This window comes from Podarcis muralis, chromosome 7 (assembly GCF_964188315.1).
Source record: "Podarcis muralis chromosome 7, rPodMur119.hap1.1, whole genome shotgun sequence".
NCBI lineage: Eukaryota > Metazoa > Chordata > Lepidosauria > Squamata > Lacertidae > Podarcis > Podarcis muralis.
The window spans coordinates 11,817,439-11,871,189 of NC_135661.1; the positions used below are offsets into that span (position 1 = coordinate 11,817,439).

At 47.8% G+C, this 53,751-nt stretch overlaps 3 protein-coding genes across 6 annotated transcripts; 2 read left to right on the forward strand and 1 right to left on the reverse strand.

Moving 5' to 3' along the window:
• Positions 1–293: 293 nt before the first annotated feature.
• Positions 294–19,927, forward strand: LOC144328374 (uncharacterized; the record flags this gene model as incomplete). Its single annotated transcript, XM_077931211.1, has 3 exons — positions 294–686; positions 11,881–12,018; positions 15,488–19,927. Coding segments are annotated over 3 exons (720 nt in total), but the record flags the coding sequence as incomplete, so codon positions are not given.
• Positions 19,928–21,831: 1,904 nt separating this feature from the next.
• Positions 21,832–30,606, forward strand: RNF181 (ring finger protein 181). The gene is made up of 5 exons (XM_028741207.2): positions 21,832–22,131; positions 28,082–28,215; positions 29,925–30,040; positions 30,150–30,224; positions 30,374–30,606. Exons 1-5 carry the CDS (start codon positions 21,953–21,955, stop codon positions 30,431–30,433), a joined length of 564 nt encoding a protein of 187 aa, XP_028597040.2. The 5' UTR covers positions 21,832–21,952; the 3' UTR covers positions 30,434–30,606.
• Positions 30,607–33,329: 2,723 nt separating this feature from the next.
• On the reverse strand, positions 33,330–50,670 carry TMEM150A (transmembrane protein 150A). 4 transcript variants are annotated; one of them, XM_028741203.2, is made up of 9 exons: positions 50,534–50,653; positions 47,049–47,078; positions 44,710–44,930; positions 39,696–39,743; positions 39,281–39,367; positions 38,544–38,611; positions 37,368–37,495; positions 36,567–36,744; positions 33,330–34,686 (listed from the first exon to the last, which is right to left on the reverse strand). In XM_028741203.2, exons 3-9 carry the CDS (start codon positions 44,772–44,774, stop codon positions 34,445–34,447), a joined length of 816 nt encoding a protein of 271 aa, XP_028597036.2. In that variant the 5' UTR covers positions 44,775–44,930; positions 47,049–47,078; positions 50,534–50,653; the 3' UTR covers positions 33,330–34,444. The 4 variants fall into 4 exon arrangements, with proteins under 4 accessions (XP_028597036.2, XP_028597037.2, XP_028597038.2 ...); XM_028741204.2 differs by lacking the exon at positions 50,534–50,653 and adding an exon at positions 49,868–50,319; XM_028741205.2 differs by lacking the exon at positions 47,049–47,078 and having other exon boundaries at positions 50,534–50,670.
• Between the last annotated feature and the right edge of the window lie 3,081 nt (positions 50,671–53,751).

The window sequence follows — 53,751 nt, forward strand, 5'->3', positions numbered from 1 at the left end:
TGACTTTTTCTTCCTCTCTCATAACACTGGGACCCAATGTAGTTAGTTGAACGTTGGAAAACACAGGACGGCAGGAGGAAATCCGGGTGGCCTATCCTTAAACGATGGAACAAGGAGCAGGTTGCAGCCATGGCCACTAGCTTTAAAAATCCATGGAGGAGGAGAAGGGCTACTAGCCAGTGTCTACTGGCCGGGTGGGTTATATTTTGCCACCGGCATACCTGGGGAGCTCAGGTGTTGCTGTCGCGCTCAGGTCCAGCTTCCCCGGGGCACCTGGCTGGCCACTCGGCGATGGAGGCGTCTGGAGGGCTCCCGTCTTCTCCTCGACCTGGGCTTGGGCCGGGCCGGGCCACCCGGGCAGTGACCTTGGGCTGCACCCCCGCCTCCCTCCAAGGACTCAGGCGCCTCTTTGGGCGAGGGGACGCCCACGAAGGGGCCGGCCCGGAACTGGCTGGGGCTGCGAAGCGGCGCCCCTCCGGGGGTCGTTTTCCCGGCGCCGCCCCCCGGCCAAGGAAAGCGAAAGCGGTGCGCGGAGTAAGCGAGCCCCTTCCACGTGCCGCGACCCGAAGCGCCGCCCCGTCGCCGGCCGAGGGGGCAGGAAGGCTGGCCGCCAGTCGGACGAGAAGCGGGCGACCGTCCTGCCGCCGCGACTCAGCCGAGTTCTCCGACGCGCAGGGCCAGCCATGGTAGGAGTCCGAGGGGGCGGGCGGCACAGCCGTCGGGGCAGTCTCGGCGGCGGCGGCTCCGAGGGGGAAACCCGGCGGAGGGCAAGGCGGCGGCGAGCCCTCCCTCCCGGCTTCTGGGCAGCCCACGCCGGGGGCACCGAGGAAGCGGCGCTGCGGGCTGGGTCCGCGCCCGCGACGGCTGCCGTGGGGCGCTTCGGTGCGGGGGCTCCAATCCCGCGCACGCTGCTTGCCTCTGAAGGGGCCGGGCAGCCAGTGGCGTAGCGTGGGTTGTCAGCACCCGGGGCAAGGCAAGTAATTTGCGCCCCCTAACCCGTGGATTTGCGCCCCCTAACCCGTGGATTTGCGCCCCCTAACCCGTGGATTTGTGCCCCCTAACCTGTGGATTTGCGCCCCCTAACCCGTGGATTTGTGCCCCCTAACCTGTGGATTTGCGCCCCCTAACCCGTGGATTTGCGCCCCCTAACCCGTGGATTTGCGCCTGCTAACCCGTGGATTTGTGCCCCTTAACCTGTGGATTTGCCCTAACCCCAGATGTTGCGCCCGGTGCGCCCGGCCCCCCCTGCACCCCCCTCGCTACGCCACTGCGGGCAGCTTCTCTTTCGGGAGCTTCTTTCATAATCTGGGCGCAGCCGGGAGTTTGCGGGGCTCTCCGCGGCCCCAGAATGTGGCTTCGCCGGACCCAAGACCGGCTGTTGCTGCCTTGAGAAGAATCTGTTTGCCCCTTCCAGACAGAGTCGTTTGGAGGTACAGTGGTACCTGGGGTTACAGACGCTTCAGGTTACAGACTCCGCTAAGCCAGAAATAGTACCTCGGGTTAAGAACTTTGCTTCAGGGTGAGAACAGAAATCGTGCTCCGGTGGCGTGGCAGCAGCAGCGGGAGGCCCCATTAGCTAAAGTGGTGCTTCAGGTTAAGAACACTTTCAGGTTAAGAACGGACCTCCGGAACCAATTAAGTTCTTAACCCGAGGAACCACTGTAGTTGCGCCCTGGCGCCAGTAGGGGGCGGAGGCGGCGGGTTGGACTTACAGCGCAATTCTAACCATCTCTACTCAGAAGGAAGCCCTGTTGAATGCAATGGGGCTTACTCCGAAGTAAGGGCGGGGGTTAAGATTGCAGCTCGGTTGCCTCACCTCAGAAAGGATATTTCAAGGTCGGAAAAGGCTCAGAAAAGGACAGCCGAAATTATTGGGAGTGTGAGGGTGTGGAGCGACACCCCTGTGAGAAAAGGTTGAAGCCTTTGAGGCTTTTTAGTTTGGAGGGAAGGTGAGTAAGAGGCGACGTGATAGAAGTTTGTAAAATTATGCAGGACGTGGAGAAAGTGGAGAAAGAAAAGTTTTTCTCTTCCGAAGAACACCAGAACTCGTAAACATCCAAGGAAGCTAAATGTTGGAAGATTCAGGACAGATAGAAGGAGGCAGTGGGGCCACCAGACGAGATGGCTTCAAAATTAGACATATTCATGGAGAAGAAGGTGATGGCCTCTGGCCACAGTGGGAGGTGGTGATTCTTCTGAATCCCAGTTGCTGGAAACCACCGGAGGGGAGAACTGCCCTTGGGCTCAAATCCTCTTGTGGGTTTCCCATGGGGGTCATTCCATATCAAGTGATCCAACTTTTCTACCTCATGTCATCCAGTTTTCTTAATATTCTGTACACTCGTTGAATGATTAAAACTAAGTTTAAATCTAAATTTATTTTTTAATCTCATCCCATTTTTGAGCTATAAAAATTGTCATTTTAAAAAAATGACAATTTGGCCTCGCCAAAACCTAAAAAACCCCGTAAATGCTCAGCCCAGAATTGAGATACGTCAAAACTAAAAACACCAATCTATTCAGAACTTCATGGGCTTTAATATGATATGGCACACAATGACCTTACTTTAAATTTTAAATTTCAGTTACAAGATTTAAAATTAAAAAAATTAATATGATTAAAAATTTCCAAAAACTATTATTTGATATTTCTAAAAGCTACCTGCAGAATTTCATCATGGGATCACATTTTAAAAATATTTTATGCATTATTGGGTTCTATTTAGGATAAATTGGTCTTCTTGGAGTAAAATATAACAGAATAAACGAGACTTCACACTATAATATCAATTACTTCAAGCATTCCTTTAGAAAGTTATTCAGTTAAAAGGTATCTGAACAGCTAGGATTTTCTTTTTAAAATGTGTTCCAAATCTGACTGATAGCTTGTTATTGCATTATAGAATTAACACTTTGACAGAATTCTTCTTAGTAATTTACTTCATGAACATTACAACAAAATGCATAGCAAACAAAATTATGGAAAAAAAACTTACACATGAGAAATGGGTCTGAAAACATTGATCCTTCCATTATTTATATTTTACGGCAAACACTTTTCAAGAGCATTTGTTGCACATTTTTTTGGCAAAGTGTGCTCATTAATTACTACCTTAAGTGCATCCCGACTAGATGGGAAAACAAATGATGATACTGGACCTGTAAGGTGTAAGAAGGTCGCGGTTGCTTCTTCACTTTCACAGTCCACTAACAGCACATAGGTCAACCGCAATGCTTTAATATATTCACAGGTCATATAGCCAGTTATCTCAGCCATATTCAGAGATTTTGTACCTCCTTCAGTGTCGAAATTCTCTCTCATTGCTAAAGCAGTACACCTTAGTCACAGTTTCTGTTGGACTGGGTCTAGATGGAACAAAGCAATGAAATCCTTGTGTTCCTTTCATCACTTTCGCTCTTTCAAAGTGTCGTTTTAGGAATATACCCTTCTTTCTTGTACTCCTCATTTGTTAGCCATACGTCCAGAATTTCCCAGACATACCCATAATACTGCAGTTGGAAGCAGTGTAGTCAAAAATGTCCAGACATATGGCAATCCATGTCAGCAGTGTCGTTTTCCTTAAAAATAGTTCCAAAATGTGGGGTGGGGCATTTTTTGGTGTGGGCTCAACAGGTTTCTGAGCTGGATTTTTACTTCTTGAAATATGGCAGCCCTTCATTTGTTGAAAGTAAGAACTGGATAGAACACTGGCGGAGGAAAGGGGGGCGGGAGAAGCAGCCCACCCCAGGTGCCATGGGGCTGCACAGTGAGATGGGCGCAGCCGTGCCGCACTGCTCTTCCTTTCCCCCCTCCCTCGCCTTCCCACTCCCTCGTGCCTGTGCCTGCCCCCTGAACCCACTCAGGCTCAGGCCCTTACAGCCAAAGGCATCCTCTGCCACACTGGAGCAGCAGGCCAAATTAAGACTTCAGGACAGACAGTGATGTACATAGCTGTGCCTGCTCCCCCACCCCCAGGCACCTGCCAGTTGTCTCCCTCTGCCTCTCCCTCTGCGCCAGGAGGGCCTGCTGCACAACAGACTGTTCTGCAGACTTCAGAGGACAGGCAGCTGATGTTATTTTCCCAGGGTGGCCAGTGAGCCACATCTTTATCTTCTCTACCCCTCACAGGCCAGATTTGAAAGGTGAGTGGAGCTGCCCACCCGCCAGTCTCCTGACATCAGAGTGACATCAGGTGATGGAGCACTTTGAACTCCTGCTGATTATTGGGACTTTACAGCAACAAGCTGGGTTTGCAGAGAGCCCTGTACTTTGAAGCACCACCGATCAGCTGAGCAGGGCTTTTTGCAAAGGGCTCTTTGCCAGTCTCTTCAAGGACTGCCTGGTTTGAAGTGAGTGCCTGTCGGCTGGTGGGCACTGACTTTGCCTGCTTCAGGAAACATTAAATCACTTTGAGAGCCTCACTGGGTGGATATTGAAAACTGCAGATGTTTGCCTTCCTCTAATGCTTCATGAAGGTTTTCAGTTTTCACATACAAGATTTCCCCACTTGACAGGAAGGATGTGGGTTTTAGTTCCCTCTTCTACTGAGAGGTGCAAACGTAGTATTTTTCTGTCTAAAGTTGACTCCACCTGTCTAAAGTTGGGGCGGGTTAGACTTCCCCCGGCTAAGTGCCATCCAGTTGTTTTGGACCACAGATCTGATCAGTCTCAGCTGATGGGAGCATGGCCATAGGGTGCTATGGTTAACAGGAAAGACAGTCCAGCACATCTGGAGGGCACCAGCCTTGAGTTGTTGCTATTGCAGTTCAGACAGGGAGCTGAGAGAGAGGGGCTTCTCCAAAGCTGCCAGGGCTGTGGGCTCACATGACTGCGTTGGCCTGCTTTTCCTCTGTTGATTTCCAAGAGATCAGAACTTTTTTCAGCTGCCTTCCTCCCCAGGAAAGACTAAGAGGCTGCTTGAGTATTCTCAGTCTTGGTCTGCTGTTAGAGATGAGATATGTGCTCTGTCAGCTGGTCATTCCTTCACAGAGTTCTGACACTGTGGCCTTCCTCAATCAATTAGTCTCACAGTAAACAATAGGAGCTTGGCAGGAGGGAATAAACATCCCAGGCTGCAGCGTAGTCCCTGCTGCGCACAGGAAGCCCAACACTTGGAAGGAGGCGGTACCTTCCTTTCCCAGCATGTTGGGTAGCTCTTCTTGATTGCTTTCCTCTCCTGCTAGCAAAGTGCCTGGTTTGTTGCATCACAGTGGGAGAGCCACCTTCAGAACAAGGGCCCTGGTGCCTTTTTTGCCGCCAGCAGAAAGAAAGATTCCTGCAGCAATTATTGTGCATATTTTAATGTGTGTGCTTATTTCTAAGTATGAGATGCACACCTAAGAATCTGTAGCATTAAACAAATAAAAACCAGATGAGGCCTAAAACCACTGGGTTAACATGCAGCATTGATAAGGCCACCCCAAGACAGGATGAGCAGAAGAGCTGCTGCAAGTCAGTGTTGGTATAATGCAGTTGGTATAATGAGAGTCCCATGGACTGCAAGAAGATCAAACGCATCCATTCTTAAGGAAATCAGCCCTGAGTGCTCACTGGAAGGACAGATCCTGAAGCTGAGACTCCACCTCATGAGAAGAGAAGACTCCCTGGAGAAGACACTGATGCTCGGAAAGATGGAGGGCACAAGGAGAAGGGGGCGACAGAGGACGAGATGGTTGGATAGTATTTTCGAGGTTACCAGCATGAGTTTGACCAAACTGCGGGAGGTAGTGGAGGACAGAGGTGCCTGGCGTGCTCTGGTCCATGGGGTCACGAAGAGTCGGACACGACTAAACGACTAAACAACAACAACAACATAATGTTGATATAATGCAGCGCCATGTGTTCCCCAACCTTGTGCCCTCCAGATGTTTTTTAGACTACAACTCTCATCGGGCCCAACGCGGGGCTGGAGGGCACTAGGCCTGGAGGACGTTGCTGCTAGATTTCTCTCCTCATTAGGCCTGGGCTTAGAAGTGCCAGGTGTGAGAGGAGAGGCAACAGTGAGGAAGGGGAGCAGCTGGCAGCCAGGCTGAAAGAATAATGCACAGATGCTCAGATGGAGGAGTGTGTGTGCGCGCATGCCGGTGCATCGGTGTATTTCCACACAGCCACTCAGCAGATGGTCCCAATAAGCACAGTGTGGGGCGGAGCTGTGGGGAGGCAAGGTTCAATAACTTTTTGGAACACGTTCCTAGTAAGAGAGCCAGCAAACCTCTCCTTCCATGAGATGGTGGAGCTCCTCAGGGTTTGCTCCAGTTTGCTCTCATGCTTGTAGTGGAACAGCTAATCCTGCCCTTCTGCTTTGGGATCTCATCTGTCAAAAGGCCACAACCTTCTGTGATGAAGGCACAGGGCCAAGCCTCTGAGAAAGCATGTGGAGTGCTGTGTGAGGTCCCAACAAGGGTTTTTGTGTCTGCTTTCGCTTTCATCTTCTGAAATGTCTATGGGGTGAAGAACACCACAGGAGCTCCTGCAGGTGGATCAGGCCAAAGACCACCATGTCCAGCATCTTGTGACCTACAGAGGCCAACTACGTGACACTGGGAAGGTTAATTTAATGGACACTATGAAGGTGTTGGCAAGTCTCAGAGAGGGAAAGGCAGCTGTGCGACTATTACTTACGTATTCAGGACACCCTCAGGTTTACCACACATAGTGCCCCATATTTTTGTATAAGACAGCTTTACTTGAAGTATGACTGGGTCAAGGTGTGGAACATGTGTTTTACAATTGTACAAATAGTTATCCACAGTACCTCAGGTTAAGTACTTAATTCGTTCCGGAGGTCCGTTCTTAACCTGAAACTGTTCTTAACCTGAAGCACCACTTTAGCCAATGGGGCCTCCTGCTGCCACCGCGCCGCCGGAGCACGATTTCTGTTCTTATCCTGAAGCAAAGTTCTTAACCCGAGGTACTATTTCTGGGTTAGCGGAGTCTGTAACCTGAAGCGTATGTAACCTGAAGCGTATGTAACCTGAGGTACCACTGTATTCCTCTTAGTTTACTGAGTCTATAGTGTTTGGTATTTTGTCTTATTTTTGTCTTATTGTACAACACTTTGGTATGGTATGCAAAAATATGCAGAGAGAGAAACAAATAGAGACTGCAGAATGGAACTCTCTAAGCATTTTGAAAAATGTCCTTTAAGAAGTTATCTTGATCAGGTATCCTCAACCTCTTCAGACTCAAGACCCACTTTTAACCCAAACATGCATTTGGGGGACCCATTTCTTAATCTTTTAGCATATATTTACAAGGTAGTAGTGCTGTTACAACCCACCACAGATCAGGCCCACCTGTTGAAGACCAGTGATTCTAGATCTTGGGGGATCAGCATTGTTATGTACTGAAGTTCTCACCCTGGCCACCAGGAGTATTGTGTATGTAGTTTTCACTCAGGTCCACGTCAGTTATTTTAGGCGGGAAACCCTGGGTTGTTGTTGCTACATTGTTGACAGCCGGCTGCCTATAAAAGCAGGCCGGCTGAGCTGTTTGCTGTTCAGTTCTGTCCAGCTTACAAATAAAGAGCTGCTCTGGAGAAATCGCTGTGTCGTCTGCTATGTTCGCCCACAACTTAACAAGCATGAATCACCTTTTCAAATGCAGTACAATCACAATTTACATGGGAGTTTGGTTCCAATGGTTCCATGTATATGCAGAAATGCACATACTCTATGTACCAGCTCTGGAGGCCGCAGGATGCTCTCTCAAGATCTGGTGGGGCCATCATTATCTCAGGGGAGCATCCCAGACTCAGCCCACAGAGAGTGCCTTGGATCCCAAGCCAGGCATAGAGCTTTTAAGCTCTTTTTCCACTGGGAAGGCCCAGTACAAAAGAGCTTTTGAGCTCTTGCTCGCATTTAACTTGCGGGATTTCAGCCAGCGGCCTTCAGCTGCTTATGATTGAATTAGATGAGTATAAGATAGGATTGTATTGTATGTGTCATGGTGTACTTCAAAGCCATGAGACCAGGTGAGTCTTTCTTAGCCACTCTCCTTGTACGTACTTTTCTCTTCCTCCCCTCCTCAGATGCAAAGGATCTTGGGGAAAAGGCTCTCTTTCCTCCCAGTGACCTTCACCTTCCTTGGGAGTTCTCCCCAGCGTCTGGTGTAGCAGAGGCTGGTTTGGGGCAGGATCATTGCCTCAGGCTCCTTGTCTGCCAGCCCTGGCTTTCCAAAGGAAACAGCATTTGAAAAAGACCTTTGTGTTTCCTGTGGCTTTTGGCTTGGTTCCCTGAGTGGGTTCAGCCTTCTTCCACCCATTGCAGCAGCAGGAAACAAGCTATTTCAGGCAATGGGTTGGTGTCTGCTTCTCATTTCCTGTGGGGAATTCTAATTCCAACAGGAGATGGGGAGACACTCTCCAGGAATGACCAAGGCCAGGTCAACTGCCAATTCTTCTGGACCTTTATACTTTTGTATTGCTGTCTTCAGCTTCCAGCCGTAGTTTGTGGGCCCAAGAGACTCCAGAATGTCTTGCCTTCAGGGTGAAATCAGCTGCCAGGGAGCTCCAGTGCTGCCCAAAGGACTGCGGCCATTTTTAGAGCACCCCACTTGGTTTATATGGAGCCCTTGTGAGCCGGAGAATCTTGTTGGTGCAGATCTCACGCAAAGCCTTATCTGACCTATTTCAGCTGCACACGCATTTCAACTGGTATCTGTGAATACAAGATTGGCTGTATTAACCAAAAGCGAAAGGCAGATCTGAGTGCAAAGACACCACAGAGGTTTATTGCCAGTCTGCCCTTTTCTCCCTGAACATAGAATTCAACACCTGAGGCCCTTTTCTGAGACCCAGATGGCTACTCAGGTGAGTTGGGTGGTGATGACCAGGGTGGGGAGCAGGCAGAGAGGCCACTCGCTGCTGCGGTCCCTGCAGGCAGGCTGGTTTTTCCAAGGAGCCTCATCTGGTACTAAGTCTGATGGCCTTATGCCACCAGGCAGAGCAGACTTCCGGCTCATCAACCAGCTGGTTTTAAGATGCTGTTTTCACTTTGTGATTTTTTTAAATATTTGCTTTTCATGTGTTTGTACAGCTCTGCTGCAATTATTTACCATAATTGTATTTTTTATTCTTATTTTGTTTTATAATTTGGTCAGGTGTTGAAGAGCACATACATTTCAAAATAAACAAATGTACTAATGGGTTTATTTCACTGGGTTTTGACCTGACAGGGGAGAGAAGTCAGGGATGCCATTTACTAGCACATTTGTTTGTTCCTTTGTAAAGGGGGGGGGGGCAAAAAGGTAAAAGAGGTGGAACTGAAGGAAAGAGAGGGGAAATAAAATAATGTGTGGGTGATGTAGCTCTTTTGCTAACAAAATCCAGTGGAATCTGTAGCTGAAGTAGAATTGTTAATAAAGAAATGGGGCTTACTCACTGGTTAGAAAGTTAATGGGTGATAACCAGAGTTAGTCATACTCAGAACACACTGAAATTAATGGGCTTAAATTGACTCATTAATTTATATGGGTTTACTGTGAGTAAGAATTTGTAGGATATCACCCAGTAATATTGGACTAGATGATCCATTGGGTCCCTTCCAGCTCTACATTTCTATGATTCTTAGGGGAAGTCAGAAATTTTAGGAATTAATAGGACAACAACAACAATTTTTTATTTATGCCCCAGCCGTTCTGGGTGGCTTCCAGCGCATATAAAAACAGAATAAAACATCAAACATTGCCGTAATAGTAACAATCTGATCCGTTATAAAAAGTCACAATAACTTTAAAATAAACAACTTATATCGAATAAAGCAATATTCAATAATCCATTAGAATTTAATAGTAAACAGTAAAATTAAACACCAGCAAATAACAATTAAACAGTTTACACTTATCAGTTACAATAAAGCATTACTAATCTATAATCACAGTGCATAAAAGACCACAAAACCTGCAGAACTATATAAAAGGGTTAAATTGAGAGACAAGGACACACAACTTATAAAATTATTTATAGGAAATGCTCCCAGGGCTGGAGGGTGAGGCTGAGGCAGGTGGAGAGCTATTGCCTAATGACCAGCAGAAAGTCTCTCTCCCGTCAGTTCTGGGCTGGCTGGCAGCATTTGCATTGCCAATCATTCTTAATGGCCCAGTATTCCGCTCTCTTTGTTCCTTGCTAATAATGACCCATCTTCTCCTGAGCATGGGAAACTGGCCAGCCTGCCTGCTGCTGCTGCCAGTGGCGTAGCGTGGGGGGTGCAGGGGGGGCCGGCCGCACCGGGCGCAACATCTGGGGGTTAGGGTTAGGGGGCGCAAATCCACAGGTTAGGGGGCACAAATTACTTGCCTTGCCCCGGGTGCTGACAACCCACGCTACGCCACTGGCTGCTGCTGCTGCTGCTGGATTCAGCGTCTGGTAGCTTCCATTAATACGCCAAGCATTCATTTTTTTCCTAACATTTACTAAATCTAAGAATTTAGGGGGATCTGGCCCCCCACAAACTCATAACACATTTATGGGGGAATCTAGCCGCCCCCGCTCCGCAAACTCATAGCATCATATAACAAAGAGAGCACAGAAATTTCCAGCTCCTGGCAGACAGCCTCACACACCTGAGCTGGGCTGCTTAAATAGGGTTGCCATATTTTAAGAGGAAGAATCCAGACACAAAAGGTTGTTGAGGTTTTTTAGGGCAGTCGTCTGATAGCCCCGTCCCTGCCATTGAGCCCAAGCAGCCCCTGCCAGAGGACAGCAGAACCTCTACCAAAAAATAATAATAAAATAAAATAAAAATAACTGAAGTACAATTGTACATTTCATCATAAATGCAAACAAAAATGCAAACAAAAACAACCATCACATTGTCTCCTCTCACTCCAAGAGGAGCCCATCTTCCTCCTGGCTTTGAAATGCAATTAATCTGCCAGCATTTAGGAGGCTGAACCCATTGTCCATCTTACCATTCCTTTATGTTGATGAAAGCAAGTCTTTTGAAAAAGTGGGAAAACAGGTTTGGGGATGGCTGTAGGCATCCAGGTTTACAAATATGTGGAACTAGAGTTCGGTCTTGGACAGAAGATGGTATTGTATCCCAGAACAACCCCCTCCCACCCATCTCCATGACTTAAAACAGCCTCTGCCAACCTGGTGCCCTCCAGATGCTGTTGGACTACGTCTCTCATCCGTCCCAGCCAGCATGTTGTTGTTGTTTAGTCATGTCCGACTCTTCCTGACCCCCTGGACCAGAGCACGCCAGGCACTCCTGTCTTCCACTGCCTCCCGCAGTTTGGTCAAACTCATGCTGGTAGCTGCGAGAACACTGTCCAACCATCTCGTCCTCTGTTGTCCCCTTCTCCTTGTGCCCTCCATCTTTCCCAACATCAGGGTCTTTTCCAGGGAGTCTTCTCTTCTCATGAGGTGGCCAAAGTCTTGGAGCCTCAGCTTCAGGATCTGTCCTTCCAGTGAGCACTCAGGGCTGATTTCCTTCAGAATGGAGAGGTTTGATCTTCTTGCAGTCCATGGGACTCTCAAGAGTCTCCTCCAGCACCAGAATTCAAAAGTATCAGTTCTTCGGCGATCAGCCTTCTTTATGGTCCAGCTCTCACTTCCATACATCACTACTGGGAAAAGCATAGCTTTAACTATAGGGCCTTTGTTGGCAAGGTGACACCTTCAGAGGCCTTTGTCTGCACCTGGAGCCTCCCTGGCAAGTTCCTAGTTTCATGGGAACAAAAGGTCCCCGACTTCCCTGTGACCTGAAAGGGCAACCAGGTTTTTCTGACCCAGTCCTCTCCTCCTGCCCTGGTTTCTCCAAGACCTTGTTATCTTTGTATGCACGTACACTCCTCTCACTCAGCTGCTGTGTTTCAGCCTCAAGCAGCGTGAGGGACCAGAGTTCCTTCTCCTATGATCCTCCTTTCTCTTTCTGCAGGGGGAAAACAATTTGAAGCGGTGTCAGGGGGAGGCTGAGCAGGTGACAGAGATCATGCTGGAGAACTACAGCAAAGTGCTGGACCGTGAGGGCAAACTCAGCGAGCTGGATCAAAGGGCAGCTGAACTTCGCAACCAGGTACAGCAAGGGGGCGGGAGGGAGCAGCCCCTTTGCAAAAGGCACTTCTGGGGGTGGTAGGCTTTTGCACACCCCACAAGTAATGGGTGGACCCTTGTTTGCAGTAGATTGTCCTCAGCATTTCATCCAGAGTCCTTGAGACAGCAGGAGAAACATGTGGTCTTCCCCTCCAAAATGCTCCCCTTCTTCCAGTTTTCTTTTTTATTAAATATCCCAGCCGAACCCAGAAGCTGGTGTTGAGGTAATGCATGCAAAACATCAGCCAAATAAGCTAATGAGTTGTAAAGAAGGTGATAAACAAGTCATGTTAACAAAAAGGTTTTACAATGTGAGGGGAGTCCTCTGTTTTTGTTTATAACCGTGTACGTAATAAAAATGTGTCTTTCAATTACAAAGGAGTCTTTGTGCGTTAGGCTTTGTGCCAATTTTCTTCTATTATTTACTTATTCTGCAAGAGCTATTTGCCATACTTTGTTGTACCAACTTGTCAGAGACTCACCCTCAGAATCCTTCCAGGATCTTGTTATTATGAGCTTTGCTGGTATTGGAAGAGCACCTATTCAACTAAAGTTCAAGCTGTAAGTTAATACTATCTCCCATGAAAAGGAGGAGGAGCACCAGCTCCAGCAATTTACAGACATTTTGTCTAGTAATTGCTGTTATTAGGACAAAAGAGTTCATTTCTGCTGCCCCTTGGAGTCACAGTCCAAGAGGCCCAGGCTGATTTGGGCTTCCCCCTCCCTGGCAGAGCTTAAAGCAGGGGTCAGCAAACTTTTTCAGCAGGGGGCCGGTCCACTGTGCCTCAGGGCCAGACTATATTTTTTTTGGGGGGGGGGAATGAATGAATTCCTATGCCCCACAAATAACCCAGAGATGCATTTTAAATAAAAGGGCACATTCTACTCATGTAAAAACACACTGATTCCCGGACTGTCCGCGGGCCGGATTTAGAAGGCGATTGGGCTGGATCCAGCCCCCGGGTCTTAGTTTGCCTACCCATGGCTTAAAGTAAGATGTGGGGAGATAGCAGGATCCTGTGGATTGCTGTGATGGCCGGGGCTGTTTTCTTAAAGTAAAGAATGGGAAAGGAATGGTGGGACAGCAGTAACGGCCAGGGCTGGTAGGAGTTGTAATCCAAAACACTGTCGGGTACCTGGTTCGTGAAGGCTAAGACCATAAGAAGAACAGGCTGGACTAGTCCAGATGCCTATCCAGTCTAGCATCCTGTTCTCATAGTGGCCAAACAGGCACCTCTTCTGGGAAATGAGCAAACAGGACCTGCGCACAAGAGCACTTTCCCCTCCTGCTGTTTCCAGCAGTTGGGATTCAGAAGCATCTTGGCCAGCATCTTCTCCTCCAAGAATTGGTTTAATCCTCTTTTAAAGTCAGTCAAGTTGGTGACCATCAGTTCAGTGGTTTACCTGTGCACTGCAGGAAGAAGTGCTTTATTTTATCTGTCCTGAATCTCCCAACGGTCCAGGGGTCTGCAACCTTTAAGACAAAAAGAGCCACTTGGACCCGTTTCCGAAGGGAAAAAAAACTGGGAGCTGCAAAACTCGTCATTATAAAAATAACTTTTTTGTCACTTTTTTAAATTATTTCTTTGTTTGACACCTCAGAATTACTCCTCCTCATAGAAATAAACGTTAAATTAACAAGTTACCTTTTTTGTGTGTGTGTTCTTCACTCCCCTTCAAAACAGTGACCAGCGTACATGCCCCCTTTCAATGCAGTGACCAGCGTACATGCCCCTTACAATGTAGCGGGCGGGCGGGAAGGTGACGTCACAGCCAGTACAGCGCCCGCCACAGTGGGGTGTGTCGGGGCGCACAATGCGCCTCCTCCCCTCGCTAGTATCCGCCCCGGAGCCGCGGCAAAGGTGTAAAAGAGCCACATGCGGCTCCGGAGCCGCGGGTTGCAGACCCCTGTCCCAACCTTTGGCTTCATAGGATGTCTGTGAGTTCTAACATTGTGAAAGAGGAAGCAAAACTTTGCTCACTTTCTCCAGGCCCTGCATCATTTTATACGCTTCTATCATGTCACCTCTTCCACACCTTGTCTCTAAACCAGGGGTTGTCAACCTGGTCCATACCGCCCCCTAGTGGGCATTTCAGGATTCTAGGTGGGCAGTAGGGGGTTCTATTGCTCCTTCCATCGGGCACTGGTGGGTGGTAAGGAAATTTTACAGTCAAGAAAGATGCATTAGTGGGCGGCAGGTATAAAAAGGTTGACTACTCCTGCTCTAACCTATAAAGTCCCAAATGTTGCAACCTTTCCTCTGGATCGTAGAGAACATGGAAATTCTGCCCACTGATCTGCTGATAAATCCAGATCAATCTTTTCTTCTGGTTTATGACATTTCAACAGAAACAGCAGGGAGCATGTGTATTCCATGCTTTAAAAAAATAACATATTGTACCAGGCAATCTAAACCCTGCCCAGTAATTGCATATTTAATGTAAATTTAGTCCATTTCCATCTTATTGTCTTCCTTGCTTCCTTCCTACCTACCTACCTGCCTACCTACCTACTTAACACTTGCATCCTGCTTCTCCAAATCTCAAGGCAGCTTCCCCCAAAATTACTTATAAAAAACAATTTAATAAGACAGTGTCAATAAGGTAGTATAATCAGAGCACTGGGCTTTTGTACGATGAAGGTTTTGCATCCTTTCGAAAAAGCTGTTCCAAGAGATGTGCTCTGAAATTAAATAGTTTCCCCTTCCCCTCTTTTAAATGACTTTTCATGACTTATTCCGCACGCACACCCCATATACACACATAATACCAAAGGTGGGCTTGCGGGACATTGGTGGAGACTTTAATTCTTCCTTGTGGCAAATGTCTCTTGTCTCTTACAAATGCCTCATTTTATATTTTCCCAGCTAGGATTTGCAAATGAAAGTGATTCCAGGAGGTGTTGGGTTGTGGGGTGGGGAGCCAGTGGGAGAAAGCATTTACAGGGGAAAGGGGGGGGGTTCTTCTCCCAAAACTGCCTCCTGCCCTTCCTGTGACCTCAGCAAGTGTGAAGGCAGGGCCATTTGTTTGCTGAGATGACATCTTGTTACGCCCTCTAGAAGCTAAACTCTATGCCCTATCCCTCTCTGTCCTGCACCTTTTGAAGCCTGCCTTTACTGTCTTCAGTTCCTTTAGTTCCTTTCAACCAAAGCTGAAATGCTCCAAGCCCTGCACCCCTCGCCCAGTGCCAGATCCAAATCCCGTGTCTGCAGCAGTTTCAGAACTACATAACCTTTCCTTGGCCTCAGCTTTCCCTGGACAGTGTCACTCCCTACAGTGGGAAACATCTGTGAGCACCAGATACTGCAGCATGGCTAAGCCTAAACTGATTGTGGGGTGTGTGGCTCTAATTAATAGTTTGGGTTGGAGAGCCTCCAAAAAAAGGTGGGATATTAACAATCCTGTATGCCTATGAATAAGAGAGACTGCATCCCTTCTCTGTTTCCTCCTAGAGTGTTGCCTTCTCCAAGACAACAGGCACAGTGGCTCGGAAGATGCGCTGGAAGAACATGAAATGGAAGGTCATCCTTGTGGGTGTGGTCGCGGGAGTCCTCATCCTCATCTTGGCTATAGTTCTTTACTTCACCCTCCCTAGTTCTGCAAACATGGACACCCCAGCAAAGGGTGATGGTGGACCCTGAGTGGCTTGTGGCTTAGTGGGACAACTCCCAGATCATCTGCAGCAGGCCAGGTTGTCTCTTCCTGCCCCTTGCATTGGTGTGTTCTGGATGGACTTGAGCAGGACTTGGTCACAGATTTGTTGCAGCAGAAACAGTGTGCAAGAGAAAAATCTGCTGCCGCCATTCTCTAGTGCCCAGCAACAGTGCTCAGATAATATTTGTGCTCCTTCCTAAATGGCAAAGCATTGTATGTTTGCAACCCCATTCATCTGTGAGCTGTGTCACATGCTATTCAGAGCTTCTTTGCATATTGCATATCTAGAAGAGAATCTATGAAAAGTTAAATGATGTGGTCCTACGCTGCTACTGTGCCTATACCCAGGCAAATCTGGAGGTGTGCCTCTGCGTTGGCAGAGCAGGTCCTCTCATTTTCTGCATCCTGCAAATTCCACTCCTGAAATTAGCCATAGTATACAGAATCTAGGTTTTGTGTTTTGATCATGGTGCAAACAAAGGCAGTTGCCCCAGGCAGCTAAGTTTGGATGCCCTGAAATGTGGCAGAGAAGGGGATGAGATGATTTCGAGACCTGGGGCACAGCAGTGTTTGGATGATGGTCCTGTTCGTTTAAGAGCATAAGACGAGCCTGCTGGATCAGGCCAATGGCCACCTGGTCCAGCATCCTGATCTTGCAGTGGCCAACCAGATACCTGTGGGAAATCCACAAGCAGCACCTGAGCACAACAGCCCACCCCCTCCTGTTTTTGGAGGCCTGGGGATATTTTAAATGTGGATGTGGCAGGACGCTGGAAGGTTCGCAGGAAGAGCGAGGTCTGCAAGGGCCAAATTCATGCAGGTTCTCTTCTCCCAGGTGCCACAAGCCTTTGCATGCTTCTCATATTGAATACATGCTCTGTTGCCATTTGTGCCTTACTTCAGGATCTTTTTACTGTGAAATCTGGTACAGAGGTACCAGTTTTACTGCTCTGCCCATTAAGCGCTAGCAGAACGCTAGCCCTTCTTTGCTAGCTGTTTCCCTCTCTGAAATGAGCATGGCCTGATGTTTGTCCATTTTCGTTAATACATTATTGCTTTGCATTATTTTATTTTATTTTATTTTTGCACATGGCTGCTTATTTAGTGATCTAGTAAGACCCACTTTTCCTCCTCGTTTTGATCTTCTGTTTAGCAGCATATGAAGGGGGTCTGTATATATGCCTATGTACAAACCAATTCAAGAACTGCCCCATATTATGAGATGCCCTAAAGTGAAGAGGGGGCAGCCTAGATAACATGTGCGGCACAGGATAATAAGGGAGATAATTTTAAGGATTACTGGCATGGAAGCAGCCAAAACCACTCCTAGCCTCCACCTAGCACTGTGCTCCTCCAATTTCAGCTTAGCAAGTGACTAGAATATGGGTTAATTTCTTTAATGCTAACTTGTAAAAACATGTCTCTAATTTTAAACAGGGATGTGGGGGGGGGGAGACTCTTGTTTCTGCTGTGTTCTGTGGCAAGAACAGTAAAAGGTGGATTGTTTTATAATAATGAGTTGTTCTGCATGAATTGCTACATCTGCTGACAAAGCAATAGAGGAAGGGCAAAGAAAATAAGAAGATAGGGTTGTGATGATGACCTAGAGATGGTTCTCAGGTCCCAAGGCTGAGAGGAGCCAGAAGCCTGTCTCTGAATTCAGGATTGTGATTTCCCAAAGGGGGTGGGGGCAATGTCTGCCAGTAGGCCATAGATGCCATGCAGGTGGCTCTTCACACTGCCAGCTGGCTGGCTAACTTGGCTCGTTTAGATATTAATAGGCTGCAATTCACAGATTAATGGGCATGCCAGCTTGTAGGCTTTGCAAGCATTGGGTTTCCCATTTGTTGTGATGGATATGCTGCTCTCACAAAACTAGAGCACTGGCAAATCTTCAAAACTGGGATCCAGGACAAAAGCAAAGCAATAATGGAGTGATTGTCTTCCCCCTCGTTTCGTGTGGAGGACAGTACTTCACCAGCCAGCTGCCTCCCAGAGGTTTTGAGCTACAGCCTGAGGCTGATGGGAGTTGTTGTCCAAAACCCCTGGAAGACAGCTGGCTGGTGACGGTGCTCCTAGAAAGTGGTGGCAGGCATCCTAGGGCAGTTTCTGAGGGAAACCAAAAGACTTATTGTGTCCCTAATTTAGGAACAGCCTGGGGTAGATGTTAGGGCAGCAGTTCTCAACCTGTGGGTCCCCAGATGACGTTGGACTACAACTCCCATCATCCCTGAGCTCTGGCCTTGCTAGCTAGGGGTGATGGGAGTTGTAGTTCAACATCTAGGGACCCACAGGTTGAGAAAGGCTGTGTTAGGGGAACAGGATTAAGAGTCAGCAGATACCTAGGTGGTGCATGCCTGACAAAACAAACACCTGTGACTGCCCACCTGCAGTGTTTCAGGTGAGGATGGATTTGGGGATCAAGAGCAGGAGTTTCTGGGAGTTTAGCAAAGTGGCTTCTGGTCATGTCCTGCAGGGCAGTGCCTCTCAGGCTATCTGATGTAGTGGACCAGCATTCTGTTTTCCTCGGTGTGCCAGGAACCAGAGCCATATTTGGTTTCTGAAGCATTCACACCTTGGGTCACTTTCAATAGCACCGCTATGGGGACAGTGTTCTCATTTTGGAGCCTCTGGGTCAGAGAATTGCAGAGTGGGGAGAATTGCAGAGATGACCCAAGGGCCATCCAGCCCAACCCATTGCAATGCAGGAGCCAGTTAGAGAATCCCTGACACGTGGCCATCCAACGTGTTTAAAAATCTCCAGTGAAGGAGAGTCCACCATCTGCCGAGGGAGTCCATTCCACTGTCAAAGAGCTCTTACCATCAGAAAGTTCTTCCTCATGACTGGAATCTCCTTTCTTGAGATTTTGAATCCACTGGTTCTGGCCTCACCCTCTCAAGCAGCAGGAAACAACCTTGCTTGTTCCATGAGGATGGAAGCTCTTCAGATATTTCAAGATGGCTTTCATGTTTCCTCTCAAGTCTTCTCTTCCCCAGGTTAAACATACCCAGTTCCTTCAACCTTTCATCCAGCTGATTCAGCAGTTGATCAGATCAGAGCCAGGCCAGCCACCAGGCCCAGGGAAGTAGCCAAGTGACAACGCTTTGAGAAGCACCCTGATTCTCACTGAGTTTGGTGAGAGCTGGGGTGCAATGGTAGTGGAAGTGGTGATGGGACACGGCAGGGGGTGGGGGTGGGGAGGCGGCAATTCCTATTTCGCCTCAGGTGGTGAAACAGGATGGGTCACCCCTGAATCAGATGCAGCTTCTGCTGACGTGTCAAAGCCTTTCCCCCTCTTTGTCAGCTGTCCAGGGACCTCCTGCCCAGAGCCAGAGTCTCAGGAGCATTCAGGTATCAGTTGTGCAACTTAAGGTTTCTGGAGTCATAGAAGGCTCCACAGGCAAGATAGCAGCTCTGGTGGTGGGGGTGGAGACACCTGGAATGGACAGCCTTTAGCAACTTTAGAGATGGGTTAACCATCCTGTTGATAGTGGTGCAGCACGGATGGCACCTCAGAACTGAATATCAAGTCCCTGCCACCTGGCGGACCATCCGGAGAAGAGCAGATGATGGCAAACAGGTCTGACATCCGTACCTGAACCCACCAGGGATTTGTATTTATTTCTTTTTTTAAAGCTTTTTTATAGATGGGAGGTGGGTGATCTGTACACGTTTACAGATGTTCGTTTTCAGCTTTTTACTTCAAAGGTGTGTTACCCTGCAAAGTGGTGCTTGTTATTCCCCAGTAAACATATTTAGTATCAGACTACCCATTTTATTCCTGTAGTCGTAATGGTGCTGTGGTTTTTTTTTTTTTAAAATGTATCATATTGGTTTTTAATATCATAAACACAACTGAGAAAGCAAAACTTGGAATACTATCCAGATTATTGGATTGTCAAGTACATAGGGTGAAATTAAGATACACATATATTATAAATTCACTAAGTAAAGGTAAAGGGACTCCTGACTGTTAGGTCCAGTCGTGGATGACTCTGGGGTTGTGTGCTCATCTCACTCTATAGGCCGAGGGAGCCGGCGTTTGTCCGCAGACAGCTTCTGGGTCATGTGGCCAGCATGACTAAGCCGCTTCTGGTGAACCAGAGCAGCGCACAGAAATACCGTTTAGCTTCCCGCCAGAGTGGTACCTATTTATCTACTTGCACAAAAAATTCACTGAGTAGACCTTCGTATAAAGATACATGTGACACAATAAATGAAGACCATACACCGAGAAGTTTATTCCTCTTGGACTGTCTGTCAATCACTCAGCTGTGCTGGGTCACACGTTCAGAAAGTGCGGTCTCCCACACATGAGCATATGTGAGTCCTTTCTGTTTCCCACCTCACAGCTGTCTCCATCCTGGTAGCTTCTAGCAGAGAGAAGAGTTTGATGAGGAATCTCAGGGAGGAATCTCTAGAAGCACCAGCAAAGGGTATGACACCAAATCATGATTATTACAGAGATTTCGCAACAAAACATTTTGCCAGAATAAGTCCTACCACATGCTGCCGACCTGTCAGTGGCCAAGGCTGCTATAATTTTTTCAACATCTGCATCAGAGTCTATTGCTTCCCCTACAAGGTTTGTGGCCTTCACTCCTTCTGCTGCCTCTCCCACACATAAAGAACTACCTCCAGATTCCTCATCAGCGCAAAGCCTAGGAACTTTAGCATAGCTCCAGAAGTGGGCCCGCTGCATTACCTTAGCAATTGCTGGGGTGGAAGAGGATCTTGTGATTCACTCAGTTAATCCTCCTGTGGGTGGCGGAGCTTCAACCCTAGGCCACCATTATGCTATCACACAAGCCACAATGTCCCTGATGGTGCTGTGATTTAAGAAAATATGAAGAGCCCGGCTGGGCCAGCGTCCCATTCTCAAGGTGGCCAGCCAGATGCTTCTCTCGATGGAGTCTTATTATTATTTTAGTGTCATTAACATGCACATGTTCGGTGTTTGTGTGCGTATTCCTCCTTTCAAAGTAAGGTAAAGGTACCCCTGCCCGTACGGGCCAGTCGTGTCCGACTCTAGGGTTGTGTGCCCGTCTCACTTAAGAGGCCGAGGGCCAGCGCTGTCCGGAGACACTTCCGGGTCACGTGGCCAGCGTGATGAAGCTGCTCTGGTGAGCCAGCACCAGCGCAGCACACGGAAACGCCGTTTACCTTCCCGCTATAAAGCGGTACCTATTTATCTACTTGCACTTAGGGGTGCTTTCGAACTGCTAGGTGGGCAGGAGCTGGGACCGAAAGACGGGAGCTCACCCTGCTGCGGGGCTTCGAACCGCCGACCATACGATCGGCAAGTCCTAGGCACTGAGGTTTTACCCACAGCGCCACCCGCGTCCCTCCTTTCAAAGTAGGGTTGGCAAACTATACTTTTGCTCCAAGATGTCAGGAATGCAGAAGCAGTTATAAAGCACAGAATGGTGGACAGAGAAATGTTAATTGTCTGCCTCACAACTGGCTAATGCCTCCCACTTCCCCAAGCCAATGACGCCCAGTGTTTGAAAGAGCCTTTGCCTACCAGACATGGGCGTAGCCGCAGGGGGGCAACTGCCCCCCCATCAAGTAAATCTATGAAAATACTTAACAGGTTCTGCCTGCCCCCCCCCCCATCATAAATCCTGTCTACGCCCATGTTGCCAGGTGCTTTCCATACGTGTTGGACTTTAATAGGCCCCAGCTTGCACAGCTGTATGGGAGTTGTAGTCCAAATCATCTAGAGAGCAGCCTTTCTCAACCTGTGGGTCCCCAGATGATGTTGAACTACAACTCCCATCACCCCAAGCTAGCAAGGCCAGAGCTCAGGGATGATGGGAGTTGTAGTCCAACAACAACCGGGGAACCACAGGTTGAGAACCAATGAGGAAGGCTGACCACTCGCTTTCTGAACCGAAACGCATCTTTAAGCTGCCCGGAGCTTCGGAGGGGATTCACCTTTTAAAAAGCAGCCTGTCCCTCCCCTGAGCAAAAACCTTCAGCTTTGCTTGAGAGAAAGGAATGCAACAACTCAGAGCCGTGGCTCCGCACGTGCTTGGCCCGCATAAGCAAAGCTGGGAAATGCCCCAAGCATGAAGAGCCTTCCCGGCTGCCCGCTTCCCTCTTCCCTCTTCCTCCTCCTCCCTTCGGCATCACCCCGCGCCGCCTGCTGCCAAGTCCCGTCGGGCGACTTCCGAGGCCCCGAGCTGTGCGCCTTCCCACGACCCGAATCCCCGCGTCTCGCCGCCCGCCCTGATTGGCCGCTGCCCGCGGCCTCGGGCCAATGAGCGTGCTTGGCTTCGGAAGGAGCCGAGTCACGGGCGGAGGCGGAGCGGGAGGCGCTGAGGCGACTGGCTCCGGCGCTGCCGCCATGGCTTCCTACTTCGAGGAGCACGACTGCGAGCCGGGCGCCGGGCCCCGCCAGGAGGAGCCGCATCGCCAGGCGCTGCTGGAACTGGCCAGGTGGGCGTCCCGGGGAGCCGAGCGGGGCAGAGCCGCCACCTGGGCGGGGGGGGGGGGGGGCTCCCTCCCGGGGCAGAGCCGAAAGGCAGCCTCGGGACACAGAGCTGTCCAAAGAAGGGATCAGCAGCCTCGCCTGGCCCGGGACGGGATAGCTAACAATCCGGGAGAGCAGCGGGAAACGGTGCTGGAAGAAGGGTAAAAGGTAAAGGGACCCCTGGCCATTAGGTCCAGTCGTGGCCGACTCTGGGGTTGCGGCACTCATCTCGCTTTAGTGGCCGAGGGAGCAGGCGTACAGCTTCCAGATCATGTGGCCAGCATGACTAAGCCGCTTCTGGCGAAACCAGAGCAGCGCACGGAAATGCCGTTTACCTTCCTGCCAGAGCGGTACCTATTTATCTACTTGCACTTTGACGTGCTTTCGAACTGCTAGGTTGGCAGGAGCAGGGACTGAGCAACCAGAGCTCACCCCATCGTCGCGGGGATTCGAACCGCCGACCTTCTGATCGGCAAGCCCTAGGCTCTGGGGTTTAACCCACAGCGCCACCCGCGTCCCACATGAATAAGGGAATTTCCCGCAAAAAAGGGAAGGTTGACAGCTATGTCTGGACATGCCTAGGCAGGTCCCCCCACTTTCAGGTAGACTGCCCCTGAACCTGAGGCTCCCTCTCGCCCTCACGACTAGTTGACCCATTCTCCCATCTTCCCTGCAGTTCTGCTTCTTGGCCGTGGCAAGGTTTTCAGAATCTGTTGCGTTGTTGTTTCTATATTACAGTGGTACCTTGGGTTACATACGCTTCAGGTTACATACGCTTCAGGTTACATACGCTTCAGGTTACAGACTCCACTAACCCAGAAATAGTGCTTCAGGTTAAGAACTTGCTTCAGGATGAGAACAGAAATCGTGCTCTGGCGGCGCTGCGGCAGCAAGATGCCCCATTAGCTAAAGTGGTGCTTCAGGTTAAGAACAGTTTCAGGCGAAGAACAGACCTTTGGAACGAATTAAGTACATAAACAGAGGTACCACTGTACATTGTGTGGTTAGCATTCAGGGTCCTCACCCCCAGTCTAAAACTCCACACAGGAGAAACGGGACGGGAAGGGCCTGAGCCGGGCGGTGGAGCATCTGCTCTGCATGCTCAGGGCCTCACGCTTCATCCCCAGCATCTCAAGGTGGGCTTGGGAGGGACCACTGTCTGCTGTCTTGGGAAGCCACTGCCAGTCAGTGAAGGCAGCAATGAAATAGCTGGGCCAATGATCTGGCTTGGAATAAGGCAGCTTCCCCGTGTTGAAAACGTGTTAAACATGGAAACAATAAGGTCTTGTTTCAGTTTCATGTGCTTAGGCTTAGTTCACAGGGCAACTAAGGAGCCACAGCAAAGGCATCTCACAAAAAGGGGGATTGGAAGGAGGAACGAGCAGGATAAAAATCACACTGTCTTTTCTTACCTCCCAGGATCTTTTTGGCCAATGCAACACCAATTAAAAAGTGATCCCAGGGAGGATCCTGGAAATTATAGGCTGGTTAGCTTAAAGCAGTGGTTCTCAAAGGGTGTGGGAGAAGAGGATGGCAAGGGTGTCTAGGGCAATCAAAGAAGCATTTAAACATTTTGGTATAGTACAGCAGTGTTTCCCAACCTTGTGCCTCCAGCTGTTTTTGGACTACAATTCCCACCATCCCTTGCCACTGGTCTTGCTAGTCAGGGATGATGGGAGTTGTAGTTCAAAAACAGCTGGAGGCACAAGGTTGGGAAACACTGTAGTACAGTATTATATGGTATAGCATATATAATTTTTTTAGCAGAATATTGATAGATATATTTTCAAACTGAGAGCAAGAGCATCAACTGATTCTGTGGACAATCCTAGGTGTGTTTTCCAATGTATTTTATCAATTTTTAAAAATGGTGTGGTGCAAGCACATTTTTATTCTGAAAGTGTGGCCCCGAGAAAAAGGTTTTGAGAACCACTGGCTTACTGTCTCTTCTAGGAAAACTGGTGGGGAGCATTGCTAAAGTGAGTTCGCAGGCATGTAGAAGTACCAGTTTTGCTGAAGTAGAACTAGGATGACTTGTGCAAGGGCAAATCCTGCCTCACTATTCGGCGGTGTACGCACACCTGTTTACTCTGCATCCATTGTGCACCCACTGCTGGTTTGGGAAGCAAAGTACAATGTGTGCTTAGATTTCTAAATGCTGCTGACAACCCTTGAGTAAGCTTAACGGCCATTGAACAAGGGGAGAATTGTGAAGAGTTCTAAAAGGATTTCTCCAAACTGTGAATGTGTGAGCAAGTGTAAAGGGATGCACACACAAAAATCTTAAAATGTCACATATTTCCTCATGGGCTGTGAACTTTTGTAAAAAAATGTTTTATTTAGAATTTTCAAGCAGACATTACATTTTTAATTTCCACTGTTTTTTCTAATAAATGTGAACTTCCCCTTCATAGTTTCCTTATTTCCTCTTAGTTTGCTGCATATTGTAACTAGCCTCCTTCCTTATTATCTAAACTACTTTTCACTGCTGTTTACAATTCATATCCTACTTGCATATTAATATGGTTATTATAGTTCTTCAAATATTCTATGAAAGGCTTCCATTTTTCCCTAAACACTGACTCCTCCTGGTCTTTGATTTTCATTGTTAAACTTTTTAACTCCTCATACTCTGTCAATTTATTCTGCCAGTCTACTTCAGTTGGTATCTCACCATCCTTCAACTTTTGCACATATATTATACTTGCTGCCATTGTTGGGTATAAAAATAAGCTGACCGGCTTTTTGGGGACGTCCAATTCCCTTATTCCAAGGAGAAAGGCTTCAGGGTTTTTTGTGTGTTTTTTTAAACGCCAACTTGAATATCTTATTCAAAATCCTTTAGCCTTTTTGCATGTTTGCCACATGTAGAAGACTGTACCTTCCATCTCTTGGCACTTCCAGCGTATATTAGAACCTTTTTTTACACATCTTAGCAAGTTTACTTGGGATCAAGTACCATCTATAGATGATCTTTAGATAGTTCTCCCTCAGGGTGTAACAGGCTGCAAATGTCATATTAATCACCCATAGTTTTTCCCATGATGCCCTCTTGATGTTGTGTCCTACATCCCTTGCCCAGTGTACCATGGCAGCTTTGAGCAGTTCAGCTTTCGTTTCCCATTCCAGCAGGATTTTGTACATTTTTAAAATTAGTTTTTCATTATTCTCCATTAAACCCCTTTCAAAGTCAGAACTTTGTTCAGCAGATCCCTCCAGTTTATCTTTTTTGTACATCTCAGATTGGAACCACTCTGTTATCCATTCCTTAATGTCCTCTCTTTTTTTGAGCATTACTCCTGCTTCACCGGTCTCTAATATGTCTCTGTAGGTGCCCCATTTCTTTTTCATATTCATTTTCTTCATAGAACTTGCTTCAGTGGGCTAGAGCAGGGGTCACCAACCTAAGGCCCATGGGCCGGAAGCAGCCTGCAGAGCTCATTTTATCAGCCCATGAGCCGCCCCCGAACTGAGCTGCCTGCTCACGTGCTGCGCTAAACTGACGCTGCATGGGGACTCGCTTCCGCAGCACCGGAAATCATGTCTGCACAGACGCTGGAAATTGCAGGGGCGCACACTCACACGCACGTGTGATCCTGCCCACGGAGGGATCTCTGCGGGACCGACCCAGACCAGGCAAGATAAACCTTGCCGACCCCTGGGCTAGAGCCATAGTGGGTTATTCCTTTCAAACAGGTTTTTATACCCATCCGTACTGTACAGAGGCTTCTTATAATGTGGTCTAAGAATCCTTTACGTACTCTTACTTTATCATCCCATAGGTATGCATGCCAACCATATTGTCTATCAAATCCTTCTAAATCCAATAATCCAACATCTTCGAGACCTATCCATTCTGTTAACCAGCATAGACATGCTACTTCATAATACAATCCAAGATCTGGTAGTAAGAATCTGCCTCTGTCTTTTATATCTGTTAAAATTTTGTACTTAACTCTTGGCTTCTTCCCCTGCCAAATGAATCCTGATATGTCTCTCTGCCACTGTTTAAAACAACTTAAATTGCTTATTCTGGTATAGCATCATAGGCAGGACTTGTTGACCTTTTTTTAGGGAGAGAACCCAAAGTTGTTGAAGGGAGGGGGACATCTCTTCTTTGCCCACTCACCCCACTGCTGGGGCCAAATATTATAAACCACCACCAGGGAATGGCACTGCAACACTGCAAAGGTGCTGAAACACACTAAAGAGGTGAGTTCCGGCTGAAAAAAAGCCCTGGTCTTTGGTAATATTTTCATTTTGATGGCTGATATTCTTCTTGATAAGGAAAGTTGCATCTCCCTCCACTTTTCCAAGTCTTTTTTTTTTTTACTTCTTTCCACACCCTCATACAATTACCCATGCAGCTCTCAACCACTTCTGGAATGGACTCACTTTTTGTATTCCAGAAATTCAGGTCGTAAACTCAGTCCAATTAAAGTCCATCCAAAACACACTGTTTACGATCCTCACTTGTTTTTTTGTGAAGCTGCTGCTACTGGATCAGCTTATGAGGCTTCCTTCTGCAAAGAAAGCATGGCGTCCTGTGCTCGGTGTCTACCCAGGTCGACCTCAAACAGTGCTTTCCAGCTCTGCAAAGGTTGGGGGAGCCGTAATTCATGCCGTGGGGGTGCAAGACAATCCGGACCTTTATTAGGAGGTTTAGTGCCCACGCTTTCCTCCCTATGCTCTGCGACAGCCCAGTCTCACAATAAGCAGCCAAGGTCCTTCATGGTAACTCAGAAGTCTGAGGAAAACATGTTCCCCCTTCCAGAATAAAACAACAATCCCACCTCTTCTTTCTCTGATGCTCCCAGTGAGTGAAGCAGAGAAGATCCCCCAGGGTTCAATGAGCACCTTATTTTGGAAATTGGGTCACAATTAAAATTTGAAAAATAACCAAACAAGTATTAAAAACCACCCCAGAAGTGGCCTTACTAAACATCTTCCAAGACAATAATGCCCACTTACACCACAAAGCACTCATAACCCACCTACTTTCAGCAGCCAGAAGCATCATAGCCAGACACTGGGGACCAATGGTACCAAATAATATGGGAAACAGCCTTACTAGAAAAATTAACCAATAAACTGAAACTGACACGGGGACAAATAGAAGAAGACACCTTCACCCTGGTATGGCTCCCCTTTATCACATACACAGCCCAACAAGACAATGACAAAAATCTACCAACAGCATACAAATCAATATGGCTAACCTGATCCAAAACACCCACCCACCCCACTCACACATGAAAACAAAGACCACCCCAGCCAACCACAAACAAACAACCACACCTTGGCCAACCCCAACCTCTCTCACTACCAAAGGAACACAAGTGAACAACAAAGAACCTGCACAAACAACGCTGACACAAAACCCCACATATAGTAAGTAAAATAGTAACACCGTCGCCTGACCCCACCCCCACCCATCTTTCTCCCCCCTCCACCTCTTTCCCCCTTTTCTCCCCAATGTCTCAACAAATGAAACTGATTTGTAAAAATGTTACATGGGGAAAATAAATATACGAGAGACATTGCACACACTTTTGTAAATCAAGAAAACCTTCAATAAAAAAAATCGACAATTAAAATGTGAAAGAACGTATGCAAAGGTTAATATCAAAGATCTTTTTATCAAAGATAAACTAATCTAAATAAAAGAACAAACCAAAAGGAAAACTTCCATTTTTTGTGTCAGCTGTATCTAGAAAATTATTCAAAACATCCATTCCAAAATAGCACCCAACAAATGTTTTCTCCAGTCCTCAAACCCAGATATTATTTTCTTTTTTCATTCAAAAAGTATGTAAGGAATTTCCAATCTTTAGTCATTTGGAATTTGGATCACGAGCTCTCTGATAAGGAAGCCCAGTGGTGGCTGCTCACACACTTTTCCTCCAACATATGCAGGTCCCTCTTCAATGGCCTGGAGATTGATGTGGGCTTCTTGGAGAGTGAAGACTGGGACCACCGGCTCCCCCCGCCAGCTGCCAAGCAAGCTGTAGAGAGCCTTCCTTCCGTGCCTGTTACCCCACAGCAAGCAGGTAATAGCTTTGATTTCAATCTGGGCCTTGTATATCACAGCACTTCAAGAGCTGTGGTTAGAAGACAGTCTATGTCAGCCTTCTCTAGGTGTTTTGGACTACAACTCCCGTCAGCCCCAGCCGGCACACTCATTTAAGAAAGTAACAAGAATTTGAGCGTCTATGTCTCCAAGACCTCTCAGTCTTGGAAAGCGTCCAACCCAATTTCTGTGGAAGAGATGGTCCAGAGGAGTCATGTGGGAGTCAAAAGCAGCCTGGGGAACCGGAGGAAAGTTGCAAGATGTAGGTTGATCTCTACCTGCAATGGCAGCAGCTGTGCCCCCATTTCCAAGCTCAGCAGGAATAAGGTGCATCTCTCACCTTCCCTGCCTGCTGGTATTCCTGCCTCTGCTGAGCACCTACGGCTCTTCCTTACTTGCCTTCCTGTTTGTATACTCAAGGTTTGCTTTTTGGTCATGACAAAGTTCAAAAGCTCACCTTTAAAAAGTTTTATTTATTACATCTACAGTCATACCTCAGGTGGAATGTGCTTCAGGTTGAGCGCTTTCGGGTTGCACTCTGCGGCAACCCGGAAGTAACAGAGCGCGTTACTTCGGGGTTTCGCCGCTCGCGCATGCACAGACACTCAAAATGACGTCATGCGCGGAAGCGGCAAAACGCGACCTGCGCAGACGTGCCGTCGCATCTTACGTTCTGTTCAGGATGTGAACGGGGCTCTGGAACGGATCCCATTCACATCCCGAGGTACCACTGTATACTGTATCCCACCTTTCCTCTAAGGAGCTGAAGGTGGGGTATACAGTACTTTCCCCTCCCCATATTATCTTCACAACAACCCTGTGAGGTACATTGAGTGAGTGGCAATTTGAACCCTGGTCCTAGTCTAGCACTCTAACCGCTACATCACAAGGGCTCTCTGCAGTGTTTTCCACCAGCTCTGGTGCAGGATTATTATTATTATCAGGCTCTTTTCTGATTGAGGATACTTCCAGGAAGAATCTGGCACAAAATGTCACGACTCCCAGGTGTGAGGATTAAACTTTTGATCTTCTAGCAGCATCTGTTCAAAGGCTTTGGCATCCAGAGGATGGAGTATTTGTGCTTGGCTTGTCCAGCTTTTCCATCATGTATGCTTGCTCTTGTAGTAGCAATAATCCACTAGTAATCTTATAGTAATCTTATGTGGGACGCGGGTGGCGCTGTGGGTTAAAGCCTCAGCGCCTAGGACTTGCCGATCGAAAGGTTGGCGGTTCGAATCCCCGCGGCGGGGTGCGCTCCCGTCGTTCGGTCCCAGCGCCTGCCAACCTAGCAGTTCGAAAGCACCTTCGGGTGCAAGTAGATAAATAGGGACCGCTTACCAGCGGGAAGGTAAACGGCGTTTCCATGTGCGGCTCTGGCTCGCCAGATGCAGCTTGTCACGCTGGCCACGTGACCCGGAAGTGTCTGCGGACAGCGCTGGCTCCTGGCCTCTTAAGTGAGATGGGCGCACAACCCCAGAGTCTGTCAAGACTGGCCCGTACGGGCAGGGGTACCTTTACCTTTAATCTTATAGTAGAAAAATCCAATTAGAATAAAATGCTTGTAAATATGGGATTGGCAGGATTTCTGAGCTTTGCAAAGGTGTGGCCGTGCTGTGTTTCGGTAGGGTGGAGCCAACTTGATGGAACTGTTTTCTGCCTTTTCCTTTCTCCAACCACTTGTGGGGTTAGACAAAGGGCTGAAGTGTCCGGTGTGCCTGCTGGAGTTTGAGGAGGAAGAGGTGGTCAGGAAGATGCCCTGCGAGCACATCTTCCACAAAGGCTGTATTCTTCCCTGGCTTGGAAAGGTGAAGTATTGGAACAGGGACATTCCCTCTCTGGTACCTGGGATGGCTCCCTCCACCCTTTCCCTTTTCTCAAGAGGCTGCTGCCGCTAACTCCTTTCTCCTTGCCCAGACCAACTCCTGTCCTCTCTGCCGTCATGAGCTGCCCACTGACGACGAACAGTATGAAGAGTACAAGAAGGACAAGGTGAGTGCTGATCCCTGTGGGCAGGTGCAAGGGTTAGATGTACGCCTTTTGGCCTGAGGTGCTGCATTAGCTTGTGGAGAAGCACCTGGGGGCCACATGTCAGCCGTGAATAGAGCCGGAGGCATTCATATTTACCTTTATTTTCCAAGGTGCGGCGGCAACAGCAGGCGCATCGGCTGGAGTATCTGCATGGTGCCATGTACACGTGAGGAAGGCATGCCCTCTGCCTCTCCTTCCAGCTCAAGGCTGACAACCGCAATCTCGCCCACATTGCCAGGAAGCAGGGCGCCCCCAGGGCCAAGAAAGGCAGCAGCCCTCCTTCCTTCCCCACTTCCAAAAGCTTGTTGCGCATCCATAATAAATGCCGGGCTTCATTAAGTAACTTCTCTTGCTGTAGTTTCCCTCACCGCACAAGTATGTGATCATGTGGAGGGCAGAGTAGGCAGAGGGTGTGTTCTCTCTGGGGGGAAAGCATTGTGGCCCCAGAACCTGCAGCATTTGTGGGGAGGTGGCCAGAACAGCTCAAAAAGCAAGGCAGCCACCAGTAAATCAAGAAAATTCTCCTTACCCGTTTTTGTCTGCCCCCCCCCTCCAGTTTTATTTACATGCCTCTTCTCCTGATTTGATTCTTGCCATTTCCTCTGGCAAGACTTGGGCTGTCGCTTACAAAACCTGGGAAGAGACATGCCTTCACCTTATGGGCCAATTTTGGCCTGCCAGGTTGTTTTGCGGGTATTTGCAGGCAACTCAAGTTCTTTCAGAGTGTGAAGCGGTATATAGATATGTGATCTAGTTGACACTGTGTACTTTGAATTTCAGAAAGCTTTCAACAAGGTGCCTCATCAAAGACGTCTGTGTTAAGCTTTGCAGTAATGGAATAAGAGGTTCTCTTGTACATCAGGATTTGGTTAAGTAGCGGGAAGTAGAGAGTAGGAATAAATGGGCAGTTCTTTGAATGGAGGGGTGTAGAAAGTGGAGTGCCTCCCCCAACAATGATTGGTATTTGACCTTGCACTTTTTAACTTGTTCATGAAAGATGTAGAGTTAGGGGTGAGCCGTTGAGCAGTGAGGTGGCCAAGTTTGCTAGCAATATAAAATTGTTCAGTGTGGTGTTTGTATTTAAGCGTGAAAAACTCCAAAAGGACCTCTCCCCATTGAGCAAATGGCCCCCCAAAATGGCAAACGCAGTTCAATCTAAACAAGTGCAGAAGCGATGCATGTCAAGAAGAAAAATCTCAATTTCACTCATGGGGTCTGAACTTGCGGTGACTGGCCATGAATGAGACCTTGGCATAGTGAAGATTGTGACCCAGAGTGCGGGAGCCATGAAAAATTCAAATCCCATGCTGGCTTTCATTAGGAAAGGAGTTGAAAATAAAACTGCTGGGATCATAATGCTGTTATACAGATCTCTGCTGTGACATTTGGAATACTTTATACAGTTACAGTCACCTCACCTAGGATATTGCAGAGCAGGAAATATCAGAAAAGGGTGACCCAAATGATCAAGGGGATGGAGCAACTCCCCTGTGAGGAAAGGTTGCGGCATTAGGGACCCTTTAGTTTATAGAGAAAAGGTGACATGAATGAAGTTTATAAAATTATGCGTGGCAGGGAGAAAGTGGATAAAGGTTTTCTTCCTCATAACATGATTTGTGCGCAGTCAGTAAAGCTGAACGTTGGAAGATTCAGGGCTTCACACAGAACATAGTTAAACTACCAAGTAGGATGGCTTAACACGGGTATTTGACAAATTCATGGAAGCTACTAGCTACAGTGGCTATACTTTGCCTCCAGAGTTGGGCGGCAGGAGCAGTTCCAAATACCAGTTGCTGGAATCCTCAAGAGGGGAGAGTGATCTTGCGCCCAGGTCTTTGGGGGGGTTTTCTATAGGCATCAGGGTGCCCACTGTGAGAACAGAATGCTGGACTAGATTATTCCTGACCCAGCAAGCTCCTCTTAAGCAAGTGACAGGCACTTAATTGCTGGTTGTTTGGCAAGCACTGTCTTGACAAGTGTCAGTCTGATGCCATTAATACAGATGACTGACAAGTGAGTAGTGTCAAAGTGAGAGGGAGGGGGTTGAGATGGAGATCTGGTCTGCCAGAGCAAAAAAGTTACCCAACCCTTCATTATATCATGCAAAATCCCCACAGCTTGCACGAGTCCTGTGCGTAGCTTGCTATATGAAAGGCTAGCATCTTCAGCCATGGCCATGTTGGAAAACCACTGGGTGGTGCCTCTGCTTCAGAACATCCTTGGCCAATGGTAAAGGATGATGGGAGCTCTAGTCCAGCAATTTCTGGAGGGTCACTGGTCCTCTGCCCTCTTCCTGCACTTTAGAGGGCTCTGTGGCTAAGAAAGGCAGGTGTGTACTCTCATCTTCTGTGAAGCAGGCCTTGGGTGCTATGTTTGTACAAATGCTGGCTGCTATTACCTAGTCTGTTTCTGTGTGTAGAGAGACAGCAGACTGGACCTTCATTTTGGCGAGCAAACTCTGGAAATACACACAACCAATAAACTCAGCTAAAGAAAAGGCCATTCCCTTGGCATGTGTGATTTTGGTCTCTGGAAGTTGGGGGTGGCAAATATGCAGGAGGGGCTTAAAGTATGCAAGACAGCCTTTTTTGGCCCAAGGTCTGCAACGGCAAGGGGACAAATCAGGCCGACAAATAGGCGGGGTAATGGCTGCTGCTGGCTTAGAGGGTCCATGAGTAGTATTGCAGAGTGGAGACTAATTCCAGGGACAGCAGAGGGAGCAGAAAACTACTGCCACAGTAACCAAATAACACCAAACTCTGGCACCCTCCCCTTCTGCCTGGAGAGAGTGATTTCAGAGCAGTTAGAAGCCGCAGTCCCTTATTGCTGCCTTCCAGACAAAATTGCATTTATCAGAGTGAGTGGATCCTCTATGACCCACTTCCTAAGCGACAAAGCAGGGGAGGGGGTGCCTCAGGTGTACCCCCTTCCCTTTTCTGTAGGCACTCTTCCTTTCGCAACTCCTGGATGTGCACAGGGTGTGGAAGTGGCACCTTGCTTGTGATGCTCTTCTGCTGCTGCTGTACACGTAGACAGACACACACCCATCAGACAAGGCAGCGCTGCTCTGATACAACTCTCTTTATACACATTTTATATAGAGATATATAAAAAAAACTTCTAAAAAATACCAAAACAGTTTTACCCAAACGTACCAGCTCAGACATGGGGGGCTGAGGAACAGAATCCTCCTCCTCCCTGTTCAGCCCAGATACTTATGGGACAGATCGTGGAAATCTGCCTTAGGTAGTGTGCCAAGTCCTGGGGTGGGGACATTCGTCTTTCCCCTAAGACAGAGTCTCCTTTTGTTGCTTCTCCACCCTGTTTTCCCCAGGTGCATCAATATTCTTGTTGCGTCGAGACCACATTACTTCTTACAGGCCAAAGTATGGAGGTGGTGGTCACCTCCCAGAGAGTAGTGAGGGGTATCCTTCATTCACTAAACCCACCTGTTCCCTGCCTCTTTGTTCAAGCAGCTCACGTAGGTCCCTCTATCACCCCAAAAGGAAAGTAGGTGGGGAGCGGCAGTGAGATGCAGTCGTATTTTCCAAGAGCAGCCATTGTCTGCAGGCACCCAAACTGTATTCCAAGCACCTTTGGGAAACGAGTCTGGCTCTGCTTGTAAATGAATCTGGAAACAGCTGTTTCCTTTGGCACCGGTTTGCAGGCCCTGGGGGGCAGCGAGAGGGCCAGGCTATGCAACAACCTCCCCCAACCTCCCGCTGCCCTCCAGGTGCATTGGATTACAACTCCCATCAGCCTCCGCATCACCTGGCCATGCTGGTGGGAACTGTAGTCCAAACACCTAGAGTGTGTGTGCAGTAGGTTGGGTGAGAAAGCTTAGCTGCCAGCAAGGACAGGTTTTCAGGTAAGGTTGTCATGATCCAAGCTATATAGGTGGGGGCTTATTTGAGAGTTCTGCCTGCTGCCATCCAGTGCTCTTAGACAAACAGGCACTGTCTTTCCTCCCTTAAGAGTGCAGCACTGAGCAACGACAGAGGGAAATTAGAGGGGAGTGTTGGCAGCAATAATATTTTTCTTTTAAAAAAAATCTTTTGGTACAAAATTAAAATCCCCAGGAGGGAAAAGGTGCCCCTCTTCCCCCATTGGGGGAAAAAAGGCAGCGCACCAAAGCTGCCAGATGTGGGATGGAAAAGCAAAGCCACCCCCACCCGTTTCCCTCAGATCATAGCGATGCTCTCAGGGTTACAGTTAAGGTGAGTTGAGGTGCTGCTGCTGCCTGGTGATTTGCACCCCCTGCTGTTCGAATGCTGCAGTGCAGCCACCATGGTGTCATTGGAGACGGCACCAAACTCGTAGGTGAAAGTGCCGTAGAAGATGAGGATGTCAATGACGAAGACCCATTCGCAGATGGCAGCCAGGTGCTGCAGGAGGAAGCTCTCATGGATGAAGAAGATTCCACCTGTGGGAGAGTCAAGGAAAAGTAGGCATGCCTGCGGAAGGTGGGTTGGCTTGGCTGGCTTTGTGATGGTGGCAGAAGATGCCTTCTTTGAGCACGAGTGGGTAGAACTGGGACTTACTATTCATTAAGCTATTGCATTTATACCCCACTTTTTCTCCAAGGAGCTCAAGGTGGCATATCCAGTTCTCCCCTCTTTTAATCCCCACAACAAGCCAGTGAAGTAGGTTAAGCGGAGAGGTAATGGCTTGTCCTCAAGCTGAGCTTCATGGCCACATGGAAATTGGAACCCTGGTCTCCCAGGTCCTTGTCCAACTCTCTAATCACTACACCATGCTGGCCCTCTAGTAGACCTCTGGATGTTTTCCAATCGATTAGAATGGCTTTCCAAGTCCTATCTAGCCTCAAAGTAACGTTTGTCTCCTCAGTTATACTGCTAAAATTAAGAAAGCTACCAGCAGATTTTCTTGTGTGAGAGGAGGACAGCTACATTAAAATTCTTAAAACAAATTCTATACACAGTCTATATACAGAAGCAACCTGTTTTTAATTTGGAGTGTGAGTCTTTCACACCTGGCTCTGGCTGGTATATCCTGGATTTATAGTTTAAAACAAAAACAAATAGACCTGGCAAGCCTGAAGTCCGTCCACTCTTGAGACATGACAGAAAGAACTGATACAGCCACCTATTGGGCTCTGGTGGTGCTTTAGGACTCCATAGGCCCAGGCTGTGGAGCCCACCTTCCTAAAACTACTAAACAGGATGGGTCTGGTCAGCACCTGGTTGGGAGATCACTTAGGAACCACCTGGACACCTCCTAAGGTACCATTTATAGGAAAGGATGTAAATACAGCAAACTTGCATCTGGCATGGGGTTACACTCCAGAGATGGCACAAAAACAATATTGCCATCTGGAGCTGGTGCACCAAACAGGTATTAGCCCCTAAGCAAGGTTTGCTTTACTGGGCTCTGGGAGGCTCTCACAAGATCTTGCAGAGCCACCCAAGTTCCCGCAAGATCTTGCCAGACCCTCCCCAGAGTCTGATGAGCAAAACAGAGCTTAAAAGCTTTTTCCATGACAGGAAACTCCTGTGCAAAAAGAGCTTTTAAGCTCTCTGCCTTCCAGGCATTTAATTTGTGTAATTTCAACTGGCTGGCAGTCAACTGCATAAAGTTACCTGTGTAAAAAAAAAGTTTTGGTTTGAGAGGTCATGACCACCTTAAGGATCTATACGTTTGGCCAAATGTGACAGGGAACTGAGATGCCTGTGGCGAATGGGATGTGTGCAGAGGATGAGGGGCTGGCTAGCTGGCTGCAACCGCTTCCCAGAGCATGAACAAACAAGATCTTGAGCCCAGTTTGAAGCAGTGGATCAGAGAAGCTTCCTGAAACTACGCCCAGGCAATTAATTGTGTGTGTAAACTACAAATGCCTAAAAAGTGTGGGAAACTTTGGCTCTCCACGTGTTAGTGAACTACATCTATTGGCACCAGTGGCATCTGGAGGGCCAAAGGTTCCCCATACCTGCCCAAAAGCTTAGATAGCATACTTGTGGCTCTCCATATGTTGCTGGATGCAGACTCCCCCCAGCCCTTGCAGCCAGCATGGTCAGGGGACAGGAGTTAGCTGGGAGGCTGCAGGTCCTCTTGTCTCTGGCCAGAAGAGAAGCACAGGGCCAGGGTTGGGGGCACAGGTATCAAGAGGGCAAGCTGAAGAACCACAGGATAACGCAGCCATGGTGAAGCCCTTCAAGTGATCACCTATCCCAGGAGAAAGGAAATCCTGTGTGAGAAAGGAGGGGATTCTCTAGAGGAATGGGTGTCCCCCTGTAGCGCACACTGCCACCAAGTGGCCCGGCCCCTGCCACCAGAAAAGGATACTCAGGACAAGGGAAATTAAGGCCACAGTGGTAAGGAAGACACGTAGATGTGCCATCCAGAAGTCCAGGACAGAGATGGCAACATGGTAGGAGAGGACACACTGAAGGCAGACAAAAAGCAGGCCTGCCGGGAAGGCCACACCGGCTCCGATGTAGTGAAGGGATTTGGCATAGTCCACCTAAAGCACAAGGAGAGCCCAAACACAGGTACTGGAGCAATCATGTTCCATTGTGGAAGCCTGACCTTTCCCATTATTATTTTTAAGAAGACAGGTCTCCTCGTTCCATTTTTAGGCAGTTAAGAAAAATCTTCCATCCTGCCAAAGTGTCATGGGTTCACCAAGTCAAATGGCATCTTCCCCTACACCTGCTGGCAAGCAGGGGCCACAATCTACAAAGGAAATTCTCCTGCACAGCCTCACTACAGTGAAAATGGCTGTGTCAAGAGAATTTTGCTTTGGGGGAAGGCTCCCGCCCCAGTCGCTTCAAGCCACCCCCTCCCTCATTCTATCCCCCAGTCAGTAGCTCTCCAAAGTGCATCTCCTCCATGTGTGCATTAGGTTGTTCCAAGGCAGAGTACAAGGGGTGGGGCTGCCTTTGCAGATGGTACATATTGCCTAGGGTGACTGGATAAATAAAATCCTCTGTCCTCTGCTTCTTGCCCTGTCCACCCCCGCTATGGGCCATAATCCAGCCTTGCCAGAGGCAAGGGGTCACTCCAGGTGAAAAGGAACTCAACTATGTCACTCCCAAATGGGAGCTGCTTTGAAACCCAGTGCTGCCTCCCCAAATTTCTGCCAACCTGGAAATTGCCGACCACAACCAGGCCAGCAGCGTTGGTACAGCCTGTGATCAGCGCAGTTGTGTTCACCCAGGAACTGTGGCTCTGTTCTATCAGCTGCCCATAGCGCAGGAAACAGATCACCAGCACTGTTGGGGGAAGCAAGAGAGATTAAGGAGAGGGCACCATGGATTCTGCTCCAAGTTGTAAGACAAACACTCCTTGGACATACCATGCAGCACAGGGTACAGGGGGCCCCTTCATGCCCACACAAATTAGCAGCAACACTCTATATGCACTGCAATTCTGTGGAAGTACAGGATATGGCCCTGGGTACAGAGCCCAACTTCTTGAAAAGGTCATCCTTTTTTTTTTATATAAAATAAAGCATGCTTCTCACTCTTGCCACTGCAAAGATGTGGGCAATACCTGCTGGAATCCCAGCAGCCAGGGGCAAGAGTGAACACAGGCTTCAGTGGGTGGAAGATTTGGTTCCCTTGTGTCTTCCGTGACTCAAGAGCCACAATAAGTTAAATCAGGCATAGGCAAACTCGGCCCTCCAGATGTTTTGGGACTACAACTCCCATCATTCCTGACCACTGGTCCTGTTAGCTAGGGATGATGGGAGTTGTAGTCCCAAAATATCTGGAGGGCCGAGTTTGCCTATGCCTGAGTTAAATGGATTCTTTCCAATTAACATAGGTCAAAGAATTCAGTTTTACTTGGTGTAGACCACTTTTGATTGCCTGGTCACAGAAGTTTAAAATTTCTCCCTATTCCCCCACATTTTTGATAGCAGAATGCTTTAAGGAAAAAGAAAGAAAGCCCCTGGACTCAAGAGTCGATCAGCATAAAAATGTGTAGAAAGACTAAGCAGATGTGGATGTTTCCAGGAAGTTATCTGTCAACCTTCAGGATGCCCCAGGATGCAAGACAGACCCTTGAGCAGTGGGTTGGGGTTTCCCTCAGTCCCCAGCTCTTCACAAGACAACCTTTAGCCACATTTGGCAAGCAGAAGCCGTTTCCTCTACAACCAGGCCAGCTTCCTGTATGCCCCTTGAAGGTCAGGCACTTGCTCTGGAAAAGCCTCTATCTCAGGGGCTCGTATCCTGGGAAGATTATGCTTCAGGAGGGAATGGATGCTGTCTACTGATGCTGGCTGGCCAGATGTGAAGAAAGGGGAGAAGCAGCACTTACCCATGAAAGCCCCAATATTCCCAATAAGACTGAAGAGACAACTTTCAGGAGGATACGTGCCACATTTACTGCAGGGGGAAAAGAATGAGAATGTTAGCATGGCTGAGAGAAACCAGCAAAGATGCCTTTGTTCTACACATTTGCCTGGATGTTGCCAAACTGATGGACTTCTGAAGTCATTGTAAGACGGCACAACTGGGAAAACAGCTATTTCTGACCAAGCCAAGTACAATACGAGAAAAGGCAAGTAAGAGGTGACACGACAGAAGTTTATAAGATTATGCATGGCATATAGAAAAGGTTTTCTCTGTCTCATAACATTAGATCTCATGGGTATCCTATGAAGCTGAATGTTGGAAGATTCAGGGCAGATAAAAAAGAAGACGTCTTCATGCAGTGCAGAATTGAACTATGGAACTCACACCTACAAGAGGCAGTGATGGCCACCAATTTAAAAGAGAATTAGACAATTTAAAAGGATTAGACAGATTCACAGAGTGGTCTTGCGCTTGAATTCTGCTTGCAGGCTTCCTCCAGGCATGTGACTGGCCACTGTGAGAACAGGATGCTGGCCTAGACCTGTTATTGGCTTGATGCAACAGGTTCTTCTTATGTTCATATAGGCAATGCCCAGTTTGAACTCCAGCCAGAACTGGTTCACCCACAAGGGATGCAGGGGTAGCCTCTGTGCCCAGAACAGCTCCATTGCAATCCATTACAATTTTTTCCCCGCTCACCTGATCAAAGGGACATCCTCCAAAGTGCAGCAGCTTTTGGGGTATCCATGCTTGGCAGAATCAGCAGAGCAGGACTCATTATATGACCTGCAACAGTTTGGACAGGTTAGCGGGCAATGTAACGTGCTCCAAGAAGGGGTACAAACAAGAAACTGGGCCAGTTTTGCAGGACAAGGAATGTTAAGAAGCTAACAAGACTAAGAACGTATGAAGTTGTCTTATATTGGGTCAGACCACTAGTCCACTTAGCTCAGTTCTGTCTACACTCTCTATTCTCTAGGATTTGTTTTCAACAGGGGACATTCCCAACCCTACCAGGAGATTCTATGGTGCAAATCGGGGACCTTCTGCATGCAGAGCAGCTGCTCTCCCCCTGAGCTAGGACTCTGTCCTCTTGCTTTATGGAAGGACTTACCAGTTCTCAACAGGACACACATGGTGGTTCATTACTGCCATGGCATACCTGTGAGAGGCAGAACAGAAAAATACAGTTAAGGGTGGACTGGACATGAAAGCATTCAGACCAAAATGTGTGTGAACATAGCACCCAATGGGGCCAGATCAACAAATACAAATTATATTACAATTGTTCAAAGATTATATCACCTATACCACCTGAAGCTGACTTTCCAAAAGCGAAGCACATCCAATTAGCTTTGTATAACTCAAAGCAGACAAACAAATAAGCTTTAAAAGCCTGCAACGGGATGCACAAGAATGGCAACAGAGTTCTGGAAGGTGTTCAAATCATTCTTTTTATGCCAAGAACAATTCAGGTTTACAGGCAGCAAACATCTTTTAAGCTGTTCGAAGTAAAAAGAAAAACTTGCCCCTAAGAGGAACTAAGATGAAGACAAATGTCTCCCTTTCCCCTGACCTATCAGAGGACCAGTGTAGGTCTTTAAGGCAGCCAAGGAGGATTCAAAGGACTCTGCCTCTCCCTTCCCTATATGCTAGTAAAGGCACTGGGAAGGAGCTGGTGTTGCTCCTTAAACTGCTTAAACCTGCTGCTCTGGAATCCCTTGTATCCCAGCCCGAGAGTGTTTGCCCAAAGCCCTGCTCACACACTCTCTGGGTGCATTTCAAGCTCCCATCTGTGTCCAGAGGTGACACTGGAAAGCATCAAGTGCCCCAGGCAAAGAATTGCAATTCCTGCTCCACTGCTTTTCCCCAGGGTAAGCAATAAAGCAGCAGTAAAACGTGTCACCCCCAAGACTGGAAATTTCCATCACCAAGGCAAAGGACTTTGAAAAATTTCCACAATCCAATGTGCTTTGGGAACTCTCAACCTGCTCTCTGCTTTTGGGTTGTTTACCCAGGAAACTGGCCCTGCTGAGAAGAGATCCAAGCTAGGAGGGCTGTTTCAAAGAAGCATCTGGGAGTCAAGATAAAAATGCAACCCTTGCTCTCCAATTCGCCTGCATGTTCAGCTTCAGCAGCCACCTCCAATTTTAGGCTGACAAATTACTACTGAGTTCCAGCCAGTTGCAGTCTGTGTTCAGCGAGGCTCTCAGCAGGAGAGGATTCCTATGTTTGCACCTAAGTATGTCTGAGGAGGGAAGCTGCTTCCCTTGAGAGAGCTTCCTTGGGGACACGAAGCCATTGCAACAAGCCTAACCCAGAACAGATCCGAGGGCTGATGGGTCATAATAGCAGGAGAGACTTGTAGGCAGCCTTATCTTCCCTGCCACAGCTGCCTGTCCAAAACGCTACAAGAGAACCACGCAAAACCAGCCTTTCAGGCCTATAGGCTCCTGTGTAATGTTGTTCCACATCAATGCCAAAAACACTTAACTTCTCAGCAAATACACAAATCACAGGTTGCAGTGGCCAGCTGATTTGCTGTGGCTTGAAACCCGCCCCCCCCCCCAAAGCAAATTCCTGCTCCCAGGTTGTTTATACAGGGCTGTAGTTGCCACAGAAGATGGTTTGTGTTTGGGTTAGGACTCCATATCACTGTGGGGACATTTCCACCCCATCTGTCTGCCTGTGTCTCTGTGGGATTCTATCAATATCTGTGCTTCTGTCATAGAATCAGAATTGTAAAGCTGGAAGGCACCCCAAGTTCATCTAGAACAACCCCAGGGATGAAGGAATATCATCTAAAGCATTCATGACAGACAGCCATCCAACCTCTGCTTAAAGACCTCCAATGAAGGAGAGTCCATAACCTCCCAAGGGAGACCATTCCACTATCAAACAGCTCTTGCTTTTTTCTGCTGGACCCACATGGAACAGGTGGCTCTAGATCAGACCCTGTCTGGAGTCTTGTGTCCAGTTCTGGGCACCACAGATTAAGAAGGATATTTACAAGCTAGAAGGTGTGCAGAGGAGGGCAACCAGGATGATCAAGGGTCTGGAAATCAAGCCTTATGAGAAAAGAGAAGACTGACACGGTGTCTAATTTGGATCAAAGCCTGGATTCTGTTAGAAAAAACAGACATACTGGATTTAGAGAGCTTGGGTAACAGATATGGGTGGCATGCCTACCTTGGTTAAAGGTAAAGGTACCCCTGACCGTTAGGTCCAGTCACGGACAACTCTGGGGTTGCGGCACTCATCTCGCTCTATAGGCCAAGGGAGCTGGCGTTTGTCCACAGATAGCTTCCGGGTCATGCGGCCAGCATGACTAAGCCGCTTCTGGCGAACCAGAGCAGCACATGGAAACGCCGTTTACCTTCGCGCCGGAGTGGTACCTATTTATCTACTAGCACTTAATGTGCTTTTGAACTGCTAGGTGGGCAGGAGCTGGGACTGAACAATGGGAGCTCACCCCGTCACGGGGATTCGAACCACCGACCTTCTGATCAGCAAGCCCTAGGCTCTGTGGTTTAGACCACAGCGCCACCCGCGTCCCACCTACCTTGGTTACAATAAAGTAAAAGTCCACAAGGGTTCACCAACCATATTGTTAGAAGTGCTTTGTATAAGGTGTGGACTAGATACCAACCATTACTGGAACCATATACACCATGGTGGCTGTCCTCGCTCGAGGCGTTCACAGTCAAAAAACTAAATATGGAAAGTAACTGGGCAACTTACAGTCATTTGAGGAGATAAGGCACCATCTTACTGATTGGCTCCAATACCACCAATTAAATAATGTTTTCAATTCCGATAAAAAAAATAGGCTTTGGAAAGGAAGAATCTAAATTACAAAAAGTATTATTAAAAAAACAATAAGAAACTATGATCTGATACTGGAATGGGACCTAAAAGATGAAGAAATAAAGGAAGTAATGGTCGAATGAGCCTAAGACATCGGCCATGCAATTCAAATAGATCAGTGGGAAAGGCTCTTGAAGATCGATATAAGATTTACCGCCTGCTACTCCATCAAAGAGAACTTAATGAAAATGTTCTATAGGTGGTACATGACACCTTCAGAACTCGCCAAAATAAATAAGTTAAAATCCAATCTCTGTTGGAAACGTAAGGAGGTGGAGGGGACTATGATGCATGTATGGTGGGGCTGCGAAAATGTTAAAGAATTTTGGGGATGTATCCACAAGGAGTTAAAAAAGGTGTTCAAATTTTCTATAGAAAAAAACCCAGAGGCGCTTAGTAGGAAAGGATATTCCACAAGGTAAGAAAAGATTATTTTTATATGCAACAGCTGCAGCCAAGCTTTTACTTGCAAAGAATTGGAAAGGAAATATTATACCTACAAAAGAAGATTGGATATGCAAACTATCTGAATTTATAGAAATGGTGAATGAAGTTAACAGCAGCCATAAGATACCAGACAAATCAGAAACTAGGGTTAGAATGGCAATGTTTTGAAGATTGTATGATTAAACACTGTTCTAAGGGCAACATGTCGATATGTATAGATTGCTTGTAAAGTAGAACTAGAAAAAATTACTATATTAAGAATATTAAGGATGAGATGCATAAGATGCAAACAAGAATTTAAAGATTAAGGGATGATGAGTATTGGGGGAGGGAAGCCACATGGATGTATTTTTCTTTTCTTTTTATGGTTATTATTTTGTATTTCTGTATTTGTGAGTGATTAGTGTGCTTGTTTTTGAAAAATAAAAATAAAAGAGAGAGAGAAGAGAAGACTGAGAGGTGATATGACACAGCCATTTTTGAATAGCTAAAGGGCTGCTATATGGAAGGCGACACAAGCTTGTTTTCTGCTGCTCCCGAGGGGTGACCTGAATTAATGGATTCAAGTTACAAGAAAGGAGATTCTGACTAAAAATTAGGAAGAACTTTCTGACGTTAAGTGGAACAGACTCCCAAAGAAGCGGACTCTCCTTCATTGGAGGTTTTAAAACAGATGATTGGATGGCCACCTATCAGGGATTCTTCAGCTGTGATTGCTACACTGCAGGGGGTTGGACTAGAATGATCCTTTGGGTTCCTTCCAGCCCTACAATTCTATGATTCTGCAATGTTTCCTCAGCTGCATGTAGTCCACATCACAAGCAATCATTAGTAGCAGCCGCTGTGTAACTGGGACCAAAAACAAGGGCACTTTCCCCGAAGTGCTGTTAACTGAGCTGGCTATCCAGAGCCGGGGCCCAGAGTTGGGAAACATTAAAGCCCTTTCCACAAAAGCAACATACAGCACCACCTTCCATTCTGTCCCCACTGAAATGGAGGCATGCTAAAGGTGTATTACAGGCTTCTCCAACCCAGCCACCCTCCAGGAGTTTGGGGCTGATGGGAGCTGGTGCCTAACACACCTGTGAGTCTCCACTTTGGGGGAGACTGGCCTGCCTGTACAACAGCACACAGCAGGGTCCCTGCCACAGTTTTCAGCAAACATGTTGTGGCGCACACACCACCTTTTATGAGGCTGGAGAGAACTTCCTCTCAGTGGCTGCAGGTGGGAACTGCAGGGTAAGCCAAGGACACAGCCTATTTCTGAGTCCTTGCAGAGCTGAAGACAAGATGTTATAGTGGAACTTATGCCTGTCCCTCCAGCACCAGGGCTGTTACCCCCACAGCTGCTGACATTTCTCAAAGGGGAAGCTTTCCCACCTTGGTGCTGTGAGGAAGAGCAGCCAAAAGCTCTTAATAATACTACAGAAGGGAAGATTGCCCTTACAGTGATCAGTGTGCCTTTTTGTCAGGCAATCAGGCCCTATATGATAAAGACATGGTCCACCCTGGCCAGAATACCCTGATCTACTGTAAAGAATAATCAAAAGTGTCGCCCAAGTGCTGTTTAAACTGTAATGGGGCAAAACCTCGGGTCAGCAAGATCTATCACAAAAAGCTAGAACTTTTATTCAGAGCACAGCTTTGGGACAGATTTGCTGAGTTGCCTTTGGCAATCTCCTAAATAGAACAACAGTTCAGGGAGAGAAAGAACCTGCTGCTTATTTGCTGGAAGCCACAAGCCAGCCAGCGACACACACTTTCCAGGCTAATCATTCATGCAGAACACAGGCAGACATCAAGACAGCTCTTACACAATCCATATTCCAGTGATCGAGAAGGCAGAGAGGCTAATGGGGAGGATGATCCACGCTGTCATTAGTGAGTGCAAGTACACAACAACATGTGTGGTGGGGAGGGGAGGGGAGATTCGGATGAGGGAGGGAGGGGAGGGGGGAAGGAAAAGAGGAAAAGGGAGGGGTGGGTGGGCACTCGCTACAACTGTAGGCCTCCAACTGGAACCATCAGAAGGCACCTGGTGCAATAAAAGAAAAAAAAGTGTGGGATTAATCTCAGCTGAACCAAAATTTAAAAGAAAAGATGGGGTCAATCTGGCAGCATACCCAAACCACTTTCTACCCCCATCTCTAATCAGCAGCATGCATGCACAAAGGCCTTCCCAGTTTCCTCATTAATTCATCCTTGACCTTAATGCCAAGGCAGAAGAAACACAGGATATTAAAATGTAAGAAAATAAGTACATCTGCATCCTTCGTGGACCCTGCCTCAATCCATGCAGTTCTGAGACTCTAGAGCAGGAGTAGGGAACCTTTGGCCTTGCAGATGTTGCTGAACCACACCAGCCCCAGCAAGCATGACTGGCACACCTGGAAGGCAAAGGTTCTCCACTCTTGCTCTAGAGCAGCCTTCTCCAACTTGGTGCCTTCCAGGTATTTGGGGCTACAACTGCCATTACCCCCAGCATCATATATATGGCTGGGCTAACAGGAAGCTGCAGCGTGAAACATCTGGAGGGCAGCAGCTTGGGAAGAGGAAGTTGCTCACTGGCCAGCTGCAATTCTCAGCTAAGCATCAGTCTTCTCCCCCCCCCCCCCCGCTGTGCTGCATGAAGCAAGGTCTTTGCATTCAAGGGGTGCTCGTGAACTGGAAATGCCTCTTTCAGATGGCATGAAGTCCAGGCATGCTAAAGGTGACAGCAAGTCTGGATTATACAAACTCAGCCCACAGATGGACAAGCCCCTCTGCCGCTCCCACAAGTCTACCTTGGAAGACTGTCCTTTAATTGACAACTGTTTTGTCTCTCTCAGCCATTGCAAGGTGTTTTTTTTGGGGGGGGGGATCCTCTTTCCATGCATGACAAAAGATTCCAAGATTGCTATCAAGCTGATCACAACACTCCTTCCATGCACACAAAGGAAGCATCATTTAAGGCTTAATGCAACAAGTTATTGTTGTGAAATAAAAAGTGGATTAAAGGTAAAGGTAAAGGTACCCCTGCCGGTATGGGCCAGTCTTGCCAGACTCTAGGGTTGTGCGCTCATCTCACTTTATAGGCCAGGAGCCAGCGCTGTCCGCAGACACTTCCGGGTCACGTGGCCAGCGTGACAAGCTGCATCTGGCGAGCCAGCGCAGCACACGGAACGCCGTTTACCTTCCCACTGGTAAGCGGTCCCTATTTACAGTGGTGCCCCGCAAGACGAATGCCTCGCAAGACGGAAAACCCGCTAGACGAAAGGGTTTTCCGTTTTGGAGGTGCTTCGCAAAACAAATTTCCTATGGGCTTACTTCGCAAGACGAAAATGTATTGCGAGTTCCTGCAGGGTTTTTTCCCTCCCCCCCCCCCTTCCCAAGCCGCTAAGCCGCTTATCAGCTGATCCGCTAAGCCGCTAAACAGCTGATCCGCTAAGCCGCTTATCAGCTGATCCGCTAAGCCGCTTAACAGCTGATCGCTAAGCCGCTTATCAGCTGATCCGCTAAGCCGCTTAACAGCTGATCCGCTAAGCCACTTATCAGCTGATCCCCTAAGCCCGCTAAGACGCTAATAGCGCTAATCCGCTAATGGGCTTGCTTCGCAAGACGAATAAACCGCAAGACGAAGAGAATTGCGGAACGGATTCTTTTCGTCTTGCGAGGCACCACTGTATCTACTTGCACCCGGAGGTGCTTTTGAACTGCTAGGTTGGCAGGCGCTGGGACCGAATGACGGGAGCGCACCCCGCCGCGGGGATTCGAACCGCTGACCATGCGATCGGCAAGTCCTAGGCGCTGAGGTTTTACCCACAGCGCCACCCGCGTCCCCTAAAAAGTGGATTATCCATGCTCAAATACATAATATAAGCCTCCAGGCTCAATTTAGTCACACTCCGTCCTCATTAAGACACATCTAGTGGATTAAGCCCAAGGAGACTGGCTGAAGGTTTAGAGAAAAGTAAAACAGGTTGATGTGCATAAGAAGTCCTCAGGAACAGTATTCTTGTAGTTCCAAGAATATCACAACGCAGCCAGCCAGTTGAAATTGCACAAATTAAATGCATGGAAGGTAAAAAATGACAAAATAACTCATCTAATTACAGAAGAATATAAAATTGTTATCACCCACCATCACTAATATAGAAAGTCTTATAAAACGTACCTGTCCCTGTGTGCATATTTCCTGTTCTTCCTGTAATTAGATAAGTTAGTTTGTCATTTTTTTCCTTCATAGATTGACCCTTGGTTCTAAGCTAATAATTGTGTATTGTCTACATTTTACTACTCCATAAAATATTTCAATCTGGGATATGAGTCCACAAAGACTTCAAGGAACAGCCTCTCAAGTTTATAGCTCAGTTGTAGGTGACTGATGCAGTGCTGTGGGTTTCACAGAAATATTTCCTATGCAAGTTAGGGTAATTCGCACAGAGTCTTTTACATCAGAAAATGTTGATCCTCCTAGAGACAGAACTTAATTTTGATTTATATTACTTATATTTAGTAAACAAAGTCCGGCCCCCCACAAGGTCTGAGGGACAGTGGACTGGCCCCCTGCTGAAAAAGTTTGCTGACCCCTGCAGTAAGGCAAAACCTTGGGGGGGCGGACTACATTTTGAAAAATAATAATGAACAAATTCCTATGCCCCACAAATATCCCAGAGATGCATTTTAAATAAAAGCACACATTCTACTCATGTAAAAACACCAGGCAAGCCCCACAAATATATTTTCTTTGCAAAGAATAACCTGGGTAAAAGGAGATCCTTCTTGGTCATCAAAATAATTCAATGTCCTTCTACTAGGGTACAAGGTGCAGGTACTGGAAAGCCAACACAAGTGTAATCTATTGATCCATCTGGCTAACCTTTCATTCCTATTTTATGCCTAGTAACTAAGTAATCTCTGCAACTGGCTCAAAGTACCTGTCAAACATTTACTTTAAACAGAAGAGGGAAAACTGGGCTGCCCAGTGATTACTGCCACCCCTTGTTTGCTCCTGATGGAATTCATTTTTTGTGCGATAGGAATGGTCTGGGCAGTTATATAATGGGAAGTTGCTTTTTAAAATTACAATTACTGTGCTGTATGGGTCATATAAATAAGTATTTTTTCTATAATATTAAGAGAAACATCTGAGAAACATGTGGTGTTCCCTCCAAGGCTCCATGCAGTTTTAAAACAATGTGTTTAATTAAGATTTACAGCAAGCAATTGCTTTGCAGTTTTCTTTCAGCAGGATGTAAAGAAATGGACAATTCTGACTTAGAGCACTGTTTTTAAATTGCTCTATATACATACCTGCAGTTCTGATTGCATTTACCTAGAGCCTCTTTAAATTTTCCAGAAAATATGACTAATCTGGTATTGATGTGTTTCAGCTTGCAAGGCTTTGTAAGTTAAACATATCAAAGATCCGCACACCTTCCAAAGTAGAAGAACTCAGTGCACCCATGAGTGGTTCTCTCATTTGTTTCTGTTGGTGTACTTCACCTTGGGAATCTATCTAGTTCAACCACCCCCAACCTGGTGCCCTCCCAATGTTTCCAGCTACAACTCCTATTAGCCCCAATCAGCACATTTAAGAAACTAAAAAGAATTTGCCTGTGAAGTTAACTAAGAGTAGGGGAAGAATGCACACATGTTGAAAAGTTGTTGAATAATACGAAGTAAATAATAAACAAATACTGCTCCCAGACTTGACAACTTTGCAGCCACTTCTGCCTTAAATTTTATGCAACGCACAGTACAATACAAGGAGCTCCCCAAACACAGCTTTGTGCCAACAGCTTTCAACCACATATGAATCTATGTTGCCTCCTTCACTTGGATTTCTAGTAAAGAATGCACCATTTATTCTGGGATCCTAGCATGCTTCTAATGTAGCAATCAAAACTGGTTTCTTACTTTTCCATGAGAAACAACACAGATAAGGATTAAATGCTTGTTACTTCTTCACCTTCATCAAGAAACAGCTGCCTGAAGCCTCATCTTTTTTTATCTGCCCCATAAGACAACTCAGTTCAACTCCCCTTTCACTCCTTCTCCAGTTCCTGACTGCGCTTTCTTCAAACATTGTAGGGTGGGGTGGGGTGGGGTGGGGATAGCTTTGCTTAGCTGCTTTTCTTTCAGACTATGGTATGCTACAGTGCAGTTAAACTCAGTAGACTGACACCAGGAGGAGACAGAGTAAAGAAACATTTACTGACGCTGTGCAGCTCTTACACCAAGTGGTCTCAGTGCACTGGGTTCAAACTTCTGCTGATAAGACCCAGAAACCATCAATTCCCCGCTCCCGCTGACCCAGTCTCGTTTCTCCTATCAACAACAGGGTTAAATACTACAGGTAAAGTTAGCGTAACCCAGGCATGTCTGAAGTCCATTTCGGGAGCCTAATTTGGCCCCCGTGGAAGTATATGTCAACAAATTTGGGGTTAAATCCTTTAAAAAGCCCAAGAATTCTTTAAAAAAGCTCAACAACTTTGGTCAGCCCTCACACATGTTCACTTCATCAAATCTGGCCCTCTTTGAAAAAAGTTTGGGCACCCCTAGTGTAACCCAATCCACTCTGACCTTCCACATTACACACCAGGCTGCTGCTTGCCATAGCTTGGGCTACCTGTAGCCACCCCAACCAGATGAAAGCCAGCCTGGACCAGATGGAGTCACAGTTTGCAAGCTGAGTGCCTGTGCCATGTTTGCAAAGGCCCAGTAGGGATACACAGCACCCTCCTCAGCCACCCACCAGCTGAGCAAAACAAAGTGGACAATAGGGTGCAGGTGAAACATGCAAATGCATTTCACAGCCGTGCTTCCTAAAGTATCCGATGGGATGGGCAACCAGCGATTCCACACGCATACACACACAATGTGCCAGGGACCGATACCATACTTGGTGCCTGAAGCGTCCCACCAACCTGGTCCACCACATCTGTGCAGCCTTGCTTATTTATTGACTTATTTGTTGCATTTATGTCCCACCATTTTCTCCATGGAGCGTAAGGTGGCTTACATAGTTCTCCAGCTCCCAACAACAACCTTGCAAAGTAGGATTAGGCTGAGAGGCAGTGACTGGCCCAAGGTCACCAAGCAAGCTTCTTGGGCGAGTGGGGAAAGGAACCCTGGTCTCCCAGGTCCAGGTCTGTCACTCTAATCACAGCACCGTCAACTGATTCCCTAACAGCCCTGACCGCTGTGGGGGGTTGGGGAAAGAGGGCTCAACCCTGTGAAGCGGTGACTGGCCCGGGGGCCCCGAGGGAGCTTCGTGGCCGAGTGAGGATTTGGACCCTGGGCCCGAGTCCAGACTCTCGAACCACTTCGCGCTGGGGAAAGGAAGGCGGGCGAGCGGGGCGGGCCCCGAACATGACCGGGCCCCGGAGCCCAGCCTTACGGCAGCAGCCGCCCGAGCGAGGCGCGGAGGAAGGTCGCCCGGCCGCCAGGCCCGCGAGGCGGAGGGGAGCCCACGGGCAGCTCAGCCAGCGCGGGGGAGGGAGGAGCGAGCAAAGGGACCGCCCTGAGGGCCAAGCAGCAGGCAGTCATTCAACAGGGCCAGCTCTCCTCAGCGGAGGCCCCCAGGGCGCGCGAAGGAAGGGAGAGGCGGGCGGCGAGGGGAGGGCGGGGAAAGGCCCCTGCGCCCCCCCCGGTTACCTGGTCCCCGCCGCAGACTGACGAGGAGCACCGCCGCCCTCGCCCCCTCGCAGACCTTTAAAAGGGCCAGGCCGGCCCCGCCTCGTACCCCTCCCTCTCATAGCTAGCCCTCATATATAAGCACACCGGGCGCAAAGGGCGCTGGGAAGTGTAGTTCACCTCGCCCCCCACCCACTCCCGCCTTTTTTAGCGGAAGTAACTTCCTCCTCCTCCTGCAGTCGTCACCTTCTCCCTCAGCGGCAGAGATACGAAGGATAGACTGGCGCATCTTACTGCCTCGCCAGGGAATTTCCGAGTTCGCGGCGCCCCTCCCGCTTTTCCTTTTTCAAAACTCCCTCTCGGGGCGGAAGGGGCAGAGAGCAGCAGCAGCAGCAGCGTGTTCATCCGAGGGAAGCAGCAAGGGAAAGAGGCAGTGTGGTGCAGCGGTTCGAGTGTCGGAGCAGGAGCTGGGCGATACCGGGGTTCAAATCCCCAGTCGCTTGGTCGTGAAGCTGTCACTGAGTGGCGTTGGGCCAGTCACTCGCCCCCGGCCTAGCCTACATCACAGGATTGTTGGGAGGTCAAAATGCAGAGGAGGAGAACGATGTATTCCACCTTCAGCTCCCTGGAGGAAGGGCGGGATATAAATGTAAAAATAAAAATAGACGTTCTGCTCTTTCCAATTCCAGTCGTATTTTGAGGGCTATGGGAATGGTTTTTCAAAAGTCCCTTCTAAACGTTTTAAAAACAACTTTGCGCCTTCAAATTCCAATGGGAAAGACAGCTCATTCCTCCTCACTCTTTTAAAACTGGTGGAAGCATGTGATACTCTCCTTTTAAGAGTTTCCTAGGTCCACCGACTCCTCACTCCATGCAGAACACTTGGTAGGTTGCAGCAGACGTGGCTCACTTTAAATTGCGCTCGCCTCGAGAACCTCCCAACCCAAATCCAGTGCTCGGTTGCGCCCGAAAGACGCCTTGATTTCCACGGAGCACCATTTTAGCAAGTTCTAGCTCACAATTTATTTCCTCGCATGAAATAACACCTATTCGAAAGAGCACAAACTCTAGTAGTTGCCTGTTGCTTATGGCTGGGCATGCGTGGAGCCACAGCAGCGACTTTAAAACCTTGTGATTTCGAGACGAAGGTGATTGACTATATGGGACTGGCAGAGATGACTGGCAGAATCCGTGACCAGGGGAAAGAGACAGTGGAAGAAGACTGGAAGAAATTTAAAATTTATCTTAAAAATTGCTGTAAAATTGAGGAGTGCTAAGATGTTAAGGTGTTAAGAAATAGAGAATTGCAGCTGTAATCAATAAGTTAAAGAAAAACGAATCTAATGAAAGTGAATTAAATAATTAGTTAATTGGAGGGTTGCTGAAGAAATGTAAAACAAGGATGCAGAAAAGGGGAAGTCCAGGAAGTAAGGTGCATGAAAATAAGATTATGAAATTATACATGTTTATATGTTTGTATGTTTTTGTTTTGTGTATTGTTTGTTTTTATTATGTGTTTGGAAAATTAATAAAAATTTATTTTAAAAAAAACAAAAACCTTGTGATTTCGCTTCTCCTACGGACAGTTCTCGCTTCCAAGAAATCGGAAACTGGACGTGCGGACGTCAATCTATCAATAAATCAATGTGACGCATCCAGTTCCGCCGTGCCGTTCGCGGCAGCTGCGACGGAAGCCCTAGGGAGCCAAAAATAAACAAATGCCCACCCTGTTAGCTCTGTCACCCGTGATGTGGACGTAAAAATCCTCTTCGAGTATAAGGGAGCTTACTCTCGCGTAAACAAACAAAATCCTTCCAGTAGCACCTTAGAGACCAACTATGTTTGTTATTGGTATGAGCTTTCGTGTGCATGCACGCTTCTCCAGATTCTTCTTCGTGTAAACAAGTAGAAGATCGACGCTGGAAGCCCCACCCCCGGGCATCCACGTGCTACACCCGCCGAGCGAGCGCCCTTCAGATTTCTAACTCCTATTGGCTGCAGCCAAAATTGCCAATTATCAAAGGATGATGGGAGTTGTAGTCCAAAGAAGAAAATGCTCCCGAGCAAAGCTGATTGAATGAGCTTCCAACTTTCCTGCTGAGGTGTCCTCTCCTTCCCCTAACTGCCACCACAGGGTCATCTGAAGATCGGCTTGCACTCTGGAGAGGGAGGGAGAGCACAGAAAAGTCTGGAATGTTGCCCACCATTCAGCTCAGCCGTCTGCCCCAACCCTTCAGATGTTTTGGACCCATCAGACCCACCTGGCACAGTGTTACCAGACTTAAGGGGTGTATCTTTAATGGCCTAACTTCCCTTTTAAGGGACTCCAAGTTCGTTATTGGTCAGAGATGAATGAGCTGAAGGCAGATCTTTATTCTGTTGCAACGAAGTCCCCCCACCTTTCTTAGGAGACCAAGAACAAAGTATGTCACATATTTTAAAGCAGGCACCCCCAAACTCTGCCTTCTAGCTGTTTTGTAACTACAACTCCCATCAGCCCTGACCACTGGTCCTGTTAGCTAGGGATCATAGGAGTTGTAGTCCCAAAACATATGGAGGGCCAGGATGCCTATGCCTGTCCTAGATCAAATGGGAAATTCTGCCTTAAAAGCCTGGATGTTAGATTAGAAATATCCCAGGGGCAAAAGAGAAGATCACATGTACACTTTGGAGAAGGCATGCCTTTCAAAAAGAAGAAGTAAAAGGGAAAGTAGCAGATATTTATCCTCCAAACAAAGGTAACTAATTGGGGGGGGGGGGGGCAAGTGTGCCGAAGGTCAGGTCCAAAACATGGGAGGCTCCAGGCAGGATTTTCTGCCATAGCAAAGTCGAAGGAGAGGCAGTGTGGTGCAGTGGCTAGAGTGTTGGACTGTGACCTGGGAGACCAGGGTTCAAATCCCCCCATGGCCATTAAGGGTGACGTCGGGTGTGTGTGTCAATCAGTGCCTGCCAGAGTAACCTACCTCAGTGTTGTTGTGGGGGTTAAACGAGGAGGGAGAGAACCATCTGTGCCACCTTGGGCTCCTCGGAGAAAAAGGCGGGATATAAATGCAATAAAATAAGCAGCCTTAGAGCATTTTCCGTGCTTCTCCTTCTGGCTGACAAGGGAGGGAAGAAAGGCTCTTTGCGGTTCCATCCCTTGGCAGTTTCCATGCCAACCAGGGATGCCAGGGGAGCTTCTCCAGGTAGGGCTTGGTGTGGCTGGAGCTGCTGAGGCTGCGCAGGGCCTTCTCCTCCCT

What these genes read in the sequence shown, in the direction of transcription:
- RNF181 (XM_028741207.2), top strand. Translation starts at nt 21,953, where the DNA reads ATGAGCGTGCTTGGCTTCGGAAGGAGCCGAGTCACGGGCGGAGGCGGA. An exon ending in GCGCTGCTGGAACTGGCCAG is followed by an intron (nt 22,132 to 28,081) that starts GTGGGCGTCCCG and finishes CAACATATGCAG; the next exon opens with GTCCCTCTTCAATGGCCTGG. An exon ending in TTCTTCCCTGGCTTGGAAAG is followed by an intron (nt 30,041 to 30,149) that starts GTGAAGTATTGG and finishes CTCCTTGCCCAG; the next exon opens with ACCAACTCCTGTCCTCTCTG.
- TMEM150A (XM_028741204.2), bottom strand. An exon ending in TTGTGGTCGGCAATTTCCAG is followed by an intron (nt 36,745 to 37,367) that starts GTTGGCAGAAAT and finishes CTTGTGCTTTAG; the next exon opens with GTGGACTATGCCAAATCCCT. An exon ending in CTTAATTTCCCTTGTCCTGA is followed by an intron (nt 34,687 to 36,566) that starts GTATCCTTTTCT and finishes ACTCTCCCACAG; the next exon opens with GTGGAATCTTCTTCATCCAT.